Here is a 72,089-nt window from a genome sequence, read left to right as displayed (position 1 = left end):
GAACTAACGTATTGCTATAAATATTTTTCTATACAAGAGTACTTAATTGAGATACATAAGCCTACATGGAATCTCCTTCTGGGACATACTTGCTCTCCCTGAAGCAGTAACACCAATGTCAAGGACATGCTGTTCTGCACCTTCATTGGAGCTGTCTGGATCCCTGAAAGTGGACAGAAACTCTTCATTTGCTGTTAGTGGTCACTGTAGCAGCCCCCCCAGTACCCATCTGATCACGGGCCACTGCAGCTGCTCTCCTCCATGCAGATGAGATCATGTCAGTGGCCCTATGGTGCACCTGATCATATGTCCTGCTGTGGCCACCTACTTCATTCACATCAGGAACTATCTTTTGCCAAATATGCATTCTGTTTGACATATCTTCATGCCCCCTCTCAAGTAGAAAGGCATCATGTTGCCTAAAAGCTTTCAAAATGATCTGATTCTCAGGGACACTGTAGGGAAGTATTTGGGAACTGAGATGCATGGGTGCCATAGTCCTAGGTAACTTAAAATACAACAGAAAGATAATACACATGAGTATCATATAACTAAACAAATCCTGTTTCCAGATAAAACAGAAAAGGTGGCATTTTACTATTAACCACTGGAGAAACATAAAACAGTCAAGATATTTCAAATATGAATAACAGGAATTGTGTGGTTGTAACATATTACAATCACACATAAAGCAAGGCTGGATGCAAAACAAAGAGAGTATGAACAGCAACATATCCTTGTTTGTGCCAAAACAGAAATGCAGCTTTGCTCCCCTACCCCCAAAAGAACAGACAAATACATTTTGCTAACAAACCTTCAGTGAAATGCTAAAAGTGCTATTAAATGAACTGCCCCTGAAGCATGTCTACAGATTTGTACAAAAAGGAATCCGACTAGGACAGCTCGATCACCAAATAAAAGTCTGTATGAGACTCCAAAGTAGAAAAACAGAAATGTATTAATGCACTGTAAAAATAATTAATAAATTCATGTTTTCCTACTTTGGAGTCTTGTGCAGAATTTTATTTGGGGGTCAAACAGTCCTAGTTGGATTCCTTTTTGTATACCTGGTTATTGGTTTTTGGAATCCACGGACCATATGTCTTTTTGGATGTCTACAGATTTAATACATAACGTTCCATTTTAAGCTGTTGCCAATCATGTATACCTGTGAAATGCCCTAACAAACATGCCCATGCCATCAGTACACTTCTAAGTTTGGATACAAATGAAAATAGCATTTGCTAATTTATATATATATATATATATATATATATATAAAAATATTAAACAGATTTTTCTTAATGACATTTCAGCATATGCAGTATATATATATATATATATATATATATATATATATATACATATATATCTGAAAAATGCAAGCATATCTTTTCAAAGTCAGTAGTCCTTTGTGCAGATATATCCCAAAGTAATAACTTCTTCTGTGTTTTCCACATAAACAAGTTTCCCCACCTTCAGGTTCCCTAGCTACATTATTGACTTTTTATCATGTTGATTCGGGGCTGTGAGCATGGTGAAGATGCAAATGATTTGTGAACTCATTAGAATTGCTGAATCCCAAATATTTGGCTCTGTGTAGCAGATGGAAACACTGTGCAGTCACTTCCTCAGTGTTCGTTGCTAATGGATTGCAACTGTGAATGATTAATGGTAGGGAGAATGAAAACACAACAGCAATTCAGACTGCCCTGCCTCCAGTGGGTGTGTAAGGATAGACTTACAAGTGTAGAAGTAATTATATCAAGGTTGGAAATGTAATTAAGCAGCACACAGTTCACAGGTTCTGTTCATTAACATCAAACCTCCCCTTCTTTTGTTGACAACTATATATTATTGCCATTTAATATCCTCACACATTTTAACAACAATGATATAGAATGTCTTATAGATTGCATGTTTCAGATTACTGGTCAGGTAAGACATGAATGAGCAACAAACACAGAGAGGTAAGGCAGAGGTGCATTTTTGCAAGCAATAGTCATAAATGGTTGTGTGATCACTCAGTGCACCACATCCAAAATGAATACATGTACAAATAACTGTCATATGGTTCGTTAGTACTGTACATGATTTTGCATTTGGTTGTATGTAGAATGATTTCAGTTTCCTGCTGCAAAGCTGTTTGAGTGGCAAAGTGGGATAAGGCACCCTTACTGTGTTTTGAAGGTTCAATAGAGTGAGAGTTCAAATCCAGACCTATGTAAAAATATGTCATGTGTACTAACAATTTGTAGCATTTATTTTATATATTCCTTTTCTTCATTTCAACTACTTTTCCCTTTTGTTTATTTTTTGGCCAGTGTTTGTGTGGTGTGTGGCTTAGTGCAAATAAGACAAAAGGAGGAAATGAATGTCAGGTTTGGCTGCATTTATAGGTTCATAGGTGAGTACTAGGCTAATGGCCCTGGAGCCTTTACAAGCCTAGGCCATAGGATTACCCTGGCATCATGCCACCCGACATTAGTTCCCAGTGCCTGTTTCGAGTAGAGCCACTTGAGTGATCCCCGAGGTGAATTTTCTATTTCCCATCCACTCATAAAGATTTCTCTTGAAGAGGGCCAGTGAGGTGTTCTGTTTGACATGTATGGGAAGTCTATTTCATAGCATGGGCAGTCTCCCGGTTATGAATCTTTTCCTCCAGCCTGTTCTGTTGATTGTGGTAATGAGGTTGAGGTTTCTGGAGTGTGTGGTGTGGAGGGATTGGGATTTCTTTAGATGTAGCATTTCTAACAGAGCTGGGTCAGACATGGCTTTGCAAGTCAAACAGAGATTGCCTCTAAGTAGGTGATATGAGACAGAGAATAGTTGGAGTTTTTTGAGTCTGTCCATATAGAACAACTGTTTAAGGCCTAGTGAGGTACTTTTGTGGCCTCTCCAGTTGTTGCAGGTGTCTAGTAAGGTACATGCCAAAAGGGACATTGTACTCAATGATTTGCCTAATGAGGGAAAAGTAGAGGGAGACAATGACTTCTTTCTTCCTGGATGCAAAACCCTTAGTAATGAGATGTGCCATATAGAAGGACGTTCTGACCACAGTGGCAATGTGGTGGCTGAAAGAGAGGTTGCTGTCAACCTGTGTTCCCAGATGACTTATAATGCCTTCTGTGTTCAGTGGGCTACCATTGATGTGGTAATTCAAGGAAATTGAGTTTTCCCAAAGGGGATGATGACACATTTTTTGGCATTGAGTTTAAGGCCATGATTCTGACACCAGTCGTTTGTCTCAGTGAGCCCTTTCTGCAGAATGTCAACATCATTTGGGGAGTTAATAATAGCTCCCAACTTGCAATCATCTGTGATATTTGTCAGCCAGAGTCCCTTTGTGTTGGCCTGGACTTCAGAGAAGTAGATACCAAACAGGAGAGGGCCCAGGACCCAACCCTGTGGGATTCCACTCATGACTGCTCAGCAGTCTGACTTGGAGTCAGCTACTTTCACACTGTGGGTTCTATCTGTGAGCCAGTTTGCAACCTACCTAGTGATATAGGGATTGATGCCTAGCTTAGTGAGTTTTTCTATTATTCCTGAGTGGGGAATGGTATCAAAGGCCTTGGCCAGATCAAGGTAGGCTGTAAGAACCACCTTGGCTTCATCCACAGCTCTGGTGACTGACTCAAAGAAGTTGACCAGGTTGAGCATGTATGATCGACCCTTCACAAAACCAAACTGTGTGGGATCCAGAGTTTGGAGATTCCCTATATCCTTGTTTATTAGGTCCATAATGATGCGTACTATAGCTTTGTATATCAGACTCATCAGGCTAATGGGGTCTGTAGTCACTCCTCCTTTATGGAGAGGGATGACTGTAGCAGTGCATCATTTGGTAGGGACAAAGCCTGAGGTGAGGCTGTAATTGAACAGGGCACACAGATGTGGTGCCAGTTCACTCTGTAGTTCATGTAGAACACAACCATTGATATTGTCAGGTCCCATAGAAGCTGTATTATTGGCCTTCGACAGTGCTGTTTTAATCTGTGCGGCAGTAATACTGGATGCCTGGAAATCTACTGGTATTGTGATTTGTCCTCTGGGGGACACAGTGGTAAAGTTGGCACTGAATCTGTCAGCCAGTATATTGGCAATATCTGTTGGCTTGGTATAGGAGGTACCATTGTGCAGTAGCTCAGAGCAAATCTTGGTATTGCTGTGGAGATTCTTTACATAACTAAAGAAGGCCTTGTGGTTGTCTTTACTATCTGCTGCAATTATGTTTTCATAGCTAGCTTTAGAGGATTTGATGAGGGATCTCAACTTTTTGTTAAGGCTGAAAAGGGAGTTTTTCCAGTTTTGGGACTTCACCTTATTCTGGATCAGTTTCTTCCTTCTGTTGTAGAGAATGTTTATGGCAGGGGCAACCAGATTGGCTTCCTTTTTTTGGAGGAGAGCGTCTTGGTTTTGTTGGGTAGGGTGAAATCCATGCATTTGTGTATGTGTTTGTACAGTGCATTGGTGTATGATTCGCAGTTATGCAACTATTCCCCATTTGCATAGGTGCAATGTAGTTAGCCACCTCTGTTTTTAGGAGACCAAAGTTAGCTTTGGAGACGTTTTTCATGGTGGTTACCTTTGTGAGGGTGGGGGTGGGAGGGATGTGGCTTTCCAAGGTGATTAGTTTGTGCTTGGATGTAACCAGGGAGGAGTTGGCTATTGTTGCCCATGTTAGTAATGACTAGGTCAAGAATGTTGCTAGCTCTAGTGGCGGTAAGAATGAGCTGGTGCAGGGCATTGAAATTAATGAATTCCAGGAAACTTTGGGCAAGTGTATTGGTTCATGAATAGTTTTCCCAGTTAAGGGAGGAGTAGTTGAAGTAGCCCAGTATGAGAGTATCAGGTTGGACCCTAATATTCTCCAGGGTGCTTAGGAACGTGGAGTGTGAGTCTTGGGACATGGTTGGGGACCTATAGCAGGCTACAACCTAAATTGCTATCTTATCCAATGCTAGCTGCACCTGAAGTATCTCTGATACGTTATGTTGGGCTACCAGTCTGGAGGTGTGTGCATCCTTTATGAATATGGAAACACCATCACCTTTGGAGCTTCTGTCCAAGTTCTGGGCCTTAAAGATGTGGAATGAGTTATAGCCTGGTAGTGCAGGGGTGCTTTCTGCTGCTTTGAACCAGGTCTCTGTTACAGCACAAATGTCAATGTTCTCCATTTTAAGGAGTGCTTTGAGCGAGTGAATTTTGAGATTTAGACTTCTAGCATTGAGCAGCATGACCCTCAGATTACATTTGTTTGTAGCTGTTACAGTGGTAATTTGGTCTTTGGAACACAGCCTAAAAAAGGCACTGTAGGGATGGCAAGAGCCTTGGCCAGTATCTGGAAGCTCAGGGGTGACAGATGCAGGCCATCTCTGGCAAAGCATTGAGGTCTGTCAGTCATGTCATCCCAGGCAGACAGATACTGGATCCCCTTGGAATGACACAAGAAACTTAGCCAGTTGATGAAATCAATCATTTTCTGGTTGTACTGTAGTATCATTCTGGGTGATGGTATGCTGCTGCTCAGGGCTAGGGTCATACCAGTCTGGGCTACATAATCTCAGAGCTCATCCATGTCTCTTTTCATGTAGTCCAGAGAGGTACATCTCAGGTCATTCTCATCCACATGTACAATGACAGAGTCATATTTGTACCTGTTGTCGAGGGACCTGAGTGCATACATTATGTGGGGGGTCCTGGCACCTGACAGGCAGCTGACTGTTACTTTCTCCTTTTTCAACATAGTGAGTGGGATATCAGTGTGCCTCACTATTGACTCACCTATGACTAGTGTGTTGGGAATGCTGTTTTGCCTTAGGAGCTTTGGTTGAGTGGCACACTGTTTAGGAGTGTTATGTGTCTCCTGATTAGTGTTGTGTTGTGGTGGTCAAGTGCATTTCTGCCTTGGAGGCCTCTACTGTTTGGGTAGATTTTTATTGAGATCCTCTGTGAAGGTGGGTGTGTGGTTTGTGTTTTTATGTGAAGGTAGTGCTGGTGTGTGTTCTGGAGGGCTATGTGTTCCATGTGGTGTGGTGCAAATGTTGACCACCTATTGTGTTCTTGGCTAGAGAGTGCATGGCTTCCAATTTGGATATATAAGTGCATCTCTCTCAAGTCTGAGTGTTGGGAGGTAAGAGGAGAAGGTTGTCAGCATACATGAGGCAGTTGCTACATTGCATCAGGATGCCCAAGTTCACCAGGTTAATTAGAGAAAGCACAAGGAACTGACCTTTAGACATGCCTGGAGGGGTGGGCATTAATAATAAGTACTGGAGCTGTTTCCTTGTAGAAAATGTAGTGCTGGTAGCACTTTTGTGTGCTACAATAATTGCTACAAGAAATCTGGTAAAGTGCAAGAGTAATAAGCTAGTAAAAGTTCAGGAGAGGAGAAAATTATCAGATCTAAGGGAAAAATTGAAGAGCAAACTTTTTGGCACTGCTCAGAAGCTTACAAACAGTCCTGGATACAGCAAATCTGTATCTGGAATAGACTAGTTACAGGAAAGGTGAGAAACAAGTGCAAATGCAGGCTTTTAAACCAGAAAGTTGAAAGAGATGGAAAAACTGCCCAAACAGCCAATAAACTACAATTTCTGGGTCAGAAACCACTTCTCTTGTGGTAGATAGGCTACCTAGTGCTTACCACTCCCGCTAATAACCTAGAAAACTTCCTTCTAACACAGAAAGGCTTGGGGGGGAGTTCAGTAGCTTACAAACAGTCCTGGATACAGCAAGTCTGTATCTGGACTTGACTAGTTACAGGAAAGGCAGGAAACAACTTAGAACTTTTTTTTACAGAAGAGCAGCTAAAACAACATTAAAAACAATTCAAATGCAGTGCAAGCTTGAACACTTGAGTTGTAGCAATATTTAAAGCAAATACAGTTTAAATAAATGCAATTTATTCAACAGGTATTCTGAAAAGAAATCAATTATTGTTTTATTCAACTCTGAACAGTTAAAAAGTGCCAAAAAATAAACTTATCTCGTTTGCATGATGCTTAGCAGTGCTCAAACATGGACTAGTGGCCCACACAGGAAGCAGACAGAAGACTTGCCGACAGGGCATCTGTAAAAGTGTAAAGGTCAAAAAGGATACATTGTTGCAATGTTTGCTTTCCATTGTGGAATGCCACCAAGCGACATTGTGCGGCAGTTTGCAAGGTTCCCCAACACCTGCAGCCATTGAACACTTGCAGCCAGGATGCAGACAGTCAATAACTGAAAATAGATACATTGAGTTAATTATGTTGTGCACTGTGCAAACATGCTAAGCAGAATTGCACAGCAGTTAACACAGAGAACTTAAGAACAGGTAGGAAATTATGGAAATGTTATGTAATTACTCCTTTCGCAATAGGTGTGAGTGTAGGGCTGGAGTACAGATGGTCCTAGGTTGTAGTACAGGGTGTAAAACCTATTTTTACTGTTGCAACAGTGCATTTTATAGCAATGAACTGAAAAATATGCAAGTGTTATTTCAACATTCACGTGACAACAGGTGTAAGTGTAGGGCTGCCATACACGTTGTCCTGGGTTTTAACACAGGATATTTCACACATTTTTACTGTTGCTCCATTTCCCATTATATTCACTCTCACTTATAACAGTTAAGATAGTAGAGTTGATATGAATTATACTTATGAGGGATAAGCTACCCTTATGGTGTTTTCAGATGTATGACTGAGGGTATACTGTCCACTATATCTTTGTAACTATAATTCCGCTATCTGGAATTGGATGGCCTTCACAATTAAATAAGAAGCATACACAACTGGATTTATATATAAGACCCTTGTCAGGTCACACACATACATGTATAAGACCTCAAACTGTCAATTGTATTCATGTATGATTCCTGACTATGTGTGAGCAGCTCTTCTGTGGCAAAGATGGATAATCACTGCTCTGGAAGAAAATGTTTTGTTCCTTATGCCTAGGTTTTAATCCCACACTTTAAAAATCAATTTTACTAGTGTATAAAGCCAAAAACAAATGTGTCAGGTCATGACATCTATGCCCCCAGTGCATGTCTGCAAACTTAACTCACCTAACAGTTCCCTTCCAATTTTCAATATAAATTTCCAAGCTACAACAGCAAACATCCCTCAAACTAAAGTCAGGAGTTAGATTAACCTTTCAATTTAAAAAAAAAATATTTCCAACCTGCATGGCACTGCTGCTCTCCTCTTAACATCACTGAAATGTGGTTGGCATCATTGTTTGGGTTTGCATACTACCAGTAAATGCTATAACAAGAATTGGCAGGAAATCATTAGTTGCCATTGCTCTAGTATGGGTGTTAGACATGTTTGGAATTAGAGGTGAAGGTGTCCAGTTTATAGCACAGAGGTAGGGTGTTCAGGAGTTCAGAATATTTATTGGACTCCTGGTAAAACACCACAGCCAATGGCTTCTGCAGGTGGACTATTCTGGCTCCCGGAAGAAGTCTGAGGCTTCCAGTAGTTTGGCTCAGGTTGTATCCAGTGCTGCTGGCATCCCATGCACTGGAGAACAATGTAGGCATCATCTTAATGACCTACAGAGGCACAAGAGGGATACACTCAACCAGTGGTTGATTGAATTTCAAACTGCTGACATGCCACAGCTGTGTAAGTATGATAATAAGAGAGTATTTGTAATACATAGAAAGCTAAACATAGGCAAGACTGGTATGCATAATGCATAATCACCACGCTCATGCTGATGGAATGGAGAGACTGAGGAAAGCAAGTAGTATGTATGTAGTACAACAGAAGCATTATTGTAGCTTTGAAAGTTAAAGATAAATTTTGTTTTTTTATACAGTTGTAGCAAACTGAGCATGCATATCCTAATTGTAAAAGCAAGTATGAATGCATTAGTCTGTAGCACACACCTACTTTAGGAGTCAGGTATAAGACTGTAGTCAGAGGTTTTGGGTTCAACAACTACACAATACTGCATTTAATAATATTACATAAAATTAAACTCTATACAAGTGGCATAAATGCCCTGCTGTTAACAGTAATCTGTATAATTGGACCAAGCAGATGTGCAACATATTTACATTTCAAGGATTACTTTCAGCAATCTGTAGTTATAGTGTGTAGTTGTTAGGACGTATACTTAAATGTAATATTTCAGATAGAATAGTTGTATAATAGTGTTAATGGATTGCATGACACATATGATTGTACTAATTTTATCTCTTTTTTTCTGTCACTCCAACCCTTATCTCCATGTCATCTCTCTGTAACAAATCACTAAATGCTTCACAACACAGTGAGATAGGCCAGCCACAGTGGATCAGCCTGTCCCCATTGTACTAGTTCCAGTACCAATGCCAAGAAAATCTGGGACCCAACCTGGCAGCACTGCCTCTGCTGCCCCTGCACTATCTGCACCCTCAGGTAGTACTGCTCCAGAAGCTGGTGCTGTGGTACCTTCCAGGAGCAGTGGCAGAGGTGGGGATTTTATCACTTGCCAGGAGATGCCAGGGTTGGTCCATAGGGTTGCACACTGCACCACTGGTGTATGCTGGATGGAGTGGCTGCTCTCTCTCATGGTAGGTAGGAGAAGACATCAAGTACTCCAGCTACAAGCAGAGTTAGGAAAAGTGATAACAGTCCAGTGGGTGAGGACTAGATTCACACTGTCTCCATGTATGATGGGAATGAGCCTGGATTGTCCCCTCCCTCACCCCAATCATGGTGTTTCCCAAACTTTTGTGCCCCTCACCATCCCTGCATCTTGTCTTGTTTGTTTGCATTTGCTTCCTCACCTATCCAGCTTACCTGACCCAGAACTACCAATGTCCTTTACCCAACATTCCTCTCTTGCTGAATACAAAAAAAATGGGCATCTGTTCCACAAAAAAAAAATTGTCCCATACATATTTCTCCCTTTTGCACATGTGTCTTCTTGACACACTTGATTCAGTCCATCTGGCTATACAACATGATTACATTGTTGTCACCCCTCTTTCTGGAGGTGAGAGTCCCAATTCAGGTAATATTCTGCACATATTTTCAGTTTTCACTATTGAAAAAATGGATGGCTATAGTTGTTTCCTAACTCCCGCCTGCCATTCCTGTATTGCTTTCCTTTTGTTCTTGTCCCTGCTTGATCTCCATTTCACCACTTTCCTACCTATCCCACTGTGACAGCTATAATCTGGCCAAAAAATAGAATCATAAACAACTCACATAAGTACCAGAAAAAGAAATGGATCCCTTCACTTTTTGGCCTCTGTGTTTGTGCGGAGTTTTGCATCATGCAGCAATGCCAAGTGATGATCAGAGGCTCTACAATGCTGTAGTTACCTCCACACAATGATGCTTAACTCTGCCGCACTATGTCAACACACACAATAACATATGCTGAATGTAGTATAAAGAATAATGTCATTACATTATCACTGTTTATTTAAAAGTTCTACATACACCTGGATCCGATCCCAGTATCATCTGGGCTCAAAAAGAAATGTATCAGCGCCTTTAAACATGCTGCTACAGAGACAGATAAGCAGCAGGTGTGTTTCATACACTAAGTACTAACTCTCAGAATTTTAGCAATGAGGCTCATGTTTGCGCATAATTAAGCAGCTGCTTAATTATGCGCAAACAGGGAAAGTAATGGAAATGTGTATCTCATATGCACACTTTGCCAACTGTGAAGCAAACCCGCTGCTTGCTTGTATGCCATGCAAAGTCACTATTAGCATGTATTTGTGCTGTTTACTGTCCATTTACTCTTCATGCCATGAAACTACATGTGGAAACTTAACAAACTGAAGGCCCTATCTAACAATATGTCACATATTTACAATGCAGCTATGTGTTGCCTTCCCCCATGCACTGTAACCCTGGTCTCTCAGTACTTGTTCACAATTATATCAGCTACACTCCATAAATTAATAACAAATGTTGTGTGATATGCAATGCATGTCAATTTGGTAACATGCAGAATTAGAACTATTTCCACAGTTGAACATGCCTACACATCCATCAATTCATCCTGGAAATTATTAACCCATAAGTCTAACCAGCCTTATCTGCAAGGCTATGGAAAGAATCATCATGGAAATTATCCACAAGGACATAGGGGACCTTAAAACTCTTGACCCAACCCACTTTGGTATTGTCAATGGTAGATCTTGCTTATTAAACCTAGTGGACTACTTTGAGAATGTCACCAAAGCCCTGAATGAGGGAAAACAGTACATAACACCTATCTTCATTTAGCCAAAGCTTTTAACACAATCCCCTATTCAGATTCAGATATCATAGAGAAACTCTTCCATCTGGAGATTAACCCATACATTACTAGATGGATAGCAGCTCACCAACAAAATGCACACTGTAAAAGTTGGGATGTCCACCTCCACCAGTAGACCAGTTACCAGTGGAGTACCACAAGGATCTGGGCTGGGCCTTCTACTGTTTGGAAACTATTTCTCTGAAGTCCAGATGAAGGTTGATGGCTTGTGGAATACCAAGTTTGCAGATGACTGCAGACTGGGTGCAATCATATAGAGTCCCCCCAATGATGTTATATTACTAAAAGGGTTGACACAGACAAATGATTGGTTCCAAAATCACAGACTGAAACTTAATGCAAAAAAATGCCTCATTGTTCCCTTTGGCAAAGAAGCAGCTCCTGCTAAATATGATATAGATAGCACACCCATAAGCTCAAACTCAGTGGTCCAAGACTTGTGGACACAGGTTGATAGCAATCTAAACTTTGATCACCATGTGTCCATAGTGGTAAGTAAAGCATTCTGCACTGCTCATATCATATATAAGGGTATTGCATCCATGACCAGGGAGGTCATAGCTCCACTGTACTCTACCCTTATCAGACCACTGAGTACAATGCTCCCTTCTGTATGTACCTCACCAGATCCTGCAGCAACTGGGGAGACCACAGAGGTTTCTGACCAAGATAATCTGGGGCCTCCATAACATGACATACATGGAAAGACTGAAAGCTCTGTCACTGTGCTCAGTATCATACAGGCTGCTGAGAGGCGACCTGTACCTGGCCTACAGAGCAGTCTCTGACCCTGCCCTAATGGAAATCCTAGACATACACAAATCAAATGGGACAAGAATAACTTGCTCCAGGGATCTTAACTTAGCCTGTGACATAAACAGTACATACCCGAGAGACAAATATATTTCCCAGAAATTGCAACTCCTCTGGAATAGGCTCCCACTTCATGTGAAGCAGAACCCCTCAGTGACCCTATTCAAGTGCAACCTTGCCAAATGGATGGATGACTGTAAATTCACCCATGGGGTGGCACCTATGTCCCTCACAGACAGGGACAGGTGGTGCTGATCACAAAATTGCTCTGCTAACAATGAACATCTAACTATGGTCAATAAGGGTACTTGGGTTTTTACTTGGCTAGGCTTGTAAAGGCCCTATGGCCATTAGCCTAGTAAGCTCCTATGAATCTATGCAGGCATCCCAGCATCTTCTCTCCAACATCCACTGCTGATGTCATCCATTCTAAGTTGTCCTGCAGCATTGTAAAAATCAGATTTGTGCTGTGGCACTTGTGTAAAGTACTGAGTTTTGTAGTCTGTGTACTTAGACAGGTACGGGTCCTGTTCTCACTGCAATCAACTGTGGCATGTGTGTGTATGTGTTTGTGCACTTGCCTGACATTAGAGAGAGCCTTTTACACCAGCATGTGGGACACTGCTATTACCATATTCTCCTCACCAGACACTGCTGATATTATCACCTATAAGTGTTGTCTGAGACACTCCAAGACAGACATGGCTATGGCACTTGCCTTAAATAGAGTTCTGTAGTCTGTGTACTTAGGTAGGGGTTCTGTTCTCACTGCAGTCAACTGGTGTGTGTGTGTGTGTGTGTGTGTGTGTGTGTGTGTGTGTGTGTGTGTGTGTGTGTGTGTGTGTGTGCATGTGTGTGTGTGTTTCTGCACTTGCCACCACCATGTTGGACACTGCTATTATCATATTTTCCTCACCAGACACTGCTGATGTCATCACTTATATCTGATTTGTGGATGTGCACTATTCCCACCAGGGCAGGGTTAGAGACTGGCCTGCAGGCCAGGCAGAAATCACCTCATCCTATACACTACAGATTACTGTGACATGGTTTTCAGTCTATCCACAAACATCATGGTATGGTTTGCAGGCCCTGTGTTTTCTTGGTGAGAAACCCCTGTGTTCTCTCCAGTTGCTGCATGTGTCTAGTGTGGTACATGCAAAACAGAGCATTATACTTTATTAGTGTTCTGATGAGGTTTGAGTACAGTGCTCATATATAATCCTCAGATCTGAATATGATGGTGTGACTTATGATGTGCACAACACAGGCTTTCAATACAACAGTGGACACTTGGTGGTCAAAGTTCAGATTGCTATCTATGTGTGTTCCCAGGTCTTGCATCACTCAGCATAGTGGGAGTGTTGTCAATGCTGTAATTATCAGGGAATTCCACTTTGCAGAAGAACAAAATAAAGACACATTTTTGCATTTATTTGTAGACCGTATGGCTTTGTCACCAATCATCTGTCTGTGTTAGCCCCTCCTGTAGTAAGTTGCCACCATTGGTGGACTGAATGATTGCACCCAATATGCAAGAATCAGCAAAGATGGTAAGCTAAAGGCCATATACTTTAGCCTGAACTATCGAGAAATAGATTCTAAACAGTAAAGGGCCAAGCACAGATCCCTTGGGTATGCTAATGGTGAGAGCTTTACTGGTACAGGTTGATTCACCATCTTTTACAGTATGTGTTCTGTCAGTGAGCCAATTGGTTACCCATCTAGTGACATAAGGGTTAATCCCCAGCTGGGTGAGTTTCTCAATGATACCTGTGTGGGGAATTGTGTCTAAACTATAGGCCAGATCAAGATACACAGTGTTCACTGTCTTACCTTCATCCTGATCTATCACAAAGAATCAATGGGCTATGACAACACAGATTGCCTATAGCTTGGCTCAGTGCATACACCTTTCTGACATGGTTGAATACATACTTGAACGTACCTTCCACACAGACTATGTTCCTGTAGAAAGGTGCACATCAACATGCATCCATTTGAGTTGGGGGAAACAGCACCTGATGCATGCATGTATAGACACATCCTGAATCTCCACATCTGTGAGGTAGACAAACAGGTCATCATGGACCTTTTCTAAATGGACACTAGTAATATCCCAACTGTATGCAACAGACCTGTGAGAGTTGTTAATGCTACATCATGTCTGTTACATTTGCGAGCTGTCCTCAAAAGGCCATTGAGAGCATGCATGATGACAACACTATCATCCTTTTGAGCTTGACAAGCCAAATGCATTTGACACAAATCTGCACTGAGGTATTCACTCAGCACTATCAGATGTACCCATAAACACCTATATCACCAATTGGATAGACCACTAGATGACATATGTGGCATCTAAATATGTTGAAATGTGTGATGTGACCTATATCTTAGGTCCACTAATTAGGTCTGTACAACAGGGCTGTCTGCTAGGCCATTTCCTGTCCATTACATAAGTCACAGACATCACGAATGACATACACATCCTGTGTTCAAACAAGTGACTCCAACTGTGATATTAGTATAATACAGACAGTATCAACTCACATCAACGATTGCTGCTACAGCCATGACAACACCTTCAATGAAACAAAAACATGGGGGGGGGGTTGTTATGTCATGAAAACAAATGCACAACCCAAGGATAATGTAGACATCACACCCTATAATCAGACCAATAGGTGTGTGACCTATGTCCTGGGGTAGATGATATGTGGAACATCCACCAGCATGGGGCCACAGTGCTGACTACTCCCTTGTATGGAACACAAATACTGAGTATGTGAAGGACATCCACATTAGAGGCCATAATACCTTCATAGTTCCAAGCCTTCATCACACCAATAACTGAGTACAATGCACCCCTCTTCATGATTCTCCCTACACATCTTCCAGTGATGTGTAACAAAAGTGTACCACCTTTGCCACAATGAGAGCTCACACATCTTATTGGCCATAACTAGGTATTCTTTTTGTTGCATAAACATTGCTGTCTCATGGTGTGGAAACTCCATCAAGTTATTACACCAGATGCATGTGTGATACCTGCTCCGGTGATGCATACATGTATACATATCTGTTTGGCAACATTGATGACATGGGTAACATGCACACCAGTCAACTAGCTTGTATTGATCATAATGTCACATACAGGTATAGCAGTGTTCCTCGTAACACCTCCAGCAGATGTCACAGTGTCAGGACAGTGTGCATGACTACCCTCATAGAGTGCTGACATGTCATAATAGTTGTACAAGTGTGTTTGCACAGAACCATCTCTGATCACTCAGAATCACATATGTTATGTCAGAGACATGGGATTACTGGTGGTATTATTCTGATATTGTCCATGATTGTGCATGCTTCTTTTACTGTTGTCCATGACCCTTTATCTGTGTCCCACTTGTTGGAGACCTCATCTGAGATTAAACTCATATTCAGGCAAATCAGTTTGCACAGCTTCACAATATGCACCCTATCCCAGTTGTACATAACATTCCCTGATAGATGTCCTCTGCATTGTTCATGGAAGGATGCTTATCTCACAAAGACATCTTCCTAATTATGTCACCTTGTGTGTCAGTCACATAATGCACATTTTCGCTGTGCAGTCTGTACTGTACCATACTAATATGTGATTGGTGTTCCTGCTACAACTGTTTCCATAGACATGCCCTTATCTGTTGTACAATAGGTTGTTTCACCTGTCCTATTCTCTGTGTTCATTCCTACAATTCATCTGTGTGTCCCTATTCAATACACACACTTCCCCTGAGAGTTTATTTTACATGGCAGTCCATGTACCCTTACAGATCATTTCACAACTTTTATACAGAATGCCTGGAATGGGATTCCACAGTACTCTGCACTGTATACACTGTCCTGTACAGTGTTTGGACCATATACATAGCTATATGTTAAGCCCCGGTAATCATTGTGTCATTCCAAGCAAACGCGCTAACCTACTGTGCTCTGAGGTAAACAGATTTGCTATCCATGTTGATTTACACTGTTTCCTGGCCGGCAACACTGTTGCCAGCCACAAAACTGTGCTTGTTAATGGTTAAATACAGTGCGTGGCATTAATATATGTAATTAGTGCTGCTGCTCACCCCACACCATTGCGTATGTAAACTCTATGTAGGCTTCGCTCAGTTTACTGAATGTCAGGGTTAATCTTCATCATCTGAAATGGGACCTGACAGGGTAGTGAAGACCCTCAAATGAAACTCTGTGGCAGCACTGCCCATCCGTTTCAGCATAGCCTTGTGTTTTGTTTCAGCCTTCTCAAAAGAGGAATTCTAAGTTTAGTGTGAGCCAAGATTTAGCTGGGATGCCAAGTAAACGATTTATTTTCTTTGTCACTCCTCTCCCAGTCTACATGGAGGTTTCTGAGCTCTCCAGATGTAGTGCAGCTACTACACAGAAAATAAATGTTATCCTTATTTATCTTAAATCCTAAGAACTAGTTACCAACTCTCATTCAGGATTCCAAGGTACCCCAGCATACTGCCAATAAACCAAGTAAAATTCTGCTGCACTCCTCTTCCTGTCCTCCACCTCCACCTCCAGTATATTTAAATCAGACAATCTTATAATCTATACCAAAGGCTCAAAAACTGCACAAAGTGGTAGTGATAGAAAGCACTCCATTCTTCTCACTCTTAACAGTTTGAATGAGCAGAACACCCTCATACACTCTCAGCTATACCCATGTCTCCTCATACTGAACCTTACTAAATCGCCAGGAAACTAAAACAACCTACAACATCAAACAGAATAAGTCTACTGATGCATTTAAAGGCTTTTTTTAGCATCCATACTCAACACTAACAAATGGCACTTCTGATGTAGAGCCTGCTACATGACCAGTACAAATTTATATAGTCATTGGTTTGAAGTCCTGGGGCAAAACCACATTGGGAATTAGGGAAGGGAGAAATGGAACAAACCTAGAGTGGACTATCAAGGCAAAGAGTCTGTAGCCATGATTTTGAGCTGACATAGAATGATGCGCTTTGACCAGCCAGTTGTCTTTTCCCTCCTTAGGGTTCCTGGGGTTTCAGCCCATGAAGCCAGGGTTGTTAGAACATCTCTCATTGTCTCCATAATTGCTGCTATGTGAACATTGAACACCTAGAAGCCATCCCTTAAAGTTACACTAGGAACATGGTACGGCCCCATTGCCTTTCCTCTGGCTGCCTGGGGCTCTGCTTTATGTAGAGTAGCCTCTGTAGGAGACATCAACTTCCTCTGCTGATCCTGTGAAATAGAAGGGGAGCTTGAGCCTTTCCAGAAAAACTCTCTAGATATCAGATGCCACAAAACTTCATAATGCTTGGTTTAATTTCTACAAATGTTTATGTTTTTCTTTGTTGGGAATGGACTCCATTCCTAAGTCAGGGCATAATTAAAAGTAATGAAATCAATATTAGTCTTTAATGTTAGTCAAGAGTGCTGTTTTCAGCAACCTCAATATACCCAGAATTACCTCCTTCTACAGTTCATATGGGGTTACATGTATTGCTAGCATATTTAAGAATAACTGTGAATTTGTTTTTATTAATCCTATTGTTTCTACTGCTACTCAAACTGTTTGGGTATCTTTCTTCCACATGACTCTACTTTTTGCTTGCGAAATTTTAGTATTTTTACTTTGTGTGTCTTATTACATAAGACACAATGATAAGTGGGTGTAACAATTTCAATGATTGATTCTACTTTTGTATTTTTTCTTGGACTATTATATCTAGTTTTCTTGCATGTGTTAGTATTTTTTAAACAAGAAACATCTTTATTAAATTATCACTTATGACATAGATAATCATACATTTATATAAATGAAAACAAATCATAGTGACATATTTTTATTTACAAACATTATACACTGCTTATAATCTATCCATTGTTCATAGGATCATAGGAGATTACTAGGCTATCGACCCAGAGGTCATTTCAAGCCTAGCCATTTCATCCTAATGTAATACCATAGAAATGATAGACAACACCCAAAACTGCATTTAGTGATGACTGCCCATGTCCGGGAGGGTAGTGGGCTCTATCCCCGGTAAGAATTTATGATGCCCCATCCACTCACCCAGGTTCCTCTTGAACAGTGTCATGGAGGTGCTCTATTTCACATGAATTGGTAGCCTGTTCCAAAGATGTGGCAGTCACTAGGAGATAAATCTATCCTTCCAGCATGTCCTAATTATGTTGCAGGCCATATTTAGGTCTCTGGAATGGTAGCACTAGTCCTGTTTGATTTAAAGATATGCAGCAAGTTCATTAGTTTTGGGTCTTGGATTGCTCTGTAGGCCAGGCATAAGTCTCCCCTAAGAAGTCTATATGATACAGAGTATAGTGACAGAAACTTTAGTCAGTCTGTGTATGGCACATGCTAGAGCCCATTGGTCTTCTTTATTAGAAATCTCTGAGTTCTCACTAATTGCTGCAGGTACTTAGTATGGTACATGTGAAATGGGGTGTTATACTCAATTATGGGCCGGACAAGTGCTGAGTATGGGGGGGGGGGTTATAATTTCTTTTGCTCTCCAGGTGATGACTTTAGTAATCAAGTGTGCTACATAGAAAGCTTTCCTTACTACAGAAGACACATGGTGGTCGAAGTTAAGGTCCCAGTCACCTTGCGATCCCAGGTCCCTTACCACTTCATGGGTACTTAGGGTATTGTTGTGATTTGATAGTGTGAGGGGACATTTTTTGTGCTGAAGGAATTGTAATGCATTTCTTTGCATTCAGTTTGAGATTATGAATAATACACCAATAGTTGGTCTGCATGAGACCCTCCTCGAGTATATTGACATCATTTGGGGATTCAATGATTGCACCTAGTTTGCAATCATCTGCAAACTTGATCAGCCACAACCCCTTAGTTATGACCTGGACTTCTGAGAAGTATATACCAAACAGTAGGGGAATGAGCACTGACCCCTGTAGCACCTGACTGGTAACAGGTCTGTTGGTTGATGTGGAGTCACCCACTTTAATGGTGTGTGTCTGGTTTGTGAGCCAGTTGGCAACCCATCTTACAACAAAGGGGGTTACATTCTGTTTGCTAAGTTTATCAGTAATGCCTGAATGTGAGATTGTGTTTAAAGCCTTTGCCAGGTTGAGGTATGCTGTGTGCACAGATTTACCCTCATCAATGGCCTTGGTCACATTTTCAAAGAAATCCACCAGAATTAACAGGCAGGATCTGCCCTTCACAAAGCCGAATTAGGTATGATCCAGGATTTGGAGGTCACCTATGTCCTTATTTATGAGGTCCATAATGATGCATTCCATGGCCTTACAGATGAGACTGGTCAGGCTTATGGGTCTGTAATGCCCTGGGTCTGTTGCTAGGTTGCCGTTGTGGAGGGGAATAACTGTTGGCATTCTCCATTTCACAGGAACAAAGTCTGTGGTTAGGCTATGATTGAAAAGGGTACTTAGTGGTGATGCTAGTTCATGTTTGTGTAGAAGACAGTGTGGCCCCATAGAGGCTGTGTTTTTTTGCCTTGGACAAGGCTTTGAGGACCCACTCTTCAGACATATAGGGTGTGAGGGAAGTTTGGTAGAAGGTTTGTTGTAAGTTAGGAGGGGATAAAGCAGTGAAGTTTTCACCAAACATATCTGCTAGCATGTTTCCTATCTCTATGGAATCAGTGTCTGTGATAGCATTAGCCACTAGTTCTGTACATGCCTGGATACTAACCTTTAGGTTACATACATAGCTCTAAAAGGCTTTATGGTTATCCTTGGCTGCACTTGCTAAGTTTATCTCAAAGGAGCCCTTGAAGGATTTAACAAGTTGTCTTATTTGCCTGTTGAGGCTGAGGAGGGTGCTTTTCCATTGTTGGAGCCTTGCCTTTGTTTTCTTGGACAGCAACTTTTTGAATTTATTGTAAAGTTTGTTGATGATGGATGTCCACCATGGCCGCTTGTTTTTCAAACATTATATAGGTCATTCAAATCCTGCCTTCTTTTAAACCTCATTCCTCCTCCAAAATGTTACTCTGCATGTATTATTCCCACAATTCTCATTTTTCCATGTAATTTGCTCCTACCCTTTTCTAAAGCTCCCATTTCCAGTTATTTTATCTCTGTTAATTTGATTTCCATTTTCTAGTAATTGCTTTTTAGGCATCCACCATAATTAGGCTCAGCAAGGCCTTACTACATCTAGGCAGCTCAAAAAATATTTTCCTTAGTTATATCAATTTGCTCACTCAGTATTTCTATTCGACTAGTCTGCAGGGAATTTTTAAAGTCTGCCAACTCATTACACTCCTACAAATATGTTCTCAGTTACCTATTTCTTCCCCATCGCACTTCCGACATTTGCTATCTACATGAGGAAAATCCTTTGAAGTCTACTTGTGGTATAAAAATACCTATGTAAATAATTCCAAGCAAAGATCCTAAATTTTCTAGATTTTGTTGCATATTTGAGAGTTATACATATATCCCTATTGTGCCTTTGTGAATTGCTTATTCAGTCTCTTCCCAATCCTTTCTAACCTCGTCTGATTGATTCTTATAGTTACCATGCAATATTTTATATGCTATACTAATTATGCCTTTTTTAACAGCAGCATCTGTTCTAGGTTCTACTAAAAACTCTACCACTGCTTGCCTATCACTTATGATCCCCATATTTCTTTCTCTTTGACTATACTCTGATATCAATCCTTTACAGGGAAGGCAATCTCTAGCCTACAGTTCAAATAAATCCATAGCCTCTTCCCATTCTATTACTCTTCCTTATTTGCTAACAATACCTTGGTTACTTTGCCAGTTTTCTCCAGTAAATTCCAACTCACTCTTGCCTATTGTCTTTATCTGTAATTGCAGTCATCATTATCAGCAGAATCTCCTTTCTCCATTCCCATGTTGGCTTAGTTCTTAAAATAATTTCTGCTACTTTATGAATGTAATATAATATTCTGTATGGTTATTGTTATTTTCCTTAAGCAACTGTATCCAAAATCCCAATTTCTCCTTCTTTCTTGAGCCTCCCTCCTGTTTCATCATCATCCCTTTCCACTTTGAATTACACCCAAAAACTTGAACAAATAAATTCCACCAATACAAATACAAATGGTCACAGCAGCAAGAGATCCAAGAAATTTTTTTTAATGTGTGAGCGCTTTCATTGACAAACAATTAACCATGAACGTCTTCAGACACATTTGCTAAAATTACCCCTCCCTTAAATTTCTTCTACAAATGTTTATGTTTTTCTTTGTTGGGAATGGACTCCATTCCTAAGTCAGGGCATAATTAAAAGTAATGAAATCAATATTAGTCTTTGATGTTAGTCAAGAGTGCTGTTTTCAGCAACCTCAATGTACCCAGAATTACCTCCTTCTACAGTTCATATGGGGTTACATGTATTGCTAGCATATTTAAGAACAACTGTGAATTTGTTTTTATTAATCCTATTGTTTCTACTGCTACTCAAACTGTTTGGGTATCTTTCTTCCACATGACTCTACTTTTTGCTTGCAAAATTCTAGTATTTTTACTTTGTGTTTCTTATTACATAAGACACAATGATAAGTGGGTGTAGCAATGTCAATGATTGATTCTACTTTTGTCTTTTTTTCTTGGACTACTATAGCTAGTTTTCTTGCATGTGTTAGTATTTTTTAAACAAGAAACATCTTTATTAACTTATCACTTATGACATAGATAATCATATATTTATATAAATGAAAACAAACCATAGTGACATATTTTTATTTACAAACATTATACACTGCTTATAATCTATCCATTGTTCATAGGATCATAGGAGATTACTAGGCTATTGACCCAGAGGTCATTTCAAGCCTAGCCATTTCATCCTAATGTAATGCCATAGAAATGATAGACAACACCCAAAACTGCATTTAGTGATGACTGCCCATGTCCGAGAGGGTAGTGGGCTCTATCCCCGGTAAGAATTTATGATGCCCCATCCACTCATCCAGGTTCCTCTTGAACAGTGTCAGAGGTGCTGTGTTTCACATGAATTGGTAGCCTGTTCCAAAGGTGTGGCAGTCACTGGGAGATAAATCTATCCCTCCAGCATGTCCTAATTACGTTGCAGGCCATATTTAGGTCTCTGGAATGGTAGCACTAGTCCTGTTTGATTTAAAGATATGCAGCAAGTTCATTAGTTTTGGGTCTTGGATTGCTCTGTAGGCCAGGCATAAGTCTCCCCTAAGAAGTCTATATGATACAGAGTATAATGACAGAAAATTTAGTCAGTCTGTGTATGGCACATGCTGGAGCCCATTGGTCTTCTTTATTAGAAATCTCTGAGTTCTCACTAATTGCTGCAGGTGCTTAGTATGGTACATGTGAAATGGGGTGTTATACTCAATTATGGGCCGGATAAGTGCTGAGTATAGGGGGGGTTATAATTTCTTTTGTTCTCCAGGTGATGACTTTAGTAATCAAGTGTGCTACATAGAAAGCTTTCCTTACTACAGAAGACACATGGTGGTCGAAGTTAAGGTCCCAGTCACCTTGCGATTCCAGGTCCCTTACCACTTCATGGGTACTTAGGGTATTGTTGTGATTTGATAGTGTGAGGGGACATTTTTTGTGCTGAAGGAATTGTGATGCATTTCTTTGCATTCAGTTTGAGACCATGACTAATACACCAATAGTTGGTCTGCATGAGACCCTCCTGGAGTATATTGACATAATTTGGGGATGCAATGATTGCACCTAGTTTGCAGTCATCTGCAAACTTGATCAGCCACAACCCCTTAGTTATGACCTGGACTTCTGAGAAGTATATACCAAACAGTAGGGGACCGAGCACTGACTCCTGTAGCACCCGACTGGTAACAGGTCTGTTGGTTGATGTGGAGTCACCCACTTTAATAGTATGAGTCTGGTTTATGAGCCAGTTGGCAACCCATCTTACAACAAAGGGGGTTACATTCTGTTTGCTAAGTTTATCAGTAATGCCTGAATGTGAGATTGTGTTTAAAGCCTTTTCCAGGTTGAGGTATGCTGTGTGCACAGATTTACCCTCATCAATGGCCTTGGTCACATTTTCAAAGAAATCCACCAGAATTAACAGGCAGGATCTGCCCTTCACAAAGCCAAATTAGGTATGATCCAGGGTTTGGAGGTCACCTATGTCTTTATTTATGAGGTCCATAATGATGCATTCCATGGCCTTACAGATAAGGCTGGTCAGGTTTATGGGTCTGTAATGCCCTGGGTCTGTTGCTAGGCTGCCTTTGTGGAGGGGAATAACTGTTGGCATTCTCCATTTCACAGGAACAAAGCCTGTGGTTAGGCTATGATTGAATAGGGTACTTAGTGGTGATGCTAGTTCATGTTTGGGTAGAAGACAGTGTGGTCCCATAGAGGCTGTGTTTTTTTGCCTTGGACAAGGCTTTGAGGACCCACTCTTCAGACATATAGGGTGTGAGGGAAGTTTGGTAGAAGGTTTGTTGTAAGTTAGGAGGGGATAAGGCAGTGAAGTTTTCACCAAACCTATCTGCTAGCATGTTTCCTATCTCTGTGGGATCAGTGTCTGTGATAGCATTAGCCACTAGTTCTGTACATGCCTGGATACTAACCTTTAGGTTATATACATAGCTCTAAAAGGCTTTATGGTTATCCTTGGCTGCACTTGCTAAGTTTATCTCAAAGGAGCCCTTGAAGGATTTAACAAGTTGTCTTATTTGCCTGTTGAGGCTGAGGAGGGTGCTTTTCCATTGTTGGAGCCTTGCCTTTGTTTTCTTGGACAGCAACTTTTTGAATTTATTGTAAAGTTTGTTGATGATGGATGTCCACCATGGCCGCTTGTTTTTCAAACATTATATAGGTCATTCAAATCCTGCCTTCTTTTAAACCTCATTCCTCCTCCAAAATGTTACTCTGCATGTATTATTCCCACAATTCTCATTTTTCCATGTAATTTGCTCCTACCCTTTTCTAAAGCTCCCATTTCCAGTTATTTTATCTCTGTTAATTTGATTTCCATTTTCTAGTAATTGCTTTTTAGGCATCCACCATAATTAGGCTCAGCAAGGCCTTACTACATCTAGGCAGCTCAAAAAATATTTTCCTTAGTTATATCAATTTGCTCACTCAGTATTTCTATTAGACTAGTCTGCAGGGAATTTTTAAAGTCTGCCAACTCATTACACTCCTAAAAATATGTTCTCAGTTACCTATTTCTTCCCCATCGCACTTCCGACATTTGCTATCTACATGAGGAAAATCCTTTGAAGTCTACTTGTGGTATAAAAATACCTATGTAAATAATTCCAAGCAAATATCCTAAATTTTCTAGATTTTGTTGCATATTTGAGAGTTATACATATATCCCTATTGTGTCTTTGTGAATTGCTTATTCAGTCTCTTCCCAATCCTTTCTAACCTCCTCTGATTGATTCTTATAGTTACCATGCAATATTTTATATGCTATACTAATTATCCCTCTTTCAACAGCAGCATCTGTTCTAGGTTCTACTAAAAACTCTACCACTGCTTGCCTATCACTTATGATCCCCATATTTCTTTCTCTTTGACTATACTCTGATATCAATCCTTTACAGGGAAGGCAATCTCTAGCCTACAGTTCAAATAAATCCATAGCCTCTTCCCATTCTATTACTCTTCCCTTTCTAATTATATGCTAACAATACCTTGGTTACTTTGCCAGTTTTCTCCAGTAAATTCCAACTCACTCTTGCCTATTGTCTGTATCTGTAATTGCAGTCATCCTTATCAGCAGAATCTCCTTTCTCCATTCCCATGTTGGCTTAGTTCTTAAAATAATTTCTGCTTCTTTATGAATGTAATATAATATTCTGTATGGTTATTGTTATTTTCCTTAAGCAACTGTATCCAAAATCCCAGTCTCTCCTTCTTTCTTGAGCCTCCCTCCTGTTTCATCATCATCCCTTTCCACTTTGAATTACACCCAAAAACTTGAACAAATAAATTCCACCAATACAAATACAAATGGTCCCAGCAGCAAGAGATCCAAGAATTTTTTTTTTAATGTGTGAGCACTTTCATTCACAAACAATTAACCATGAACGTCTTCAGACACATTTGATAAAATTACCCCTCCCTTAAATACATTTAAAAATCACAAGCAGTTAAAATCACTTGAAATTCTTAAAAGGCATTTGCCATTATAACTTTAAAACTGCATACATTTATATTCTAACATGTTATACTTCATTTATACTCTATATGGCTTCCGCATTAATAAAACCTTACAGTTGACATAAAACAAAATTATTATATAATATATTTATCATCTAATTAAATTCTTTAATTTCAAAAGACACATAACAGAACATTGGTCACTTAACCCAGGGGGGGCTATGTGCATTAAGCAACAATTGCCACCAAAGTTCTCTTCTCTCCAGTTGAAGTGTTGTGCGGCCACCCCTATGCCCTTGTAGTACTTGATCCAACACCCTAAATTTAAAGTGGCGGTCTGGATGTTCATTTATATGTTTCGCCAAAGCATTATGTTCCTTATTTTTACTTATACAATAGTTATGTTCATAAATTCTCTCTCTCACTCTATGGTCGGTCTTACCGACATAAAACCCTGGGCACATTTGACACTTAGCCAGATAGACCTCACTTTCTGAATTACAGTCAAATTTCCCTTTTGTGCAAAATTGCAACCCTTGGATGTTATACTTCATTCCAGTATCTATGTATTTACAGTAAGGACATGACCCACATGTAAACATCCCTGGATTCGGCCTATTTATTATATTTTCTTTTTCTAAAATATTTTTCAGATTGGAACCCCTTTTATACACAATATGAGGTACTAATCCAAGTTCTTTCTTCAGTTCTGGATTTTTCATCAAAATGCACCAACTCTTATTTAAGATGCTTTTAATGTTATATGCATCCATAGAGAAGGTAGTAATCAAACTCACCCCAAAAGTATTTTAACTTTCATTATTCCTAACAGTCACAGGGAAATTATTATGTTCATCACCCTCAAAAATTTTGACAACAGACATTGTTGTTCTTTCTTTCAAAATAGGCCAAAATACCCCCATTCCCCTTTCAATTTTACTTCTTGAATTAATTCCAAAAGAAGATGTTCGGGGTACCCCTTTCTTATAAACATCTGTTTTAAATTATCACATTCCAAAAGGAAATCACACTCCAGATTGGTCATTCTGGCTGCCCAAACTAATTGCCCCTTAACAATAGATCTCTTTTGGTAATAGGGGTGACAGCTAGAAAAATGTAAGTAAGAGTTAGAATATGTAGGTTTTAGGAAAATTTTTGCAATATAACATAATCTATTATGATCTTTAATTAGGTCTACATCCAGATATGCTATTCTTTCTTCATGAAAATTAGTTGTAATTTTCAGAAAATTTGTACTAGTATTCATATAGTTAACAATTTTTACTGCTATATCACTTCCCTCATTTATGACCATGAAGATATCATCCAGAAAGCTTGTATAATAAACTATTTTTGCCTTTAAATTTGCATTACTAAATACATAAAGATGTTCCCAATGAGCCATGACTAAATTGGCTACTCTACTTTTTTGCAAATAATAGGTTTTTTCAAACATAAAAAAATAATTTTGCAAAATAATATATAAAAGCTCTTCTATTAATCTTAGCTCACTATTAGGGGCTCTTCTTTCCAATAAATAGTTGATAATCCATTATATTCTTAATTGTTGGGGGATGACCGTGTAAAGATCTCTTACGTCTACAGTAAGAAAGTTGTTTGTTAAATTATATTACATTTCATTCATGTCTTTTAGAAAAGCCCAAGAGTCTTTACATATTTGTTTCTCATTTACTATATACTTCTTCAGAATCCCATCCACAACTTTGGCCCATGTATAAAAGGGTGTAAAGGAGGATTAACTAAATTTTTATGTACTTTAGGTGTTCTGAAGATAATAGGTGTAATAGAGACTTCCATAGTTAGATAGTTGTACATTTCTTTATCTATTTGCCCACAGATAAATAAATCATTGATGTAAGTTTTAATTTTTCAATATGCCCCATTCACTTCATTCAGTGAAACAGTCTCATAGCTGTCTTCCACAAGTAACTTATTCATTCTCAAGCTATATTCTTCTCTGGACATAAACACTAAACCCCCACCCTTATTGAGTTTCATTACCCGTATTCCGAGATACTTTAACCTCGTAAGTTCATCTATATAACTTTTAGTCAAGTTATAAGATTCAGTTTTTCTATTAATCCTTTTAAACTCATTCCTCAAATCTATTTCACATATTTTTTCAAACATTGATATAATAGGATTCAGGGGAGGGTTAAAAGTGCTAGGGACATACAATTCATTATTTCCCTTAAAGTTATTACTAAACAACAATTGCAAATTTAGCTTGCGAATAAATAGTTTAAAGTCCAATAATACATTTGCAATATTTGCTTTCCTTGAAGGAATAAAGGACAAGCCCTTAGCCAAAATTTCAATAAGGGACTGCTCTATAACCAGATTAGTATAGTTATAAATATTAAAGTCACCCTGTAAGTTCTTCACCACAGCTGGACCACCTCTTATATCATCCATGGAACTTACCCCAAATTCTATATTCAGGAAGTCCACTTCATTAGGAACTGTGACTCGGGGGACCCCATTTCTTATCATTATATTATTCTCTGTGTTATTTTCACGATTAATGCTGTTGATAGTAGTGTTACTTACTACCTTCTCCTGTTGTTCCTGTTGTTTTTACGCTGTTTGGCCCTCCTCCATTGTCCCCCTTGATTCCCTCATCCACTGGTAGAGGGATTCCGAAAATTATGATTTTGGTTTCTATTATTTGCATTCTCTTTACTCTGCTGGCGGAACTGTTAGCTCCTTCTGGGTTGATTATCTTCTTTCTGGTATGCGTCATCACCTACATCATCATCGATGTCATTGGTAGGCATAGCCACAGGGTTAGAACCATTTATAACAATAGGAGTATCATTCACTTGTAAATATTTGTGATTCGCGATTCCCCTCTTTTTTATAGCTGTTGGGAGGGGAAACGCATGTCCATTATTATAGTCTAAATGGTGTCTTTCTAGTTTTCCATTTTTGGTAGCTTTATATTTAGAGATAAGTGCATGGATAGAATTTGTCACCCTGGTATATTTAAACTTATAGCTCTCAAAGTCTACATTAGTTTGAATTTTATACTCCAGGGCTAATAATTCATTCAATAATAGCTCATTTTCTTATATTTAATTAAGCAACATCATTTTCATGAGACTTAGTCCCTGTTGATAATAAAATTCAACCAGTTCAAGATGGAAATGGGAATTAGGAACAACCCCCATGGGACAGAAGAAGTGCCTAAGTCCCTTCAGAACTTGTTTTCTTCCAAGGCATTCTTCTAAATAAGTTATTTCCAACTGCATTTTATGATATTTTAATAACTTCTCATCAAATGATTTTAAGTCCAAACAATTGCTCTGTCACCAGTCGTTGGTTCCATATTATTATTAGCATTCTCGAAGTTCATATTAAATCTGATATTTTGTTGTAACCAGTTTCTTAGCCAGATAGCCCACACTCTTTGAATTACAAGCAAATTTCCCTTTTGTGCAAAATTGCAACCCTTGTATGTTATACTTCATTCCAGTATCTATATATTTACAGTAAGGACATGACCCACATGTAAACATCCCTGGATTTTGTCTATTTATTATATTTTCTCTTTCTAAAATATTTTTCAGATTGGAACCCCTTTTATACACAATATGAGGTACTACTCCGAGTTCTTTCTTCAGTTCTAGATTTTCCATCAAAATGCACCAATTCTTATTTAAGATGCTTTTAATGTTATATGCAACCATAGAAAAGGTGGTAACCATCAATTGAAATGTGCCTATATGAAGCTGGGTGGGTTTTTACCATATTTAGATATTGCAGCCACCACTTTCTTCTAGGATGTTGATGCTTCTCCTCCATTAACATTAAAACAAAACTTTACAGATTTTTATCAGTTTTTTTCCCTTCTAACTTCCAAACTTCCACAGGAATACCATCTATTTCTGGGAACTTCCCTGTAGATTGGTTGCACATCACCACTTTTATCTTATTTCCTCATATCCTAAATCTTAATTATTGAGCTACATCTTCCTCTAACATTGGCATATTTAATTCTTCCATAAACATTTCCATTCATTTATTCATTAATTTCTATACTTCTCTGCTTTATTCAGATTTTTATAAAATTTCTGAAATACTTCTAAAGCCTCTACAGGATCTCTTCTGTGTTATAGGTTCCCTAAGTTTGTTGACAACCCTTTCTACTTTCTGTTGTATGAGTCGTTGTGCTAAAAGTTTTGTGCTCTGGAGTAAATATAAAAAAAAAAACAGTTGCTTAACAACAGTCTTTCTAAACTCATATACATTATCAAGGTAATCCCTTATTTTCTGTTTAGCAATCTGCAATTGCTCCTCTTCTTGTTCTGTGAGATTTCCCCTATTTTGCAACACTTTAACCTTTGCCAGTCCCTCTAAATAATTTTGTAACAGTTTAACCATATCTCTCTTTCTATTATTTCTAACCTATTTTTAAAGTTCACTTTAATTTTATCCCACCCCCAGCTATATTTTCAGAAGAAATTTATTTCTTCCCAAACAACTCCCGAATAATTTTCACTACCCATTCATTGAATTCCTCTCTTTTTAACGGTTCCACTTCATAATATTGAATTACTGAAAACTTGAACTTCATATGGTCAAGACCATATGATCAAGTTTTCAGTAACTCAAAATTAGGAAGTGAAATTAAAAAAAACAAACAAACAAACACATAGTTTCTGCAGGGGGGTAAGCCCCCCTGCACCCTCCCTACATAAATATACCATCTCCGTGATCACACTATAGCAAGGAAATGGAGCAATTCTGTGCATCTGCATACAGTGCGGAATGGGAGATTTCACTTTTCCCCACTGTAGCTCGATCTCGGAGTAGGTATATTTAAGTAGGGGGGTGTGGGGGTGCAGGGGGCATCATGAAAACATAAAATCTGAAGCAATGTTCCAGAGAAAAATTACTCTAGTAGGATCCATTGACTGCAATGAAAAATACACTATGAAGTTAAATAAAGTGGGATCCTCTAACATAGTACATTATTTTAGAAACACTTTATGCCAATTTCATCAGCATTTGATGTTGGTAAGTTCTGAATCTGTAAAGTGTTCTAAGACTATAACCAGGAAACTTTAAAACATTATAACTTTAAACTGCAAAACAAAACTTGCCTGGGGAAGGACCCCTTTGATTTGATTTGCAATTAGAGTCTACAAAACATGATATTTGTTATATCATTAATGCCCCTTACTACTTTGTCAATACTGCCAGTAGGTGTAGAAGCAATATTTATATTTACTAAACTTTTAACAGGTTAATGAAAAACAAAACTATTTCTGCATAATGTGCCAATAAGAACACTATTACACATTTCATTTGCCATATCTCTTTTTACCCTTAATTCATAGTTTCCTTAATCAGTTGAAGGATTAAAGTATTCACAGCACACTTTTAATTGAAAACAAGAATCAAACGTCTTAGCGAAAACACTAACCATAGTTTGAACTTCAGTACTTTTTAAGAATTTAACATTAGGGGAAAAATGTTGTTCAAGATGTTCCTCAACTGCATGCAAGGCAGAATTATCTGGAATTCCGTTATGTTCCTGTTGGCACTTCCTAGGTTCCAACGCATTATGTTATTGCCATACATTTTGCAATGAGAGCATGATGATAAATATCCCCTGCCAACCAAGTCTTCAAGGCAAAACTCATCCATTTGGTCCATATCAACTGTAAAAAGAAGATTATAGGCTGATTTTAATGCGCCAGTTAAAACAAAAGGTCACTATTTATATGTGTAATTTTCCAAGAAAGGAAATTGTTGGAGAGTCAAAAATTGTAATACACTACTATAAAATAATATGCTTGGATTAGTTAAATTGCCTTCCAGACATATATCAGTACTAAGTTCCCTTTCTTCTCAAAGAAGAAACAGTTAACTAATAATTTTGTTGAAACATCACAATAAAAATATCTTCCAACTGTCTCAGCTGCCAAACGTGCTGAACATGAAAATTCACACAAAGGTGATGCAAGGTATTGACCTAATTAAATCTCAGTAAATTATAATCTGTTAAACCAACAGGTCGTAATCCTAGCATCTTTGCCCAGAAAATTAAAAAAGTACTAGCTTAACTTTTGGTAAGGATAGGCTCAAAATAACATACTACATATGGTGCTCTATTCTATTTGTATTGCTGTCTTGGAAAAAAATCCCATGTTTTAGTAAGCTTCTTAACTTTTGTGCTTTGAATAATGAAGATAAATTAGTACATACTGTTGTTGCTTTTTTCTCCATCCCATATGCTGCTGAAGAAATGAAAGAAACAGTGTCCTATGTTGCAATCAGTGAATGGAAGCCCATCTGTAGAGTTTGATACCAGATGGATGAGCCCAAAGCTGTTCCAGCGAACAACCCCCCCCTCCCACAACCAAGGCAGAATCCAGAATATGAATAAGGTCCTGACAGTGTACTCAGATGATATACTGTTTCTGCAGGAGAATTTGAAAAATGTGAAGTCGACTATGGTCTGAATTCAAGCTAAGATTTAAACACTGGAGAATGATATTATTGAAACAGAGGATGGAGCCCACTGTAGACATTTCTATGTTGTGGCTGTGCCAGTGAGTGAAGAAGGGGGGGGACTGAACTTGCTTTGTGCAGCATCAATTACATCAGAGGACCACCATACCTGGAGCAGATCTGTTAATTAAAAGGGTGCAGAAAATCCCTTCCTCCCAGGTCAAAGTTACCTGGCTCATCAGAGGCATATAACAGCACAGTGTGTGCTCTTAGCATTGTAGCAGCTTAGTACAATCTTAATATAAAAGAAAGAAGACCACTTTGCACTAGAGATGTGGCATGGTGCACCACATGTGGCGGAAGCTATTTTATTCTGCATGCCTTATTATTAGATTCTCCCAGTAGTGTGATTACATTTGTGGAGAAAGATCAGGCACAAACCACAGTACTCACTCAGAGTGGAGACAGAAGTGATTCCCTCCAACAATCCAGGTTCAACAGTAGGGAGCTCTAATGAACCTGAAGTTCCCTAACCAGCCAGGAAAAAAATACAAACAACCTTATATACTATTTTAAACCTTTAAATGTCTGCAACTGAGAAAGCAGCACTGGAGGTGAAGCTCACGGGTAGCACAAGGACATTAGCTCTTCTGCAACTTACTAGAGTTTTGAGGATGAGGCATGATTGCCTTTTGTAGTTAATTTCCTAACAAAATAAAAAAAAATACCACTGAACAGAACACAGTAAGAGGAAAACAGTTTTGTTTGTTTGGCACTTTCATTCCCTTAATGTATCACTAAAACTTATTCAGCAAAAAGAATGAGAAAATACTTTGGTCAAATTTAAAGTGATTTTAGCACATGGTTATATCCCAAGGGTCCATACTGATGATACAAAGTCTTTTTATAGGGCGTTTCCAGTTCTGATATGTGCTGATATGGATAACATCAAATGCATTTTGAAAGGCAATTGGAAAATGATTACGTATGGTAACAAGAGAGGACAGATTTCTTGAGGAATGTGAATTACTCAAGGGAATGTTTTTGATGAGAGGGTACCCTGAGGTGTTGGTATTGGATATTTTTGAGGAAGTTTGGAGCAAAAGGAAAGCAGGTATTTACAAACCTATATTGACAGGGCACCATGTTGGTTTGGATAAGGTTGAAAGTAAAATAACTGGTTTGAGTCCCTCCTGTGAAGAGATTGTCTTTGATGACCAGAAGTCAAAACATCTGATGAGTTTCATTACATTATTTAGTTCGGAGGCTGAAGCAATAAGGTCAATTTTACAAAGGAAGTGGAGTGTGTTTACTTTTGAGATGGATTTAACTGACAAGTTAGGCGATAGACAAACAGTAATTTATAAAAGGGGTAACAACTTAAAGAGTATAATGGAAATTAGTAAAAAAGCTAGATGCAGAATTGCTGGGACATTCAAATGTGAGTCTTGTAAGTTTTGTGGACATCTAGCAACTGGGAGTAGTGCTGCCATTAACAACAAGATATACAATCTTGAAGGAAGGTACACTTGTTCATCTAAGTCAGTGATTTACCTTGCCTCATGTCAGCTTTGCCCTGCGTTTTACGTGGGCAAAATTGACAGGAAACTTAAAGACAGGATTTACGAGCACCTGTATAGTATAAGAAAAAACAAGTTGGAAAATGCACTAGCTAAGCACTGTGACCAACACCCTACACACTCCTTTGTTTTCAGAGTATTAGATCAAATCACGCCTAATGTTAAAGGGGGCCCATTTCAACTCCTGTTGGAAAGGCAGGAGTTGATTTGGCAGTTAAGTTACAATTGTATAGGGCTCCTGGTTTGAATGACAAAGTTTCCTTGTCTTGTATTTTAAAATTAAGAAGTCTTTTACGGTGAATGTGCACACATTAGGAAAGCCTTAGGTCTATGTACGTTTTTTAAATAAGTAAATAAGTATTTATGGTACCATATTATATATTTTATATATATATATATATATATATATATATATATATATATATATATATTTTTTTTTTTTTAACATGTAGTTATATGTGTGTTTAAATTGGAGGAATGTATTTTATTTCACTTTTGAGGAACCTGTTTCTTTAAAGTGGTTTCCCTACCAATTAATCAATTTGTACCAGAAATGATTTAGATGAAGTATAAATGGAGCTGGATGTAGTAGTTTATTTTATCTTGTTGTCTGAAGACGTTTGGCTACTAGCTGGACAAAAAGTGATTCAAATAAAATTGTGTGCTTAACTTTTACATTTTGTGAATTTTGTTGGTCATCTATCAGACATTATATAGCCTTGCTCCACTGGCATTGCTGGGAAGTGAGAAGTTAGAAATCCTCCTAAGTGATCTTTTCCTTCCTAGGATGTCCATGGAACAGTGTCACTTGTTGATGATGCCCATCATTGAAAATGTTTTAATAGGAGTGACCCAGAGGAAGCTATTAGGGAAATCTGTTATACCTGATTGTTATGCGAAAGGAAGTGCTCCTCAAAGGTCTTGTATCCCTATACAATTCCAGTAAGCTGGTTGGGCACTCTCATTTCTGTTATAGATAGGATGGAAGAAGACCAAGGCGGTCCGATATCTTTATAGACCTACCCCCATGTTAAGTGCTGACTGTAATTGCTTTACGGCCTCTTCAAAGAAAGAGTATTTTTTTTTGCCAAGTTTGACTCACAAGACCTAGTGTGGTTTTATTGACAGCTAATAAAAGTTGGCTAACAACATCATGATATTACTATTAGAACCTTATAATAAAGTTAACAGAAGCCACAAGGTGACATTATTATTATTATTATTAGATGAAAAAAAGACATTTGATTGAGTTAATTGGAGTTTCTTTTTTCTGGTACTGTGGTAACTTGCAGGTTCCTGGAAAATTGCATTATGCTGATGCAGGCAATGTATGAAGGTTCAGGGGCCCAACTCAGTCATTGTGCATTTTTTTAGGGTTACTCCAGCTACAAAGAAGGAGCCATCATGTGTGCCCTTTATCTCTCTGATTAGAAGTCTAGGAGGGAAGGGTTGTAGATGGGCACACTATATGGTAAAACTGGCCTTTTTGCACGTGAACTATTGAATTATAAATACTATTTAACATTATCCTGATATTTGAAAAATATTCAGTTACAAAATTAATGTCAGTACGACCCAAGCTAAATGCAATAACTTATGATATGTCTTTCTTTGAAAATATCAGAACATTATATATTTGTAGATTATGGATACTTTTGTTATATCAGAAAGGTATCATATGGGGAATTGAAAAGACTAGTACCATTGTAACAAAAATTAAATAATGCCTTAATACAAAGTGGAAAAAACATGATGTTAGAATTTGATCAAATAGTGCAATTTATGAAGAAATTCCTTTAGCCTGCTTGTCTATATGCTTTTCAAAACATCTCATGTTATTCACCTGAATGATTCTTTAGCATTTTATTTTGTGGCAGAAAGGCACTTCTAGAGTGGTTGATAATAAATTAATGTTACCTCAACAGAAAGGCACTTATAGATTAGTTGTTGATTAATGATTAATGCTACCTCAATATTTGGGAGCATCAGTTTTCCTGATCTTTGTTTACACCGGAGAGTAGCTCAGTTGCATATTTTGTGCATGTGGTCTTGTGTCCAGAATATGAGAGAGTGTGGAAAAACATGTTGGGATTTTGATGGAGGCATAGTCAAAGCAGACTTCCTGCTTATTCTGGGGCAATAGGGTGTTTAATGGCTGGGATCTGGCCTAAGCATACACAAATGCTTCTAGACTTATTGATAATAGTGCAGAAATCAGTAATGAAAAAGTAAACGCAGGAGAATGCTCTAACGACAGAAGAAATTACTAACTTAGTATAGGAAGAGTATGAGATGGAGTCACACTGATTACAGAAAGCATCCGAGTTAGGCACATGAGTAGACTGACACACTGGTTGCAGTATTAAACTGGAGGGTTAATGAGAACAGAACTTACATTAGGTAATTTTCAGTCCAGAGTTTAGAGTGTAACAGGGTGGTGGTTCCCATTTAGAAGGAAACAATACTTGACTATATTGTAAGCATTATTTTAGCATTTGGTTTGAAAGTGTATTTATTTTAATTTTCTATATTTTCTACTTTTTGCTCATTTTCCTTTATATCTTTTGGTTGCAGTATATTGTTTAATATTATGTACAAGTAAAGTAAAACAACGTTGGTGTAATGGTTAAGGTGTTTATCTCCCAGACAAAAGGTATAGGGTTTTATTTTCTCCTGGGATGCATGGCTAGGTTTAAGGATGTTTCTGTGTTCATTAGTGCTAGCCATACAGCAGGTTAATAACGATATAATAATTAAAAAAACAGTTAAGAAATAAAAAAAAGAGAAAATACTAGATCTCCAGCAGGTTCAGATCTTAATCAAAAACTCTCTTATTTTTTAAATGTATTTGTTTGTCTAGGCTGCTTACAAGAAAAAAATTCAATAACATGAGTGATTCTTTTAAGGGGAACTCATGGTGCCCATAAAAATAGTAAAGCTGGTTCAATAATTAGAATATAGAATAAACACACAGAAATAATAGGCTGAATAATCTGAATAGCAAATTGACACAAAGAAGCAAAATATGTCACTTAATAAGTGGTTCAAAACATGCTTGTTCCATTGTTTGTAATAGAATGGGTATTGGGGGTCTGTATTTGGACCTACATTAAAAAAAATAATTTATGAGCATATGTATGATGTAAAAAGGAAAAATACAAATAATGAACTTTTAGACATTTCCTCACATGTACCAGAGTTTGTAATTATAATCTTGGTATTTTAGAAAAAATATATTTTGTATTTTTTTCTGGGGTGGTGACTGGGAAAATACAATAGAAATTAAGACGCTTAAATGGGAACTTCGGTTGAATGCTATCAATCCACCTGGTTTAAATGACACAATCTGAATACACCCAACACTAAAAATGAAATCAATATCTCTATAAGACTCACATGGTGATGTTTGTGTTGTATATTTGATATTTTTAAAATTAATGTCATTGATGTTTAGTTTTTATACTTGATGGGTTAAATATCCATGTTTTTATTTGTAAATTAAATAATGTCACAATGTTTTATAAAAAATGTTTATGGCTTGAAGAACAAGACTTTTAAGGAAGCGATGTATAAATGAGAATAGATTCTGAAGAAGTGTGGGAATGAAAGCACTCGGTCATAATCATTTAATAAAACATTTGTGGTGGTAACTGGAGCATGCTTGTCTAGTAACTTTATCTAATAGGAGTTTGTTTCAATTTATTTGGCTCATCTAAGTGCAGAGAGCCATTATTGAGCTCTCTTCCTATATCTGCAAGAGAGGTACACCTATGGTGTCAAGCATTGTTTTGTCATCACCATGAATGATGCCTAATTCCAAGGGCAAAATAAGTGGTTCCAATAACTGGCTAGCTAACAAGCAGTAATTACTGAGTCATAGGACTGCATTATTAGAAATGCAATACAAATACAATGAGGATCAAGAAGTATGTAACAAATCATTTACATCTGAACAGAAAAAAAAACAATAAAAATGTTTCTTTAATAGATTCCATTAAAACAAGCATCTAAGTATGCAAGCAAGCATTTGCAATCCACTCTGTACATCAGACATAGGCAACCCTACGTCACAGAGAAATGTGCAAAGAGCATGGTGCAGTCTTCATCACTTGCACAGGGTGGTAGTGATGCGTTTATGGATGGCTAAGCCTGACACCAAAGAAGTGAGTGTGTGCGAGTGAGAAAACAGTTGGTTATCGAGTATCGACTGTCAGGACCAGTAGCGACAAATTTATGTAATTCAGTTGTAGTGTTATGTTTATATACTTATATGTGTGTAAGGTGGTATTGGCAAAATGCTTTTTATTGTGTGTGGGTCTGCATGAAAACAGGTTTATTTATTTATTGCTTTTGTTGACTGGGAAAGTCCATCTGGGCACAACTCCCATTTTCAGTGGAGGCCCGGGAGAAATGCTCCATTTTACAGAATGTGTTATACAAGATTTATGTAACAAATGCACATACGTAGACTAGTAATGATATGACAGTTAACCAAAAAGTAATGAAAGCACATCCACAGAAGAATAGTAAACGGACATTGAATAGTAAATGTACATCCATAGAATAGTCAGTGAACATCCGTAGAATAGTAATGATAGGACAGCTAATGAGAACATGACAGCTAAGACAAGAATATGGTAAAATATTAGCTACTATCAAGCTCATAAGAGTCTAGTTACTCTCAAATGGAGTCAGCTGTAAAGAGATAATTGAGTAGGAGACAGTGAAGTAATTATAGGATGAAGATGGTTACAAATTATGAAGGAGTATTGTGGAGGTCCAGGTAAAAAGGAGATAGAGACAGTAGTGGTGAGTGGTAGATGATAGTCAGATAGTTAGAGATTGTGATATAGTAGCTGTATTATGGCCAGTTACATAAAAGATGTGGTGACAGTAAGGGTTTGGAGATTATCCAGGAACATCACATGTACAGAACTGGCAACTTAGTATGAAGGACTTTAGATGAGTTTTAAATGATTTTGGGGAGTGTTCTTGTCATATTGCTAGTAGGATTGAGTTATAGGATTTAGTGAGGTGGTGGGAGAGTAGAAATTTGCAGCAGAATTGTTGGGTTTGGATTCATGTAACAGATATTTGTCTGAAGAAAGTGGTGGCCTGGAAGGGTTATATATTTGTATGAGGTTGGAAATGGATGGACAGTTGATAGATTTATACACAATGTTATGGATTTGTGGAAGTTATGAGTAAATTGGATAACGGGGGATTCCAGCCACTGTAATTCCCTTAGGGAGGCACAGCGGTGTGTTCTATTTGGAAGGTTGGCAGCAAATCATGCTATTTTGTAGTAACATTGCTCAAGTGTTTTTTAGCAAGGTCACTTGGATGTTGTTAAGGATGGGTGCAGAAAACATTAGAGTAGGCAAGAGGAGAGAATAGGCAATGTGTTTTCTTCTAATGTACGAAAGGAAGGATTTGGCTCTTTAGAGAAAATGTAGTTTTTGGTGCAATTTTTTCAATATATTTTGGATGCATGTGTCAAATTTTAGGTTCTCATCTACACAGATGCCTAGCAATTTAGTATGTTTGGCAAGTTCAATTTTTGTTCGTTGAATGAGGTAACTGAAAAGGAGGTTTTGTTGATTGTAAGCTGGTTGAAAGTAAATAGGATTAGTTTGGATTTACCTGGGTTTAGGAATAGCTGGGCAGATGTCAGCCAAGTTTCTATAGAGGAGAAGGACTCCTGGGTAAGTTCTTGTAGTATGTTGATGTTTTTTCAGTACTGATAACTATGGTGTCATCTACATACCATACTAGGCAAGCAGCTTTACAGGCTTTATGTAGGTCATTGATGAAGACATTAAACAGAATGGGATCCAAGATTGATCCTTATGGTACACCAACTGGGACAGGTAGGAAGGATGAGATGTCTTTTTGCCACTTGACAGCCTGAGCTCTGTTTTGGAGGTAGCTAAGGAACCATGACATAGCAGTGATGTCAAGTCCTACATTATGATGTTTGTGTATAAGAACAGAGTGAGAGACTGTTTCAAATGCCTTGGGTAAATCAAGGAAGAGGACAGACACTAGGTTTCCATCATTCATGTTTGTGTTTACTGTATTGATGAAATTAAGTAAAACACCAGAGGTATTGTGGTGTGGACAGAAGCCATGCTGAGATGAACAGATGAGGTTATTTTGTGTGAGATAATGTAAGAGTTGTGACTGGATGCATTTTTTGAGTATTTTTGATAGGGGGAAGAGGATGGCAATGGGCCTGTAGCTGGAGCGTTCAATTGAATGCCCTCCTTTGTGGAGGGCAAGAATGTGGCTTTTTTCCCAGAGAGTAGGGACATATGCCTCACTGATGGAGTGATTTATTAGAACTGAGATGGGGAAGCCTATTGAATCTGAAGCCATCTTAAGGTACTCACCATGTAGGTTGTCATGTGCTAACATGGTGGGTTTCAATTTAAGTAATAGTTTTTTACATAAGTAGTGTGGACTGGTTAGAAGGAGAGGTTATGAAAAGGAATGATTGGTGGTGCTATTGTCTGGTTGTTGGTATTAGGGGAAATCTGAAGTAGTGATGAGACTGACTGAATGAAATGAGAGTTGAAAGCATCAGCTCAGCTAGTAAAGTTGTTAGTGTTAAATTTAGGAGATGTTTGAGTGGTGTGGCTGGGACTGAGCAGCTGATTTATAATGGATGATTATGTTTTGGGATTTTTGTAGTTTTTGTATGCTGCAGGTCAGTATAGTTTTTTTATCTAACCTAATGTGAGTTTTAAGTTTGGTTTTTGAGTTCTTGGACTTTTTGGAGATTTGTTACTGTTTTATCTCATTAATGTCTATGTGGTGTGGAATGCTGCACCTCTTACAGCCTGAACACATCCTTACATTCCAGAGCATTTTCTGAAAAATCAACTTAAAAGGCCTATGATAATAAAGGCCTTTTTACTGAGGGACCTCCTAGGTTAACAAACTTAGTTTCATTTTATTAATAACTATTTTCCCTTCTTAATTTGCGTATTGGAAACTGGTAAGTCACTTAGTTAAAAAGTCAGACCCAAGAAAGATTTGACACCATAAGTCGCTATGGGTGTTAAATGGAAGTATACATAAAATGCACTATAGGCTTGAATGAGTTATTGGACAGCCATGTATTCCAGGCTCTTATTTCTAAGTCTCATAAGGTGTTTTGTATTTTGAGAGATCCAGCGGGCAGGGTGGGGCCTAGATCAAAGCACTTGTGCAAGTACTACATCCTGGCATCTCGGACAGGTGCAAGCTATGCATGGTAGCATAGTTAGTTCACCATCACCCCCCCCCCGACTGTGAGGACTACCTCTGCCAGGGGTTGCTCTGCTAGTTCCGTAGTCCTGGCTAGAAGTTGGGGTTCTACCTGAATATGAACAATACCTGCTGGAAAGCTGTCATCACAACTATGTCCACAACTATTACCACTTGACCTACCATGTCTGGGTGTGTACAAATCAATCACTGATAAAACAGTGGAAGTAGTGCCACTACAGGAGTGGGATGGTATGACCACATTGGCTAACACCTGACAATGTTGCATCTCTCCAGGCATGTGGATGCTGACCCTCTCCCAGAAGATGTTCCATTACAGACACTGCATTATTAAGTGTGTCATTCGTCTTGTCCATGGAGTCATCCACATGGTTCAGGCAGTCCTGAATATCAGAATGCACAACATGCAGTATTCAAACCATCTCTTCCAAGGCTGTGGTGGAACATGCCTGTGCCTTGGTGATGGCCCTACACATACATTATGTGGCATCTAATGACACACCATTATGGGGTTGTGGATAGCAAGCCTCCTCTGAGGACCTACCGACACTCCTATGTAGTACTCTACCCTTATGATGGTTACAGGGAGACTCTGCCAGCTCTGCAACTGGAGTACCCTTATCAACCATGTTAGCCTCATCATGTCCTATCTCTGATGGCTCTGTGTCATGTGTTTGCATAGGCATACTGACTATGTTCAAAATCTGGTCGGGGAGGTGGGAGCTGCAACCTCAGTGTCAGACTGACCCCATCCATCCCCAGACTGTGCCTCTTCATCACCGCCTCAGAGGCTACTGATACTGTAACATCAGGCAGTAGGAGTTCCACAGTGCCAGTGGCAGGCTCACCTGTGATAACAAGTAATTAATACAACAAAGAGAGAAACAGAAGAAAAACTGATCAAACTTGTGATACATAAAAGTGAAGTTAAGCAATGATAGATGCAAGTGCAATTAAAAAAAAAATTAATGTAGACATAATTCAACTTTTAGCATAGGAATAGAAAAAAGAAAAGTCCTTGCCATTTGCAGGTGTTTGTGGAAAAGCAGTACCAGATGTGCCTCTACAGACATAATGGAAATGTAAGAGGGATAATAGTATTATAATGCAAATGATACAATAACCAGCATCAACTACATCCTCATATTAAGAAAGATCTTATACACATTCTTCTCTCCGCTCCATTCCCCCCTTATCCCTCACTGTGTGAATCTCCCTACTCCCCCATCCCTTTCTCTCACACTCTATATATACACGATAATTATTAATATGCCATACTTGGAGATTACCAGTACCCACACTGTGGTTGTCCTCCACCTCATTACTGATCCCAGCTATTACTCTGTGGCCCCATGATGAGCTTCCCAAATCCCTTACAGTGGAGAAGAACTCCTCTGTCTCAGTTAATGGTGGTTTGGTAGCAGGACCACCACCAGTAGCCCTCCATTCCTGTGGCATAGCAGTGGCTCTGTTTTTTTGGCTTTGGTGATCATGTCACTTGCTTTGTGTCTGACGTGGCCAAAATCATAGCCATGGTTATCCACAGCACTGACATCATCAACTACTTGCAGCAGATATGGTCATGGAAGGATTTTCTGGCTTTGACTCTCGTTAATATGTGTGTCAAAAGAGTGCCTGCACTATCACTTCATTCTCAGCATCTGAAAATGGTGGTTTACAAGAGCCAGACTTCTTGGGAGCCATATCCCTGTATGTGATGAAAAATAAGAGTAACAAAAACGTGTCAAAAATTTCAGCAAAATGACTGGCCACAATATGAATGTATGCAGACATCATGAACTGAAATTAAAAATATGCCTCTCTAGGACTCAACACATAATACGCAACTTTAAAATTCCCCCAAACCAAAAAAAAAAACAGAAAAATTAAATGTAATGACAAAATGCTTTCATGATGAGAAGAATGTGTAAATCCATAATAGATAACATTATTTACAAAATATATGAATTAAAATATAGGCTGTTAAACATGTTTGCTGTTTGGGATAACCTTTGTGTGATGTCAGGTATATATCACAGGCTTAACACATTTATTGGACTACAATATAACCTTGCCATTGCTACTAGTTATGTAACAATTTTTTATAGCATCCTCTGAGAAATGTTTCTATAAAGGCAGGTAACACTACTTGAGTTTACTTAAAAAAATCATTATAGAACAAGCTATAACAACACCAGTGGACAAACTGCAGACAGCACCCAATGCTATGTGAAAAGTCAGCCATCACGAATGTCTAAAACAATTCATTTTTAAATAAGCATCACCCACCTTCACAGAAAAATGTATTAAAATATCCAAACAATTGCAATTCCAGCAGTGAAACAGTAGTATTGAAGTCTCTGGATTCAAACAGTCTCCTCTACTATGAGAGAAGTGCCTTTCCATGATTACCTGTTACTGTGCAGATTCAATCCTGTGAGCACTGTTATATGAAAAACAGGTGTCAACTCATTAGCATTCATGAATCACATAATCTGCCCTAAGTACTGTTCAGATAAACATAGTCTGAGGATTTACACAATTTTGCACACTCCTTAGTAGTGTGAGATTAAGCATTGTGTAGTGTTGCTTGCTAAGGGCTGGCAAGAGTGAATGATTACTCCTACTGCAGGAATAATCAGTGTTTCACACTCATTGTAGTTTGGAGTTCACTTACTGAGGGTGTGTCAGGGAGAATAGAGTTACCAAGATGTCAAAGATTACATTGACTGACTTAGCAGATAACCTTTATAAGAGTTTTATGAGCAAATGCTTATGACCCAACTGTTCTCTCAGTGAAAAGTTGTCTGTAATTCATATGAAGTATATATATATATATATATATATATATATATATATATATATATATATATATATATATATATAAACCGTATTTCAACAACCAGTCCAAATGACATTGCAATAATGTTAGAAAAGGATAAAAAAGGGAATGTTGCTCAAAACAGAAAGAGAAGAAAACACCTGTAGTATTGTAAATCATCATCATTATCAACCCCCTTCTTCCCGTTTTCCACATGCGGTTGGGGTGTCATGTCAACTGTCACCATCTCTCTCGATTCAATGCCACACTCCTGCCTTCTTCAACACTCATGCCTGTCACAAATCTTCTCTTACACAGTCCATCCACTTCTTTGCTGGATTTCCTCTTGCCTTCTTCCTCAGATCCGATGCCGACTCTCTTCGGTATCTTGGATCCTGGGACTCTGAGACCACTGGTCAAATTGGAGAAGGAGACTGTATAGGCTGGGCAGGTGCACTCATGGATCCAAGAGGGGACGGAGCTGGTAAGACCCCCATCTGGATCTGAGCCCTGAGAAATTTCTGCATCATCTTGTCCATGTCAGTTTCTGTCAAGGAAGAAGCTGAGGAAGCTGGCCTAGAATGTTTACAAGGGGTCTCAAACAAATGAGAGGATGAAGCTGGAAAAATAGTTGTTAAAGAAAATTCAAGTGTTCAGCTCCAGGGTTCTGGGATCCAAGTAGGAGGTGGATGGGACCGGGGAACTCACAATGGAAATGATTCCTGTCAGACGTGTGATGACATTTGTGGATCTGAGGGAGGTGGGATTGACTTTGGATCCTAAGCTTTTTGAATCGTTTGTGGTGGCTCTGATGAAGCCCTTGTGGATTTTTACACAGTTCATTTCTTTGATTCATGGTGAGACTTAGAGGGGTTCGAGCCCCAATAGAAGAAGAAGAAGAAGAAACAAAAGCTGGTAATAAACCATTAATAATCAACTTATTTCTCTGGTCGGATAGAGCCCTATGATTGAAAGAAGCACAAACACTACAATCTGAATTAAAGTGCTCTGGTCCCAGGCAGTATACACACTTCTTTTAGGCATCAGAGTTGGGAATCTTGTGTCCACAAGAAGTGCATTTCTTAAATTCAGGTTTGTCAGACATGTCCATAAACAAACACAATGACTGTACATCAACAAAAAGTGCACTGCACACCCACACAGGGAGAAAGGATGGTAGAAAAGTTAAACAAAAGTAATAATTAACACTCTATACAAAAGATATTTACCCAGTGAAGAAAAACACGCACATTTATTTTTAACAATTGAACAGTTAAAGATAGTCAAGAGAAAAGAGCTGAAGGCCCTGAGAAGAAGGCTAGAAGGAAAAAAACTCCTAAGACCAGCAAAATACACTAATAACAGAGAAGAGAGGAACAGAAAACTAAATGTTGCATATTAAAAAGTCAGACCCAAGAAAGATTTGACACCATAAGTCGCTACAAAGCATAACTACATAGGAGTGTCGGCAGAGGTCCTCAGAGGAGGCCTGATATAGGATTCAAAATTTAGAGAAACACACTAGAAAAAATGCAATAATAAAATTCTCACACTTGAGATTCAATCCTGCGATCTTGAGATGGTGGCAAACAAGATCTGAAGAGTTGGGGGTTGGAGTAGGGCATTATGGGTAGAGGAAGAAGCACGAGATTCAGATACTATGTCTTGTGAATGCGGCTGAGTCAGATCTGAGGGTCGGATCAGTAACCCATCAGTGAGGAAAAATGAAAATGACAACATGAGATAAAAATGTTAGCATACTTTTCTGTGCCATGCACTTCCTTTATTTTCCATATTAGATATCTTGTCCTGATGACATGTCTGCCTTCACCTGTTTCAGTTACATGAGAAGGATTACATATGCTGATACTTGCTGTTTTTCTCCATTTAAATTGCCATAACTGATCATGTCCAGTTGCTATCCCTTGCATTAGAAAGCAGTTTTTGAAAGGTTCTAGTGCAGATCATATTTATGTAAAACATTGTAACATTCCTAATTAGAAATGATGATATGAGAATAACCTATAAAAAGAAAAAAAAAGTAACAATCATGTTTGCAGTGGTACATTCCCGAATGTGGAGGCTATACCTTACAGACTCCCTTCTTATATATTCCAGTTCTAAGGCTTAAACACCATTGAGAAAGAAAAGTATCCCTTTAAGTTATATTTAATTGTACAAATAATCCAGAATGTTGCAGTGATGTACCAAACTACAGCTTTTCGCAAAATTCAGAATATATCCTGATGGTTTCACATTGTGTACTGTTCACAAGTTTCACAAAAAATCCTGTGCTATTATACATGTAAAGTATTTATCTGCATATTCAGATATGCACATAACATCATCATGTGATAATTTTGTTCATACTTCAACATGCCAGTCCCTGAAACTTACTTTTCTATTGATCTTCCCCAAAACAGCCACTTTTCCTAAAGTACCATTTATGCCAGCAGCAAATCTTCTGATACTAGCAACAACCCCCAAAAGAGGGTGACAGCAGTGATACTGCTAGTGACATTACACCATGTTAATTGCACCTCTATATCAGTTCATCCAAAATATTACTGTTGTGCCTGCATTTTTACTGTAAAGTACTCATGATTGCTTTCCACTTCAATGAAAATGAGGTTCAAACAATGTAGACAGTATGGAAATCTACAGCTCCTCTACAAGCGTTCACTAGGTAAAACACTATGGAAAATTATTTTTAAGGTGTAAGCCGGAAGAAAAACTACTCCAGCAGCAAGGAGAAAAGTGGTGACTAGATTCACACCGGCGGCCTTTAGTTTTCCATGTACTCAGCAGTGAGACAGAAAAACTGCTTCCTTAAAGATTCACATTTGCTTTGAGTAACTGATGTCAGAGTGCTTCGAAGTTTGCCCTGTAGAAACTATAGAAAGGGCCCATAGTTGGCCCTAACATGAATGGCAATAGGAAACATCTCTTGAGGTAGTATAATATACTGCAATGACCAACATAATCAAAGATGTTGTCTTTCTTCCTCAGCAATTGGAGAAAAGAATGAACATATTTATGCAGACACTGTATAAGCCTGAGCATGATTCCTTGTACTTCCAGCCAAATACGCCATAGTCACTTTCTGGCACGGATATGCCTATGACCACAAACATTGCATAGTTTAACAATGAGGCACCACCACTGTAATTCAATTCCCTGACCAGAAAATGCCTGCATGAAGACAACACTTTCTCTTTGCAGATGATGGTACCCTGCTGATTCATGGGCTGCTATTAATAACCCAGCAGAAACTATTTATGATTGCTGCTGCTGTTGCTGAAGTTACCTTTGGCTACTGAATGGATTCCTTCTTCATTATTGTCTCCAGATGCATAGCTTTCAAACAGTGGCCTGCCCCCTGACTGCCCCAGACAACTTATAAAGATTCTTGGGTGGGCTGTGCATAGCAAGCCCAGTACATATCTGGATAATTAGGGTGGGCAAATTCATTACATTATGCCTTCTGTTTTACTCTTCTCCTGATTCCTTTTAGGAACAGTACTGTGTGACAGGAATATAGTACAGTACTATAGTACAGTACTGTGTGACAGGGATATAGTACAGTACTATAGTACAGTACTGTGTGACAGGGATATAGTACAGTACTATAGTACAGTACTGTGTGACAGGGATATAGTACAGTACTATAGTACAGTACTGTGTGACAGGGATATAGTACAGTACTATAGTACAGTACTGTGTGACAGGAATATAGTACAGTACTGTGTGACAGGAATATAATACAGTACTGTGTGACAGGAATATAGTACAGGTGGTGCTGCGGTAGCGTTGTCGACTCACAGCAAGACGTTGTCCGTTCGATTCTCAGCTAAAGCGTCTTCTGTGTGGAGACATGTATGAAGGGGCGTACCTTCGTTGAAGGTCGTGCATCAGATCTGGTAACTCGGCATGTAAAAATCTTCTACCAATCATTAGCGGACCGGAGTTCCGCTGTGGCGACCCCTAACCGGGAAAAAGCCGAAAGACACAAACAAACAAACTGTGTGACAGGAATATAGTACAGTACTATAGTACTGTACTGTGTGACAGGAATATAGTACAGTACTGTGTGACAGGGATATAGTACAGTACTATAGTACAGTACTGTGTGACAGCAATATAGTACAGTACTGTGTGACAGGAATATAGTACAGCTTTTTAGGCTTTTTGTACCTTTAATGCTTGGACACAGCTCAGCTATTACATACTTGGCTTCCACCTTTTTATATGCTTAAAGTGAAGCATTTCTCATTAAAAATGTGAGAGTTTTGTAGGACAATCTATGCCCTCAATTTGTGAAAAAAGAAATACTTGCCTTTTATTGGCAAAACAAAGATGGAGTCGTATAGAGCTGTACCTGTTTTTAATACTACATATCATGCTAATGCATACAAAGTTATTTTCTTTTCGGATAACAAACGATACATCATTCTTGTTTCCTAAGGATAATGCTGCTGACATCTGGACTGTTTGTGAAAGTAAGTAAAAGTGGTTATCTCTAATTACACTTAACCTGAAGGGATGCTACAGTAGGTAGCTAAAGATTGCAACTAAAGTTCCTGTGGTTTCTTTGTTATCCTGTGATGTTACTATATTGCAAATCCCTAACATAAAATCTTTTTACTAATAAATTAAGATTACTGATAAAATATCCTATTATTTTAATGAATAGCTTTTAGCAGTTTGTATGGTTCTGGTTAAATGATGTTGCTGACACCCCACTATCCCTTGTATGGATCCTTTCACATTTTACATTTTTTTTGCAGTCTTCATTTCCTTACACTTTGTTTGTCCTCTTATTTGTAAACTTTTCTTTCAGAGCAAACCAGTTTTCTTTTGTATAGGAGCTTGTCTAATGGTCTGCTTATGAAAACTTATTATTTTATAATACATTTAAACAGCTATATTTAATATAATTGAAGTATGGGATTACACATCTGTTTGTTTAAGTAGAAATATTTATTGACAAATGTGATTTATGATCACATCTATTTAACTGTTCATGCCTCCAATACAAGTATGTATTGTAAGAAGTAAACAAATGCAGTGTTAACACAAAAATAGCTTATTGCTTAGTGGTAAACTGTGTTTTTTTCTAACTCAGGACTATGTCTAAATCAATTATCTTCTTTTTGCTTAAATATATTGATTGCAGCACATATACTTCTGTCATCATACATGGACGTTTGCATTGCTTACTTCTGTACAGGACACTCTTAGGTAGAAACTTCTTGTGCATTGTAATTTAAAATATTACTGTAATTCAGAATAATGTAGCCCAAACAATGTTTCCCATATTTTACCAGGACTACCTGCCACACCACATGGGGGGGGGGGGTGACAATCAGGCATGTCCCTTTGCTGGGTGTATCCCATCCCTTTGGATGAGAAGACTCTCTACAGCTTTACCAATTAGGACTCCCCCCTGCAACCAAGGAGAGAAACAGAGAATTTGGTGCATTGTACGGAGGCCAAGCTGGGGGTTTTAATTAATCCTTCTCCTCACTTCCAGTTGATGTGCAGAACTGGCATCTTCTAGATGAGCGTGCAAGGGCACTGTGAGGAAAACACCCCCATGTCCCTCTATGCTTACCCACCTACCACAGAGATAGCTTTCTATCAAGGCCCTGGTATTGCCACCAGGGCTTGTGAGACAGCTGCTCTCTCTGCACTTTCCCATGGAAGAGGAAAGCAGGCAATGTTTCACCAGTTCCCTTTCTCTCTCTTTCTCTTTTCCAGCTAGCTCCAGCAGGTACCCAAGCTACTAATAAAACTCATTTCACTAGAGTTGTAGTCAGTATGCCAGTAGAGCTAGTTTAATCTTTACAGACTTTTTAAATTTCTGCATTGACTCATGCTAACTAGCTTGGATTAGCATCACAATACCACAAGAGTCTGAGGCTGGCTGCTGAATCCTGTATGACACCATATTTAACAGTAAAAATAAAATCATGTTATAAGCAGCATTATAAATATATCAATCAATCCATCTTATACTACAGCACGTGAACTCATTTGGATGAGGGCATTTTCTGTACAAATGTTTCTCTTCACAGCCTACATGGGGGTGTGGATACCTTGTTTGTATCCCCATAGCCATATCCTGTGAGTATTTGTTGTGGTTCAGTGTTATCAAAGCCTAACATGGATGTATTTGTCTTTTATATTATTTCCCCTAAGAATAACAGTCTTAACAAATCTTGGAAGCTGATTATTTTAGATATGTGATAACTGAGGGGCTTGGTAACCTTCAGTGCAATGTACCTTTCAACTAGGATCACTAGGTCTTTGAGATTAGTGAGGGGCATCATGCTCACCAGTCATTAGATTGCAGTGGGTAATTTCTGCAGAATGGTTGCCCTCATTTATAGTTCTATTGGACAAACAGCTGATGTGCCGCTAGGCTGTACTGACTTCTTGGTTAGAGGTAGGACAGCTTGCAGCTGGGGTCATATCAGCTCTGCAGCTAAGTAGGACCATGCATGACAGTGCTAAGCTCTCTCAGTAATATTCATCTCAGGTCAATCTGTGTTTTGTTCCTCAATGTCTGGTAGTTATTAGCAAGGTCAGGAGGGGAGTACACTTTCTGAAGTTCTGCAGTGAGGAATGTGCTAACAAGAATGGCCCATTCTAGAGCTGGCCACCTTTTCCTTTTCATCCAGTTGGTTAATGTTCAGGAAGAATGTTTTACCATTCTCCATTGTTACTATTTTCTGCAGAACATAGATGACCTACTTTATCAACTGACCAATGGGAGGAGAAGTTTGGAGCAGAAGCACAAGAGTAAGTATTTCCCAGTACATGATCGAGTAATATGACGGCATGCTGGGTCAAAGCATCAGTACATTTCATCCGGGCTTTTGATTTCCAGTATGATTTATTGGAAAGTATATTATTTCTGTTTCAAAGCCATTTGATGCCATTGCAGTTAGTCTGGGCACTATAGCACTTATTGAAAAAGTGGGAATTTCCCCAGTGTCCTGGCCAAAGCTCTCTTAGTCAGTTTAATACCAAATCAGGTCTCCTCTAAAAAGAGGCAGCTGTGGAGTAGTGGGAATAACCTCGTCAACAAAGTGCAAATACAAAAAAAAAAGACCAACAATTAGTTCCTCAGTAAGTCACTGCAATATACCAGTCTGCTTCAGTCTGTCACTGAAAACAGAACTGTACTTTCCAAGGCAAGAGTACCTTTCATCATCTAGAAATAACACCGTTCTTTTCCTGTTTCAGTTTTCTCACAGTTCTTGTTCTTTCTCAGAGTCAGCAAAATCTTTTATTCCTGCAATACATGGTTATTTTCTCACACAAGTTCAGCTTTTAGGAACTCAGGGCAGTCAAGTAGGCTCTGGTGTGTAAAATTAACACCTACCATGGCAGCTTCTTTCTATTAACCCACTATGACTTTCGGCCAAGACAATCTTTTCAGTTCAATGTTTCAAGTGTGTGTGTGGGCATGAGTGTGTGTGTGTGTGTGTGTGTGTGTGTGTGTGTGTGTGTGTGTGTGTGTGTGTGTGTGTGTGTGTGTGTGTGTGTGTGTGTGTGTGCGCATGCGTGTATGTATCTGTCTATCTATAAATCTATCTATATGTGTGTATTTGTTTGTATGTGTATATTTATATGTGTATAAATGTATATATGTACGTAAAATGTATTACAAGCAGTATACTTTATTTATAGTGAGTTAATACCAAATGAAAGCTAGCAAAATTCTTCTTCTTTCTTTTCCTTTCGTCTTTTCCCAGTTAGGGGTCGCCACAGTGGAACTCCGGTCTGCTAATGATTGGCAATAGATTTTTTTATAGGTGCTGAGGTGCCAGCTCAATGCCCAGCCTTTAACAAAGGCATGCTCATTTTACGCATGTCTTTCCAAAGCCACTCGACTACGGGGAGGACATGCAGACTCCACACAGAAGGTGCTCCAGCTGAGAATCAAACTAATCTATAAAATTCATTCAAAGGAAAAAAAAACAGTCTTAAGGTTCTCCTGCTCCTCTTCAACAGCTTGAATGAGGCTAACATTTGTATACATATACTTAACCACACAAAACAAGAAAAGAAACAAAACAACTATTATCCAGCTATGAATGTTTATTCCCCCGACACTGTGGCAAAAGCCTTTTAAGGAGGAAACACATAAAGACATACAAAAACACTACACATTTTAAATGATGCAGGAAATTACATAATAACTAAAATTAATAAATTAAGAAGTACTTTCCAATTACAGCGTCAGTTCAAGCCACTTATTTTTTTGTAGTTCTTCTATGAACACAAGTAAATCCACAACAAATTCCACCAACAAGGTTTTAATATTCCTCCAGGTATAGCCACTGATATCCTCCTGTTATACCAAAGTTGCTTCTTATTGACTTTCTGGTTGAAATTCCCTAAAAGTCCCTACTTTTCTCCACAGAGCTCCCTCTAAATCAATGACTAGCATCTCTAACTTCTCTTACGATGTCTGTTTCCTCTCCAACAGACTCGTCAACAATTATCTTCCTCTCTCTGTATCATACACACTAGGTAGACCTTTCGTTTATATGAATGGATAGAGATGATTTCCTCCAGGTATGTGAGTTCCTGTCCCCACATTGCTACAGCATTGCAAACCCACTTTCTTCCCAGTGGCTGGTAGGGGGACACAACCTAACTAAGCTGGCCAACAACCTCAGGGACAGAAGGTTATCTTTCCTGCAAGTTGCACTCCAGTTATGGCAATACTTGGCAATATGCTCTAACTGGTCACTGTCAGAGGGCTTACTTTTAGGATCAACACCTCTCCTTTTATTTATATAGCAGTGACCCCACCACACACCTTTACTTTATCAGATGGTTTTACTTTTAGGATTAACTTTAGCTTCACAAAGTGTCAACAAATCTTCAGTAAACTAGTATTGCCACAGCCACAGCCACAGACCTTTCTTTTAGCTCCTTAGTGTAACACTCTCATCAATGCTCTTGCTTTTATTAGCTACTCTTTACCTAGTAAGACACAACATTACATAAAGTTAGACACTCTGTCACAGATGGCACTTAATAAGTTACACTGTTATATAAAGTCATAGATTATGTCGCAGACAGCACCTAGTAAGACACAATGCTATATAAAGTGACACAATCTGTCACAGACAGTACCTAGTGAGGTACAATGTTTTATAAAGTCACACACTCTGTCATAGACAGCACCTAGTAAGGTACAGTGTTATACGTTACACACTGTGTCACAGACAGTAGTCAGTAAGGTGCAGTGTTATTTAAAGTTACACACTCTTATCACAGACAGCACCTAGTAAGGTATGGTGTTATATGAAGTTACACACTCTGTCACAGATAGCACCTAGTAAGGTACAATGTTATATAAAGTTACACACTCTGTTCAAACAGTACCTAATAAAGTACAGTATTATATAAAGTCATACACTCTTGTCACAGACAGCGCCTAGTAATGTACTGTGTTATATATAAAAATAACACACTTTGTCACAGACAACATCTAGTTCGGTACAGTGTTTCATAAAGTCACACACTCTGTCACAGACAACACCTAGTAAGATACAATGTTATATAAAGTTACACACTCTTGTCATAGACACCACCTAGTGAAGTACAATGTTATATAAAATCACATACTCTACCATAGACAGTAGTTAGCAAGATATATAACATCACACACTGTGTCACAGACAGAGCCTAATAAGATACATTGTTATATAAAGTCACACACTCTGTCCTAGACAGCATCAGGTAAGGTACAGTGTTATACAACGTTCTGCCATTTGTCAGTGTTTTCCATGCACTAAACACTTCTTAACTAACAGGGCTTATACAGAACGTTTAATATGTCTTACCAAAACAGTACATTTCAGAAGCAATGCATTTCTCTTCTGAGAGCAACAGCAAATAGTGATAGTTCACTTGCTTTAAAGACAGAAGAACTTACAAATGCAATAAATGACTGGTTCATATAACCAGCATTCTGTTTTGAATTGTTGCAACATACCATACTCTGAATTGCATCAGCAGCATGTTAAGATTTCCTATTGCACAGCATAAAGATATCAGTTTTTCACGCATCAATCTTTTATTTCACTGTAAAGGCTTCCATGAGCCTGAATGCCCTTTCCACACACATTTCATTTACATATCACAAAACTTCCCAAGTTAAAGTTCATTCCTAATTACAGAGCAAGTAGCACAATGTATAAATACTGCTCAGTTTATTTCTGTGCACCATCAGTACTTTTTGCATTGTTTCAGAAACATCATACTATTAAAATTCTAGTTTAGTATTTCACACATTAAGTAAATCAAAGTTCAAACATGCAGTGCAATCACAATTTTCATGTGCATACACTTCAGACTTGTCTGACTTAGTTTTTTGGAAATCCAATACAATAATTTCCATCAGTACACCTCAGTAAACACACATTAAAATTGTCTAAAATATTTTTTTCAAAAAAGACAGTACGCAAATTTTCATTAGTACTCCATTGTTTTTGTGAAATCATACATTATACTGACACAGAGTTTTCCAGTACTTTTAAATCAGCTACTACTTCACGTTTTTGTAAGAACAATATTTTCCCACAGTTTTCACTTCCTAGCAAGACTTTCTAACATTTGGGAAATTTTCACAGCTTTCCCCAAGTCATGACTAATTTAAAACAACAATGATTCACAGTTCATTTAAAATGCAGTAAGCCACTCATTTTGCAGGTTGCAAATTCAGCACAGCTTTGGCCTACTCATTACTTGCTTCAGTAATTTATTGCACCAGTATTAAACAGATGATTCATACTGCAAAACAGCTTTTACCAATACATGTGTCAACAGCTTAGTACATTCACTGTGCACACATTGGGTAAGCATCTTTCAAGGATTTACTATGCACTTCTTTTGGTAAACAACCTTCTGGCAATTTACTTTGCATAACTTTAGTATACAGTAATATTTTGTCTAAAAAGTCAACAGCACTTATTCTGACACCATTTTTATGGCATAGACTTATTTTAAACTTGGTTTAAGAATCATTTCTCTTACTTCATTCTGAGATTTTAACCATGTGTTGTGATTATTCCCAGCAGAAATCACATTTCGTCAAAGGGCAGCAATCTCTAAGTAATCAGACTGCTGGTTCTGTCTTCATTTGCAGATGTATTTTATGAGTGGGGAAGTTAACTCACTAGGTAATAACACTGCAGGCAGCATTGCAGGAACACATTGAATACTGCAGATTGATATATTTATGACCAAACCATGCCTGCCAAAAACATTGGAATAATATGAAAAATGCACTAGAAAGAATTATTTAGTGTACTTTATTTACACTATATTGTTTAACACTAAATGAAAACTAACATAGTTCTGCTTTATAAAAACATTCAAAGAAAAAATTTCGCATTGCAGTCTTCTTGCTTTTGTTTCTCAGTATGAGTCGGACTACAGATAGTTCTTCTCTAAACTCAGGCAGAGCCACAATAAGATCCAAAAATAAAGTTCAGGTAATCCATAAAGTACATATATGGGTATCTTCCTGCTACTCCAGGTTGGCTTTCAGTTAACTTTCTGGATGATATTCTTCAAGAGTCACTGCTCCTGGCCACAGGATTCTCTGTCAATGGAATCCAATGTCTGTCATGTGTATTACAGTGGCTGTTTCCTCTCCAACAGACCTCTGTATAATGGCCTGTCTCATTCTACCTAACCCTTTTATATGGGTGTGGAGGGCTAGTCTTCTCTATTTTGGATTAGTGTCTGGTTTCTTTCTGCCACACCTTCCTAACTTTGCAGCCTCACACACCACACAGTAGTCACTATGGGCACTAAACCCATGCATGCACACACACACACACACACACACGCCCGCGCGCACATACATACACACGCGCGCGCGCACATACATATATATGTGTGTGTGTGTGTGATGTGTATATATATATATATATATATATATATATATATATAAATATGCACATTCACAGGCATGCACACACACACATATATACATACAACATGCACATGATTCAACAAAAAATTATTGATATCATCAACTGTTTTCTCAGAATAATCCTTTTGTAGAACATTTGATTGATTTAAACATGAAATATAACCTAAACTTGAAATGTTTAATTTAAACATAACACTAGGATCATTCTGAGAGAACACTCGATGACATAATTTATGAAGTTATTAAAGACAGAAGCGATGTTTTTTTCTCCTGGTCATAAGTAATGGTATTTATACTGAGAAGAGGCTGATCAGAGATTGCAGAAATATGATCATGCTTTTTCACTTCATTTTACCTTTAATTCTAAAGACATCAGAAATGTAATTACAAATAATTAGAACATTCTGCAAAGAAATAAGGTTGTCTTTAAGGCAGCTGTTAAGAGCCCAGTAAAGGACTGTTATAGTGCATAACTATTATTAATATTATATTATCTGATGACAGACCATTAGGTATGTGTTAGTGTAAGCATGGTTTCTAAAAACATTGCAGATATATCAGCGAAGAACCATATACTGATTTACCACGCATAAATATAACATTAGAAGTAAAAGATCACAGATGACTGTATTACCAGAAGCATTGTATAGAAAGGCATGCGTCAATGCTGTCACGGCATGTATATGAACATTATTATACCATTAGAAATACAGATGATGCAATACCCCTTACAAATATACTATGACTTATAGAACAAATATGACACTTCTATTCATAATGTTCCAAAAAGTTAAAATGGACCAGAAGAGAGGTGGCTATAACAATTTATTGGAAAAGCCAGAATTACCCTGACTTCAATGAACATAAAAGCACAAAATGAGTTCATAAGCTGAATTCCACGTAGTTATTACTGTATATTATCAACTAGTCATTTCACCTCCCACACTGATTTCCTTCTCACACATCTCAGGCATTTGTATGCATTGTAATTACATTATTGATATTTAAAGATTCGCTTGCAAAAAGTGTTAAGTTCAACAACATTAATGTAGCAGATTTACTGTAGTATTTTCACTTATGAATTGGTTTAGGTCATGTGATATTTTAATCAAATTATATAAGGTGGTATTGTTTTTACTTCCACTTGTTCAGATGAAGTCTCTTGTATGATTCTTTCAGACAAATGTACTTAATCAAGTGTATGGGTCTTTCCTCGTGGTCTTTGCTGCTGAGATATTTAAAACATTCAGTTTTGCTGTTTCAATTGACTTTTCTTCCATTTTTGTTTTATCCTTTTTTAAGATGGTCTTCCTTTGTTTCTGAAAGACTAGCATTACCCCCACTGTGAACACCCTAGTCAAGGCCCCATACCCTCCTTGTATATTTTCTACTTCTATAATCAGTATAGAATCCTAGCTTTACTTGGTGTTTTCAGATTGAAAGGAACCAATCACATCAGAAGTTCTAGGAACATAACAGCAGGACAAAACACACAGGAATAGCCACACACCCCAGTTATGTTAATTGGCTGTGACAGTGATTGCCGAGCCCTGATGATTCACCTGCCGACTAGATGGTGCAGATCCTCAGACCACACTCTTTGGTCTTTTTTTGTAAAAAGTGGTCCCCAACTTCAGAAAAAAATTGATTAAGGAAAGGTTTTCTACATCTCTTACACTGTAATAGTGTACATTGAAGGTAAGATTAGTTTGTTATTTGTGTTCTTTAATAAATGAGTGAGTTGAAGCCCTAAATAAGGGTGACAATCCTAACTCCTACAAATGCAATGATTTCCATATCAGTAAAAGATCTCAGACTGAACAACAATTTCAAGCGACTCCTTAATCTTTTTTCTGTTTTTGAAACTCTCTCTCTCTCTCACTCTCTCAGTCTGTATATCTATGTTATAGGATTGAATAGATGTGTAAAGCATTATGAAAATTCACATGATTGTAGAGGGTAGTGTAATTAAAAGAAGCCACAGTTTACTTCCAGTGGCAGAGTAAGTGCATCTTGGGCACTGAGAGGCTTTTAAATTCTGCCCCCCGCACAAAATTTTTTGGACCACACATAAATGTTAATTTTTTTATTTATATTTCTGATTTAGAACCATTCAAACGCCTGTCATTTTTCTTCACCAATGTCTATATACATCAGTTACAGCTACTTGGATGTGTACACCTCAAATGTCTGACTGTGATGAAAACTATGGCCACAATAAATTATTCCAACTTGCTTTACACAAATGCACACCTATACTGCAAAGCTAGACTACTAACTGTTCAATCTGGTCATGACAACACAACCAGAGTCAGCTATTTTCATTCAGACAGCCCCTGCACTCAGTCATTATAGCCCCACTGTTGACTACTTACACCTCAAATGAATGATAGTGGTAAAAGTAAAACATATTTCAAACAAATAATGTACCTGGTCATAAAAAGCAAAACTGCTTAAACTGAGGAATTAAAAGGCCAATACACTTTCACCCACATACAACCCCCAACCCCACTGAGCTGTTACATCTACTTTGCTGTATAAACCATATCTGATTCTGATGCAGGATAACACTTTTTAACTTCTTACACAAGAATTAGAGAAAAAGCCAAAAAATAATGCGGGACAAATTTTCAGTATCAGACAGATTTTTATTGTATACTTAGAAAGTCGCTATTTGCACTAGCATGCATTTTCCAAGGGCTGTAAGTTCTGAAACTCAAATTGCTGTCTCATTATTTTTGACATCAGACTTTAATGGCTTGACAAAAACCACAAATTTTATGAGAAACAGACTAAAACTATGTTCAAAATCAGAGGCATTCTGTGAAATCAGGAGACAGTTGAAATCTAAGTAATTTAAAGTCTGTTTCTTATAAACAATAGCCACGAACATTCCAACTTACTTCACTCAAAAAGCACATTATTCCAGTAAAAACAAATCATTAATGAAGCAAACAACCAGACAGTAAGTTATTTTCATCCATAAACAGCCCTCATATCCGCCCTGCACACTATGCCACTTTGTCGTATCAACATATAATTGCCATGCAAGCCTGCTGTTTTTTTTCTGAAATGTACATTTCTCTCTTATCCAACCCAGGCTGAGACTAAAATTAATCATCTGTGATCAGTGCTCTATCTCACTTAATTCATTTAACATAAAATAAAACCTTCATCTGATTCTGCTAAAATATATTATTCAACCTCTTACCACACGAATCAGAGACAAACACATAAATAATGAGTGACAAAAACCCACATCAGAGACCTACTTTAAATATTGCTCTTATATACTTAGAACATTGTGTATTTTCTGAAAAGTCAAATGTCTGTCATCATTTAGTGACTGAAATCCTTAATGATTTGCTGGCAGAACACAGATTTTATAAGGCAGAGACCAAAACATGAGGCAGAGCCAGTGACATTCTGTGAAATCAGAGACAATAGTTCAACTTTGCTTTACAAAAAGACTTGCAAGATAATAAATATTCTAAAGTAGTTAATATAAAGGTACACTACTGCTGTAAAGTCCAACTTCAAACTCAGCTAACAATGATGGGGGGGGGGGGGGTAAGTTGTTTTTCATGGTATACCCCATAACTTCTTAGCACACAAAATCTGGGCAAAGCCAAAAATAATAGAGGGACAAAGCCCCTAAAACAGGGACACATTTTAAATATTGATCTTATAAACTTAGAAAGTTGCAAGAACAAAAGTTCTTGTGTTACTATACATTTTCTGAGGGATATGTCTGAAATTCAAATACCTGTCATTATTTAGTGAATTCAGTCATTATTGATTTGTCACAAAAATCAAGAAAACCACAGATTTTGTGAGGAGCAGATGAAAAATATGAGGCAAAAATATGGATATTCTGTGAAAATCTGGACAGTTAAGAGATATGTTTTCATCCACAGTCACAACTCCCTGTTTAGTAACTATAATCCTCAATGATTTGTTATAAAACCACATTTTGTTGAGGCTTGGATCAAAAACAAAAGGTAAAGTTTGCAACAGTATGCAAAATCAGTGACTTCATAAAGTCATCACAAAATAAATATTCTAACATATTTCATGCAAATACATACTAGTCCTGTGAAACCTGATCAAACAACAAGAGGGTAGATTTCTTTCCATATAGCCAGCCATCCATTTTAGTGACTGCAGTCTTTAGTGGTTTACCAGAGAAGAGAAAAGCAAAACATTTATGAGTTATAACCCCTCCAATGTAGTGATTGCAGTATTCAGCAATTTACCAGAAAAGAGAAAACTAAAACTGTAGTGAAGTACAGACCAAAACATGAAGCAATGTCAGGGACAATTTCAACTTTGTTTTACACCTCAGTAGCCGGAAAAGAAAGAAAATGTTTAAAATGAGTAAATGACAAGCTGATTTCATCAACAACCAGCGGGAGACCCCTTAGATTACAAATATAGATATTACTGTTATATCTTGTTCTCTGCTAGAAAAGAAACAATTGCTTCAGGCCAGGATGACCTACTGCAGAAGTCTGCATATCTACACTGTGCTTTCTAAAATTTAAGGGTTATCTACTCTCCGAGTTCCCAATGAATCACGGGGAAACACTGTTATTTAAATTTTTAAAAAATACCAGTGTGCATTTAGCAGCTCTACTTCCTGTGTTTTCACAAGAATGAAATAGCTTGTTTGGCAAATGTAACTCCAAGTATAATCTCCAGAACAAAAAAATCCTGCTGACAGCCAAAGACAGTTTCAATTTATTTATAAACAGAGAGATGCAAAACACAAACAAAATCAAATGAAAATTAACCTGCTTCCTCACTGGCATTTATTTGCTGCATGATGTATTAAGAAAATCTTCAAGATGATAAACAGTTTACGTTGCTTGTAAATAGTATAACAGAATCTGCTGCAACCAGATAACTGGGTGAAAGGCCATCCAAAGTGTTAGCTGAAAGCATTGCTGAATGTTAATACTTCTATAAGACTGTGTGTCTCTTTCAGATGTTTTAGCTTTCTGATTGTTAAACTCTGTAACTCAAGCTACTCTAGTGGACCAAATAAAAAAATCTGCATTAGCCAAGCATGCAACCTTGCTCAGTAATTTTATAAGAGTTTTTATTTCTGCTAAAATACAAACACTTAAATTGCACAAATATGAAAACAGCTTGGAAAATGATGCTTTATTTGAATTCATGAACCACAGTACAAGCAATTACCTGATTTTTTTGAGCAACATATTTGCCTTCTGTCTTGGTAATAGTGGCTTAGAAAGACTGTCCTAAATGACAGCATGTGTGTGAGCTAGGGAGCGAGTCACTATCAAAATATTAATTCTGACAAATGCTGGTTCTTAATCTTCTGATTGCAGTTTAGTGCACCTGAGACAGAGCAGTTTTGTTTCTTTAGGGAGATTGTTTTATGATCAATATGTGCAAGCCAAGCTTCTCTTGTTTTTGATATAGTTTTTGGAGGTATTCATCCAGCTATCATTACAGAAAATGCACATTAGGCAAGGGCGTAGAGGCAGTGAGCATAAATACAGCACAGTGCAGAGGATCACTGCGCACCATGTATTTTATTTATTTGTGTGCAAAGAAAAGTGTCGTAACTTAGAAATGGAATAAAATATAGTGGCACCAGTCCATGCATCTCATTTGGAAATGATAGACACTGTGAGTATCCAGAGGAAATACTTGCAAACTGACTGCTATGTTCAACACTTAAGGTAACCAAAATAAGTTAGTGGGTCTAAATATAACAAAACTTTTTAAATTAAATTATTCTGTTCCCTAGTCATGGCCCCTCCTGGAGCTGTGGGCCTTAGGTGGCTGCCTTGATTGCCCCTTTTATAATCCACCACTGCTTCTTTTTTCCTTAAAGGAAGCTGGAAATAAAACAGTGATAATGAAGTCAATAAACAAGTGAGCTTATGGATGAAAGACACAGACCTGCACCTGGAAGGAGCCAAGACCAGAGGCCTGGAATGAATCAGAGAGGCAAATACAACCAAAGGCCTAGCTGTAGCAGAATTCAGCCAGAGAGTGGTCAAAAGTAGGTTTAGCTAAGAATTCAAAGAACAGACTTGTAATTAAAAGTTGAGAAGTATGTATTTCAAGGCTGTACTGAAAAGAATTATGATAAATTGAACTAAACTGGCGTCCTACTGTTGGAAGTGGACCTCCACTGGGGAGGGGGGATTTGACAATTGTCTTAATGTAGGAAAAGTGGAATTCATTCTACCTCTATTACTACACTCAAAAAAACGAAAAGCTGTGAATACTGTTTATATTTGGTGACAGTTCAGGGAAAACATTACAGAGCAAGGATGTACAGTAATTCACTTTAAAGTACTGCATGAGAAACAGGTCTGTTGTGTTGAAGTTTTCCTGGTAGAGTGGTTTCTTACTGAAATTCCTCTTCAGTGCAGCCAATGAAATGGAGGTGGGGAATCAAATATTCCAAAAGCAGCCCTATTAACTGTGAAGCAAAATTTCCACCTGAGTGCTTGCCGTACTTGATTAAAATTTCTAAGATTATGAATAAACTGGGGAGATGATGTTTGTGAGCTATGATACAGAATCGGAATTGCCTAGACATAGTAAAGCCTTGCTGAGTCTAATTATGGTGGCTGCCAAAAAAGCAATTACTAGAAAATGGAAATCAAAGTCTAGACCAACTTTATTTGAAATAGTGAATATAGAAACAGAGATAAAACAACTGGAATTGGGATCTTTAGAAAAGAGAAGGAGCAAAGTCCATAGGAAAAAATGAGAATTGTGGGAACAATATATGCAGAGAAGGAATGAGGTTTAAGAGGCAGGATTTGAATGAGCCAGATGATGCTTAACTAACAATGACTGGGTAGATTATAAGTGATGTTTGCAACTGCAATATCCCAGGTCACTTTATTCACTGCATGAGGTTATTAGAATATGGCCTCCAGGGTTGCCAGTGGCCCCTGAGATCGAACAGAGATTTATCAGTTTACACTTAATATAGCAATTTGATGAAGTTGTGATTGGACAATGAAAGTGCTTAATGGTGTGTTTTAATATTTAAAATAAATATGGATTTGTGTTCCGGACAGCCTGTCGCCCTTTATGTTTTTGGAGCTTCCAAAGAGTGATGGTGCTACCAAAACTTCAAAAACTACAGCCTTTAAGGCTGGCACCAGAGGAGAGACAACTGGCAGCATCATGGGAACTTCACCCAAGGAGACTTCAAGCAGAGGGTCAAACATGATTGCCAGTGATCCAGCACTTCTTTGTGGCAGGGGCTATCAAGGGGGAACCAGAGAAATGCACAGAGTCTGGGGCCTTATCCACATTTTCCAAGAAGAAGAAAACACCACTCTATTATTTTTATAATATACTGATACTTGGGTATAGAAAACAGAAACAGCACACACAGCAAACGGAGTACGGAACCCACACAAGATAAAATAGTAGATAGCAAAAAAGTCATAAAGTTCAGGTGTGGTCCCCAAATGGCATACAACTCACTTATAAAACTCCAAACGAAAATCCAGCATCCAAAGTTGGTCAAAAAACAAGTTTATTCCAGTAAGCGCTTTCACCCTTAGGCTTCTTCAGACTTTACAAAAAGGTAACTGCAAAACAGGTTTAAATGTCTCAGGAGCTCTGGTAATTGGTCGAGCCCAAGCCAATCAATACTAGTTATCAAAAGCATCATCACATGAATATATCAACTGAAACGATAATTAAAAGTTCACATAAAGATACATCCATATTAATTTATATAAATATAGCTGTCCATAGGACAACAGAATTAAAATCTCATAAACAGACATGATTAAACCAGCATTAGAGGAAGCGCTTCACATAAATAATAAAAAACAGATTAAACCCACAGTCATAAATACATAGGGTTATAACAACCCTTCGCATAATAACTAGAAAACACAAATAGCATTAAAATCTCATTCTGGCAGACAACTGCCGTATACACGAGAACGATCAAGTTCCCCAAAATTTAAAAAATAAACAACATAGCGTCTGGCATATAAAACAAAAATTCAAACATTTATGTATTAAAACACAAAGATGATAGCATTTAAAATGCATCGAGTTGACAGTCTTAAAAAGGTTTCAAAATCGACCAACTCAAGTAAATAACTACTGTGTTTATAAAAACACGAAATTGTTGATAGCTAAAATACATCGAGTTAACAGCCTTAAAAAGGCTTCAAAATGAACCAACTCAGATGAGCAGTTACACAAACTCATACGAGTGAACGTGTCCGTAGCACAAAACACTTACCAAATAGGAAAAATAAATGTGTCAAATCAGTGTCTATAATCCATAAAGTGTACGAACCATTCCTACAACTGGTGATTGGCATGGTAGAATACAAAACGCTTTCTGTTTCAAAACATACAACTACGCTACGTAACTGCGTCACTAAAGTCAAGAAGAAAACCTCCAAAGCCAGTAACGTTTGGAGATTGTCGATAGATGGCAGTATAGCCTGAACATTTAAATTGTAAAATATATATCCATATAACATAAGGGCTACTATATTCAAAAATAATAAATCAAGCGAGCCAGACAATTCTCGCAACGCACTAGATGAGATCTCACAACTGATCAAGTGCGGTACAAAAAAGTTTTTTATATAAATGCATACCAAAAACTATGTGTCAAAGAGAAATGTGCAACCACAATCCCCATAACTTAACACTAGATAGCCTAATGTCTATACGATTGAATATAAAAAAGACTTCAAATGTTAACTTATCAAATGTGCACCATTTGTAGAGTGCCTACTTCTATACTACCAGGTAAGATATCTTCGATTTGTGTTAGATGAATGGGTATAATACAGGGACATGATGGAACACCATATCTTGCAACAATGGAGGGACTACACTTGGACATAACCAAACATATATCCCAGGACGTCTGCATGTCAGGCAACTGTAAGAGATGTCAAATGAGTGTATATAGATGCTGAGGAGGGAACAAATGTCCCAATGTCTTAAACATGATAAAAATAATGGGGAAAAAAGTGGTGGTACGAAGAAGGGAAAGAGGGGGAGGAAAGGAAGGGAAGGGGGATTAAAAGGAAATGATAAAATGGAAAGAAAAAGAAAAAGAAAAGACAGAGGGGAAAGGAAGAGAAATGTGAAGAGGGAAGGGGGGGGGGAAGCCACTACAAAGTGGCTTAGAAAATGATCTATCTGGCTTAAAAACCTGGTTTCCAGATAGGGGTTATAGGATGGCTGAGATTAATCAACATTTTAAAGATATATATGATTTACGTCATACAAAAGGTTCACCATATTTTGGACCTTTTTGTGACAAAAATAGGGTAAAGGATATAGTAGCGCCTCCTAATGTTAGATTTTCACCGCATTATACCACAGATCTATTTGAAATCAAAAAAATCATTAATAAACATTGGAATATATTAAAGGCAGATGAAGAAATTTATAAAATAGTGGGTGAAACACCTTCATTTTTATATAGAAATAAAAACAACTTGAAAAGGCTATTATGTTATTCTAAAACAAAAGGTGGAAATGACACGAGTTCTAGTTGTACTAAACAATGTGGACATTGTAATTTTTGTAGTTTTATAGATAGTGACAGAGACTTTCACCACCCTGATAATGGAAAAATATTTCACATTGAAGTAGATGCAAACTGCATGACTGCCAATGTTGTCTATCTAGCAGTATGTGTAATCTGTTCCTCATTCTATGTAGGAAAGACAAATCGCCCCTTGCGTGATAGAATGAGGGAACATATTTACAACATTAAGAAAAATAATATACAAAATGCACTAGCAAAACATGTGAATTTAAAAGGGATTGAACATAGATTTAAATTTAGAGTTTTAGAAGTAATTACAAATAATATTAGAGGTGGAGATATTATGTTACGGACAGAAGAAAAAGAAAATGGCTGGATAATTAGACTAAGAGCTGATAAAGGTCTAGGTTTAAACGACAGATTATCTATAAAGCCTACATTAAAACAACGCAGACATATAAAATGATTTCTTGTACATATATATATATATTTAATATAATATATTTTTAATAAAGTATTTTGTGTTTTTTAATAAAGCATTTTGCGTTTTATATAGATATATAGGTATATAAGAATGATTATCTATTTATGTGTGTAAGTATATGTTTATGTGTGGGTCTGTTGTTTATGTTAGTTTCTATTGGTGTATGAGTATTCTTAGTTGTTTGATGGATTCTACACATATATATGTATACATACTTTTTTAGTTTTAAAAGATATGTAAAACTTTGGATTCTTATGAAGCTATGCTATACACATATATACATGGCTTTAACTTCATCTTTATTGTATTAGTATGAGAATTGATTATACACATTTTGTACTGGTTCTTAAATAGTTAAATGCTTTTTATATGCCTGCCTTTCTCCATTTTTATGATTGGTCGTTTTAAATGAATTAATTAATGATGCATACTACTTAAACAAATATGTTTCACTCACAAATGTATTTGATCTGAAGAAGCTACTTGTTAGCGAAAGTGCTCATCAACAATAAATAATTTGAAAAGAAGAAATACTTGGTTTTTCCTATCATTGAGTTTTACTTTGCTGTTGCTCTCGTTTGAACTACGTATATTAATTGACTTTAAAATCCAAAACAAGAGTAAGCAGCTATTATAATTTTATTTTAGAAATTTGACAAAGTGAATGACAGCTAGCTTTAGCTATATGAATGGCTCAAAAGGTCTCACACTTGCCTTTAGTGGTCAAAGATCAGAAGGTTGTGGGTTCTATTTCCACACCAAAGTGTGGATTAATTTCCCAATACCAAACCTGCAGTGCAGCATGAGGGAAGTATTGCATTCCTTAGATGTTAAACTGAGATCCCATCTGCTTGACCTGGTGGCAGTCAGATGTATTGAAAAAGGAAAACAAGAAAAGGGGTTGATATATATATATATATATATATATATATATATATATATATATATATATATTAATACATCACACCCCTTCTATTCTGTTTATATTTCTACAGTATTTACAATGTTTGCAATATCTCCAGTACTTCACAGTTTAATTTAAAAAAACATATTTCATTCTACCCCCATCATTTTCTCCACAACTTATTTATTTCAGCCAATGCATCTTTATCATTTCTATTTTTATTATACAGAAATTCATCACATCTTCTTTTCCACAATGCCCATACTGCTACCATCAATATCTTACTCCATTTGTCAACTGCACATGTTTTTTCTTTTTCATATTTTCCATACAATATTACAGCCATTTTTATATTTCAAAAAACTTCCCACTGATATTTATTTTGATTCTTTTTAAAAACTTTAGTCTTTTTAGAATCCAAAATAATGCTATGTCATTTCTACATTTTCTCTCCTCCTGCTTTTTATTATTTTATACAAATACTTGTTTAACTGGGATGATCCTTGATCACCAAATAAAACTGAAAAACATCTCCAACATTTCTTTTTCAATTTTTTCAAGAAACATTTATACATTCTCCAAACTTTCCATCTAACCCAGTATATACATATTTAGCATATATATCCTTTTTAAGGGATAAGTAAAACATTTTCCATCAACTAACTTCTTTATTTCATCCTGAATTTCTCTACATTTTTCTGAAATTTTCCCACTTTCACGAAACCTGATTCTTAATATGTTTGCCTCATTTCTAGTAATACATTCTGTTTATATTTTGTATTTCACCTTACCTTTTACTTTTGACATACTGCTTCACTTAACCTTCTTTCCATTCTTGTTGCAGTTTCCCTCATTCATACTATACACCTCTTTCAACTTCTTCAGCTTTTTACTTCTTATACATTATTTCTACATATTTTTCTAACTCCATAATTTCTTCTTGTTTATATTTTACTACCACATTCTCTTTTACCACTCTATCCATTTTACCATACATTCTCTTTATCTCTTTCCTGAAAAGGTCAAAACTTCTTCCTTCTTTCCCTTTAAAATATTTTTGTCTCTACAACACTGTGCTAATTTATTCATTTTTTTCACATTATTGATTTTCTTTTTCTCTTACTCTAATACGTCCTTCTTCTATTTCTTTCTCAAAATCTTTTACCATGTTTTCCTATTCTACTTTGCTTCTTTATTTACCGTCTCACTATTTCTTCATTTTATATTTTTCTTTAACCACTAGCCACCATTTTGTGTAATCTACATAAAATACTCTCGTTGCCATTTTTCTTCCATAGTCTATTATCCTCCTCTTTCATTTCTTTCTTTATTTTACTTCCATCCCCTAACTGTTTTATTCCTTTTCCTTCTTCTTCGATTTCATTATCATTAAACACATCCCACATTGCTCTATTCTTTGAAAAATCTACTCTGCTCAGTCCCTACCTTTCTCTTGCTTCAAGTTTCCACATCATATCACTTCTTTTATCACCTTTACATCCTGGATTATTTTCCATTTTCTTTTCTTACCTTACAGTTAAAGACCCCAGTTATTACTATTGACATATTGGGCATCACATACTTTTTCTTTCTGATATGTTTGTACACACATATATTATTTTTAATCTCTCACAATTTCCTCATTTTTTCTTAAGTCACATATCATCACCATATCTGGTACCACAGTTGTTACAACCAATATTTTACTTCATTTTATGTTATTAACAGCACTAACACAGAGCATTTTTCATATTCTACTGACATATGATCTTTTCCCACCATACAGCTTAATTTATTTTTCATTTTTCTTGTGTAACACATTTTCTTTCCAATAAACATAATACACCTGTATTTTCCTTTAGCACAATTCAACATTAAATCCCTCACTTCATTTCTTATACTATTTAAATTTAGTCCTCAAATACCTAAATCATCCATTTCCCTTTTCCCTGTTTGTATGTTTTTTCCACCTGTTCTTATTTTTCTCTTTTTCCTTCTCATCCCCAGCAATAGATTTAACTTCTTTCTGCTCTTGTTCTTTTCCTGTTTCTGAGTCACTATCTTCTTCTTCTTCACTTGCCAACCCATCATACTTATTTTTTGTATCTGAATTTTATTTTACCATTATTTCTTCCAAATGCTGTTTTTCTATACATTGAGTCATATTTCTGTCACTTTCTTCCTCACTTATATTGTCTTCCCCTCTAAATTTCATTTTCACCCTTTCTTTCTCCATTACTGGACATTAAACCAAAAATGACCAGACTCATTACATTTTTTACAAAAGGGTCTACAGTTCCTAGCAATACGGCCTTACTCCCCACATTGCCCACATGTTCTTTGTGTACATTTTTGAACCAAATGTTTTTTATCCCTGCAATAAAAGTAGATATTTGATTGGCCCCAGTACCTAACAGTTGCTCTTTCCCTATTCACTATTATATTATTTGAAATATGAAGTAATTTTACATCATGTATATCCAGTGTATCCCACACTTCCCACCTCTTGTCCATATATTTCTATTGTACATTTTCTTAATGTCATGTACTTTATCAGATTTTGTTTAAAAAGCCCAAATTCCTCCATTTCTGAAGTTCTGAATTGCATCAGTTTTCTTTCTAACTGCAAGCCAGTCTTTCCTCACTAATGTGTTACATATTTTTTCTGTTTCACCAATGTATTTTCTGTACCTGAAAAATACTCAAAAGTTATTTAACAGAAATCTTCTGGCTCCAAATGTATCAAAGATGTTATGTCTTTTAAAGTAAATCAAAATGGCAACATAAAAGTATCCATAATGGTATACTTGTCAATAGCAGCCCTACTTCTACTTCTTTTTCTTAACATTGGTCTTTTTTTCTGAAGCTGCTGCACTTATGCTACTGTCTAACACCTCTCTTCACATTCTAAACTGTTTCTTCTTCCTTGCATATGTTTGTTTTACTTTGCTTGATTTATCTCATCCACAATACCCAGCTGCAGAGATAAAGACTTAAAACTGATTACTCCATCAGCCAATCATGACTCAGTGCTTTCAGCCCCTGTAATAGGCTTCTCTCCCACATTACCAACTTCATTATCTGACTGCTCCTGTAACACTTGCCCCATCCAACACTCCATCTTGCCTTGTCTCCTTCATCTGGTTCTCCTTCCTTCATTAAATTCTCCAGCACCTATATATCCAGACTGCTGCTTTCCTACTCCATAACTAAGATTTTACCTATCTCTGATTCTCTGTATCCAAAAGTTCTCCAGCAACAATGTTGCTCCTTCCTTCATCATGGAATGCTCCAGGCACTAGTGACAGCCCTCTGGCATCACCAAGTACTTGAAAAGAGTAGGTGTTTTTTTATTTATATATAAAAATAATTCTTATTTGTAACATATTTACAAATATTTACAACTGTAGAAATATATAGATATATAACTCGATTTACACATATTCATAATTTCTTTTACAATCATACTAACTTTTCATCCCTACTAGACTCCCATGCCTTTCTCCATAACCACCACCATCTGATTTTACTTAAGTGTTGCTAAAATCCATTTACCATTAAAGATAATTTCAATTCTTCTTTCATTCCAAATAACACATATAAAATACATTTTTATCTATTCCTTTAATATATTCTTTGCTTCTATTCTTATAATATCAAGATTTAATGATAACCTTGTTTATTTTATCCACTTCTTTTATATCTTTAAAAAAAATCTTCTTTGCATAGATTTCCTTATAACTTTTTACTCATTTATACTTCAAAAACACGTGGTCAGTAGTTTCGTCTTCTTGACATAAACATATTTTATCACTTTTCTTTTTATATGGAATATTTCTTTTTACTGGCAATTTATCTATTACCAGTCTCCACAAAAAAATCTTGACATTCTACTTTCTGATTGCACCATGTGCTTTATATTTTTATAGCTTTCATTTTTTTTTCATCTGTTAGATCTTCTAATGGTTTTACATAGTAATTTTTTATCATTATATTTCTATACCATAATTTTATTTTTCTATATCATCAATTTTTATTTTCCACAAAAATATTTTTGGTAACTTTTACTTCTACATTTAGGCACTACATTTCTCTTTTAATATTTTTACTATAGTCAAAACATTATCATACTTATATTTATACAGTTTTACTGCTAACCTCTCATCTTTTTTATTTATCCACTTGAACACTTTGTACAAATTAAAGAAGCAGCATACACTACTGGGTTAATTAGCCCTAAACCTCCTTCCTCTTTATTTACATATTAGCTCCTCTTTTTGCTGGGTTTAATCTAGAACCATATATAAATGAAAAAATATCAGTAATAATTCCTTTTCAAATACTGTTTGCAACATAAATACACTTGCTAATTATGATATTTTCCCATCAGTACTGAATTTACCAAATAAGCCTTTTTGAATGATAATTTATATGTTCTCCAGAAAAGACAGGTTTGTATTATTTCTTCTATTGTTTTACCATTGAATTCTACTTACATTATTACTTCCAAATTTTAAAACTTACACAGAAATTTAATTCACTGTAAAATGTACACCCCTACTTTTACATCACCTAAACCTTTACTTTTCTCATTGTTTAAAGTCATCCCATCACATCTAGACACTCATTTGTGCAAATTATTACATCTTTTATCCAACTGTTTTTGTAATTATTATTATAATGTCATCTGCATATGTTAACAGAAATGGAATTCTTAACCCTTCAGGTGTTATATACCTCTCCTCCTTTATTTTTGATTTATTTCACATATTGTCACATTCATAATTAATGCTAGGAATATACAACTCATTGGACATCCCTATCTTCATATGTACCTCTTGGCTTAATCTGCCCTTTACCAGTAGTTTTATTTTATTATTACTGTACACTGATATACATAATTTCCTAACTTTCTCACTTATATTGCATTCTTTCATTATTGCCCATAAGAGTTAATGTCCAATTATATCAAATGCCTTATTAGGGTCCAATATAATGATTTTCACTTCTCCTTTTCTGTAAATAATATAATTTACAATTCTCTGCCATTAATAATTCTTGACAACCATTCATCTTTATAATATATATATATATATATATATATATATATATATATATATACTATCTTCAATAATATTTTCCATTTTAGTTTCAAATCTGTTTGGTATTATAATCATTATTATTCAGTAGTGTTAGTCTACATTTTTTAATTGTATTATATCTTCCTTCTTCCATATGAATTTAAGTATTTCACTACACAATTCTTTATACAGAAAACCTTCATTTAACCATTTATTCAAAAGCTTTAAAAATATTTTTGCCTGTCACTTACATTTTTATACATATCTGCAGCTGAATCTATATTTGCTTGTCTTAATACTTTAGCTCATTTAAAGAAATATCCTTTTCCAACTCTGCATTCTCTTTTTTAACTTGTTTTGCTTTCCATGTTTTTTCATTGCCTTCTTTATTCTTTAAAAATCTTTTGTACATATTGTACTCCACTAGTCATAATCTTTTCCTGAGTTCTTTCTATGCCCCTTGTATATTTTTGTTCCTCGCATTGCACTACCATCTCCCTTTATTAATCTGCTTAAGTAACTTGATACTTCTCTTTTTTTCTTGTAAAAATCTTTTACTTATATAACAATTATTGTATTTTTTCTTGATTTCTTTCATATAATTATTTTTCTTTTTCAAATTAATTTCTACCATTATGTTCTAAATCTTCCAATACATCATTATACGTTCTTTATTTTTTTCTCTATTTTTCTCACATCATATTGCCACTTTTTAAAATAAAACTTTTTTATTTTTC

The sequence above is a fragment of the Protopterus annectens genome, chromosome 1.part0, assembly GCF_019279795.1.
Source record: "Protopterus annectens isolate FY-2018-M chromosome 1.part0, PAN1.0, whole genome shotgun sequence".
In the NCBI taxonomy this organism is placed as follows: domain Eukaryota; kingdom Metazoa; phylum Chordata; order Ceratodontiformes; family Protopteridae; genus Protopterus; species Protopterus annectens.
This window is presented reverse-complemented; position numbering follows the sequence as displayed.